Source organism: Convolutriloba macropyga, chromosome 4 (genome assembly GCF_964194025.1).
Source record: "Convolutriloba macropyga chromosome 4, txConMacr16.3, whole genome shotgun sequence".
NCBI classification, from domain to species: Eukaryota; Metazoa; Xenacoelomorpha; order Acoela; family Convolutidae; genus Convolutriloba; species Convolutriloba macropyga.
Genome location: NC_134471.1, coordinates 59030515 through 59102603, shown reverse-complemented (window position 1 = coordinate 59102603; position 72089 = coordinate 59030515). Strand labels below are relative to the sequence as shown.

Below are 72089 nucleotides of genomic sequence, written 5' to 3'. Positions count from 1 at the left end.
TTGTCAACCCACCCTCTTATGCCACTTCTCAAAAATTCAGTCAAATTTCTCCGAACGGAAATACATTAAATACTTACCAAACGTTTCAACATTATAAAAAAAAATTGCAGCAAGCACTGAAAATAGTCTTTATAATGACAAACTGGACGTTCGAGTAAAATGTGATGCATCCCGTTCTGGACTGGGTGCAGCACTTGAGCAAAACACTTCTGATGGATGGAAACCGATAGGATTTGGATCACGACAACTCAATTCTACAGAAGAACGCTACAGTGTCAACGAACTTGAAGTACTGGGAGCTGTTTTGTCAAATGATCACTTCGAATACTATTTCTATGGAAAGGACTTCTCTGTATTAACAGACAATCGAGCTTTACTATCGATCCTTATGGATCATAGATCAAATAAGTCATACATAAGTCGACTTTCTAGCTGGATTGACCGTCTAGTTACGTATAATTTTACAATCGAACATATGACTGGAGCAAAAATTGGTCTCGTAGAATACATTTCTAGAGATCCCTGGCCAAAGAAAAAATTATCTTATGACAAACAATTTTTGGTGGCAGCGATATCTGACAATCGGAATTCAATCAAATACCTAATTAAACATAAACCGCAAACATTACAAAATAGATAGCATTCTAAAGTTAAACTCGCACTTACAACAATCAAGTAGGTCAATTGCACCGCAAACACTTACTTTAATTCATGACAATTCACAAATCCAAATTAAAGCAATTGCTTCGCAATCACCACCTCTGAAAACTTTGTGAACAGTTGCATCGCCAATGACACAACCGAACAAGTCTATTAATCCCCACTCAAAAACGCCAATCGCGCCACAAATACCACTTAAAAATTTTAAACCACAATTTGCTCTAAATATTCTGTCCTTGCATAAAAAACATTCGATTAACAAATTTTCTGCATCTATGTTGCAAAAGTCAGACAGTAAAGACTTGAAACAATCTAGACAATTAAGCCCAATATGGCCCATATTTGATACCAACTCAAAAAATCACCACAAATTTTTCAAATTAAACGCGAAATTACAAATTTCCGACGATTAATATAACCAACCAAAAAATTCCTATCTTCCCAAAATCACTTTAGTAATCAAAACTCAAAAAATCGTTCAATAAAAGCTATTTCATATATGCCTCGAGGCAAATCAAACAAATTGAAACCCACTAAAGCCCGAGACACTTTCTCGGATAACTCACCTTCCAACACAAAACCAGGAACGAACACCTCCTCTAATACAGAAACAACACCATCTACTAGTGCCATAGATACCGCGGATGACCTCAGAATGACCGATACAATCAACCGAACTTTCAGTAAAAAATTAATGGCAACCAGATTGCGTCAATCGCAATGATGAGGAACGACTAAAGGATGTAAGCCCATATATCAACTCTTATTGGCGGGACATCAGCGTCAAACATGAATGCCTGTGTATCGACGATCAAATAGTGATACGGAAGGCAACCAAAGATGCTGTGTTGGAGGACCTACACTCTGCCCATCCCGGGAGTTTTGCCATGTTTTCGTAAGCTCAAAACATCTGGTCGCCGTATATCCAATGATCTACTTGTGATCTGTAGATATAATGATATATCTGGTGCCCAAGCAACCGCAAAAGTCATAGAGCACTACGTCTAGTTGAACGTCTTATTCAAATTTTAAAAAGACAGCTATTATGAAAGAAAGCAAATCTAAATAAAAAATTAAACCTTGAACATTCAATACATGCAAATATTTAATGTTTACGAAAATCTGAACCAAAAATAACAAAGATTAAACCATCTTAAGCCCACTATGGCAGACAACGTAACACACCAATTTCCAATACTACAACTAAATCAAATAATAAAAATTTAAATTACAATAAAATAATTACCTATTATTTAGACGAAGATACTCAGGCAGATCATATCTTACAGACGAACAGTGGGCAGATGCCGGAGTGTGCTCCGATGTGGACAAAGAAAAGGTTATCTGCGCCGCAAACACCCGTGCTCCCGAAGATCAACAAAAAATGAAAGACGAGGAGGCGAGGCTCATGTGGCCTGATAGTGTTTTGAGACCAATTCCGCGTAGCGAACGAAGGATTCAAGTTAAAATTGCCAAAAAAAAATACACGCAGCACATCGGCAGAAGAAAACCCTGGACGGTTTATACGAAGCTTTGGCCCCAAGAAGCACGGTGGGGAAGTTGGCCAGATAACTAGCGTTATCAAGGAGCAGACCAGACAAGAAGTACGCGTCCGAAACTCGGATAGAGCCAAATTTGGGACGAGGCACGAGAGAGATACGTAACTTGGTCAATATATTGACAGACGACCAAAAAAAGTCCAAGAAAAGACCCTGGAACAAAAAATCATCAATCACAAAAAGGACATTATGACGAAAGACCTGGGTAGTGAGAAAATTAAACGTACCCGCAAACAGTATGATGACATTGGTATCATATCCTCTGGACGGTTTTGTATTTCAACATCCAGCAACGTAGCTAGAACCTTAAAATTGAAGATTCCCAAACAAAATCCTAAACATGATGAGTTGTTTCAGAATCGGCCAGACCTGACGCAAATTCTCCATTTCAGTCAAGCAGAGCCAATTGCGGCCCCACCAACACAACCCTCTGTGGCAGGACCATCTGCGCCGCAAATCATTCCGATCTTACGAAAGGAGAAACGAACTATACAAGTCAGTTACCCTTCTGACTCTGATACGTCTTCAGTGAAAAGGAGTAAGCGGCATATAAAGAAACAGAAGGCAGCTTCTGATTCACAAACTCAGTCTATTGTTCAAAATATTCAGAACACGGAAGGGTATTCAACAGAAATTCCGATTTTTGGATACAACTTTCAGTGGCCTTGCTTCCCCTAGAAATCCCAACGAATGATAGACGGTTGATCCTAATCTTAATTTGCCACGCAAAATGACAGTATTAGAAGCAGACGAACAATTAGATAATTCAGAATAAACTTTACAAAACTCTTTTAACTCTGTTTTTTACTTCATTATTTATTATTCTATTAATATATAACCGGTGAAAAAGAACTAATTTTCTGTTTTTTTTATTAAAATTTTCAATTTCTTCAACAAGGGGAATTGTCATACGGGATGGATATTATCATCAGAATATCCATTACCGTATTTAGTTCATATTTATACTTTTCAAGGGCAGTTGATATAGTTCATTTTGTCATTTGTCATTTGATTGTCATTTTACGTTTTTCAGTTAGTAGACAGGAAACTCTCTGTTCATGCTCTTAAACAAAGTTTTTTTTCCTTTTCAATGTGTTAATGAACCCATAAATTTGTAAACTTCCTCTTGATCTAATTTAATTTCATCTTAGTTTGACTCTTCTCATTTGCGTCTCTGTAATTGAGTTGCAATTTAATTTATTCAACTGCTTTCCAAAATCAATCTAAAAGTAGATTAAGCCATTCGCGTCGCGAATGCCCAATTCTAAAATCGGAACTCAGTCAATAAATTTTAACTTTGGCAATCGCGCCGCAATCGCCTCAATCAGTTAGTAGAACTACAATTGTGGCTGAATTGACTAATAACATAGTATTGAGCACAACACATTCATATCTTGTGACGTTTTTCCATACATTATAGCCAGAATGATAATTTTGTAAGAACTTGCAATTTTTTGGAAGAGAAACTTGCCAGGTAATGCATCGGCTTGTAAGTTTCTGCCAGGAACTTGCAAGTCCTTACAATTAAACGATTCTCAAGATGAAGGGATATCTTTTAGGTGACTTGTATGTCGAATTGTTAACTTGTAAGTAATTTAAAAGGCAAATGGTTAACTTGAAAGAACTTGTGAGTCGAATGGTTAATTTTTACAAACTTGCAAGTTTTTGGAAATTCCAAAAGCTGCTGATACCTGTGTATGCGATACTGTCCTTTAGTTAAAAATCGTTACCACATTCATCTCCGAATTTTGTATTTAATCAATTACTCATTAGGTCATTTGACCTTGCTTTTTTGTGGTCTATGTTACGTTTTTATCGCTCATCATTGTTCTAATATTTCTTTCAAACTTTCAAAAAGTGTTTACATATAAGCAAGGCAAGCTTCTGTCAATCCGTCAAATTTTCAATTTTTGATTACGCATTGCCAAAAAATAGAAAAATAATTTTGTATAGGCTAATTTTGATTTTTATTTTAAAAAAACTATTTTTAATGCCGGTAGGACAAAGAAAGCTGTTTAAAAAATGAAAGGCAAACAGCAAAAGGAAATTTTTCGGGGGGGGGGGGAGGGGGGTGGGGTGGATAGGTTACTAAAATATGTTAATATGACTGCTAGAATTATTTTCATTTACTATATAACTAAAACTACATTCGGTTATAAAATTTGTCTGAAAAAATTTATGCTTTAAGATGCATAAATTAAATTTTATGATGCAACACACTTGCCAAAATCTTGTCCACCAGTTAATGACGGGTACTAAGCGACTATGAGTGACAAGGGGATTTTGGAGAATTTCTAACAGTAAGAACGGAAAAAAATATCCGAGAATAAACGAAGAAACAACACTGCAATCGCCGTCTTGATTTATGTTTGATTGACCTGGAAACGTACAGTCTATTTTTGAATTATTTCTTAATCTGTGATGAATATTTTTGAGGTAAATTTTCAACTGGATCTTTCGTCTTTCAAATTGGTAGAGATTTCATCATTTGGGCATATTTTCAGTTACACTAAAACTTGATGAGAAAAAATTACGGCATTTATTTGTGTACTGACTCTAATCTGGAAACACTTCACTTTTATTTTGCAAATTACTGTCTTTGCTTTTAAGATAACTTTTCTTTTTGACTGATTGCTCTTGCTGATCTTTCTGGGGAGCAGTGTCAAGAAATCGACAATGTTAAAGGTTTAATAGCTGTTAAAATCATTACATAATGAGGGCCGTGATCTATTTCAATTTTGGCATCAAAACAATTTCAAAATCAAGTTAAATTCATTTAACAAACTTGCAATATCAGGGCGCAGACAAAACTTGATGTCCCGCACTCTCTTGACACTTTTTAACGATGCAAAACGTAGGTTTGTACAAAAATAAATCGAGAAAATGATAAAATTATGTCACATTATGAGCATATATCCGTTTAAAGCAAAAAGCTATTTGTGTCAGAGGAGTAGATGAGTCAAGAAAATATGTGGAGCCGAGAAAAAAAACCTCTATTAAAAGAAAGAGAAGAATAGGTCACACAACGAAGTAGTTCAGATAAAATTTTAGAAACCGAACCAGACTGAGCAGTACAGTCAATCAACAAAATAAATTTTGCCACTGACTAATCAGAGGCCACAGCTGAAGTTTAACGGATTGAAAGGAGGAAAAAAAAAGATCGGTTCAGGTCACACGGACTGAACATCAAGTTTTAATCAGTACTGATTCAGTGAAATTGCTAGTCTTGGTCTAGTACTGTATCACAGCTCTGATCATGTCACTTATTAGACTTGGCACGTCTTAAATCAAGTCTTAAGTCTTGGCAAGTCTTGAGTCAAGTCTTGAGCAAGCCTTGGCCGAGACTTGACAAGTCTTGAGAAAGTCTTGGCCATGACTTGACAAGTCTTGGATCAAGTATTGAGCACAGTTATTTTTCTTTTTGACTGATTGCTCTTGCTGATCTTTCTGGGGAGCAGTGTCAAGAAATCGACAATGTTAAAGGTTTAATAGCTGTTAAAATCATTACAAAATGAGGGCCGTGATCTATTTCAATTTTGGCATCAAAACAATTTCAAAACCAAGTTAAATTCATTTAACAAACTTGCAATATCAGGGCGCAGACAAAACTTGATGTCCCGCACTCTCTTGACACTTTTTAACGATGCAAAACGTAGGTTTGTACAAAAATAAATCAAGAAAATGATAAAATTATGTCACATTATGAGCATATATCCGTTTAAAGCAAAAAGCTATTTGTGTCAGAGGAGTAGATGAGTCAAGAAAATATGTGGAGCCGAGAAAAAAAACCTCTATTAAAAGAAAGAGAAGAATAGGTCACACAACGAAGTAGTTCAGATAAAATTTTAGAAACCGAACCAGACTGAGCAGTACAGTCAATCAACAAAATAAATTTTGCCACTGACTAATCAGAGGCCACAGCTGAAGTTTAACGGATTGAAAGGAGGAAAAAAAAAGATCGGTTCAGGTCACACGGACTGAACATCAAGTTTTAATCAGTACTGATTCAGTGAAATTGCTAGTCTTGGTCTAGTACTGTATCACAGCTCTGATCATGTCACTTATTAGACTTGGCACGTCTTAAATCAAGTCTTAAGTCTTGGCAAGTCTTGAGTCAAGTCTTGAGCAAGCCTTGGCCGAGACTTGACAAGTCTTGAGAAAGTCTTGGCCATGACTTGACAAGTCTTGGATCAAGTATTGAGCACAGTTATTTTTCTTTTTGACTGATTGCTCTTGCTGATCTTTCTGGGGAGCAGTGTCAAGAAATCGACAATGTTAAAGGTTTAATAGCTGTTAAAATCATTACAAAATGAGGGCCGTGATCTATTTCAATTTTGGCATCAAAACAATTTCAAAACCAAGTTAAATTCATTTAACAAACTTGCAATATCAGGGCGCAGACAAAACTTGATGTCCCGCACTCTCTTGACACTTTTTAACGATGCAAAACGTAGGTTTGTACAAAAATAAATCGAGAAAATGATAAAATTATTTCACATTATGAGCATATATCCGTTTAAAGCAAAAAGCTATTTGTGTCAGAGGAGTAGATGAGTCAAGAAAATATGTGGAGCCGAGAAAAAAAACCTCTATTAAAAGAAAGAGAAGAATAGGTCACACAACGAAGTAGTTCAGATGAAATTTTAGAAACCGAACCAGACTGAGCAGTACAGTCGATTAACAAAATAAATTTTGCCACTGACTAATCAGAGGCCACAGCTGAAGTTTAACGGATTGAAAGGAAGAAAAATAAAAGATCGGTTCAGGTCACACGGACTGAACATCAAGTTTTAATCAGTACTGATTCAGTGAAATTGCTAGTCTTGGTCTAGTACTGTATCACAGCTCTGATCATGTCACTTATTAGACTTGGCACGTCTTAAATCAAGTCTTAAGTCTTGGCAAGTCTTGAGTCAAGTCTTGAGCAAGCCTTGGCCGAGACTTGACAAGTCTTGAGAAAGTCTTGGCCATGACTTGACAAGTCTTGGATCAAGTATTGAGCACAGTTATTTTTTTTTGGTTTGCATTTGTTTGCTTACAGTTGCTTGCCTAAAAAACTTTCTAATTTCAAAAAGATGCACAAGACATCACGAGCACTTGCACAAAGTTCACTTGATAGCAAATGAAAAAATTTTGATATCACCCAAAGATACCAGTGGTGGCCATTTTTTTCTGCCCTTTGAAAAAAAACTGATTTCGTGGTGAATATATGGGATATTTGAAGTTGTATATGCTCAATTCAGAAATAGTTTGGCCAGATTAGAAAATTTCTTGTAATTTTGTTAAACCGAGTTTTGCAAATTTTTATGCATTAATTATAAATTAGTTTCTTCTTAAAACTCTACTTTGATTAACCGCGCATTAATCAAAACTTGTCAAGTCTCGGTCAAGACTTGTCTAAAGACTTGTCCAGTCTTGGCCAAGACTTGACTCAAGACTTGCCAAGTCTTGGTCAAGACATGACTTAGAGTTTACAAGTCTTGAGCAAGTCTTGACATGTCTTCACAAGTCTTAAGACTTGAGATAAGAGGTGATTAGTACTGATATGTAAATTCAAGACTATCACTGGAGACGTACTGATGAAGACTTGAAATTCGTTCCGGACAGAATACACAACTAGAATAAAATCTGGACACAACACGAAACGACATTCGGATAACACGAGCTGGGTTCCACATAATTTTGCCTCTGCATTACTACCCAGATCGAGTGTGCGTTAATGATCAGATATTCAAAAGCAGTGGGGGTGAAGTTCAATTTCCATTGCATGTACGAGCGCCATATTAAAGTCTGCCTACTTTAACGAGCTTCCTAGTCAAAATCTGCCTAACTTCTGATCATCAACGAGTTGAATTCTGGTCACTAACGAGATAAACCCTGATCATTAATGAGCTAAATTCTGATCCATAACGAGATAAATTCTGATCTTTAACGGGCGAAACGCTGATCATTAACGAGATAAAGCGCTTCCGTCATCACAACAACGAGATAATAATTAACCACTTCCGTCTGGGATGGTCGTATGATCAGGGGGACTTTGAGCAAAAATTTATGGAATGATGACAATGATAACATAACACACTGTCGTAAAATTATCTCAAGTTGATGCAAAAACCAACCTTTGAATTTTTTCATGTATTTTTTGGTGCCGATATCCTCCTCCTTTCTCATCCCGGATGGGGACCGACTACGGCCTAGTTATAGACAAAAAAACTATAAGAGAAATGAGTCCGAGAAAACGGTAAGAGCGTCACACTAAAACTTTCTGCAAGCAAAATAGAGGGTCGAAGCAAGATTCCAGCTAGAGAAAAACTGAGCTTACCTTTAAAATAAGTTTCGGATCAGGAAACTCAGAAAATTTGATTATGGCTAATTTTTGTCTGGCTGGATCTGATCATGGCTGATTGTAGTCTAGATGGGTATGGTCATTAACGCACATCTCGACCTGGGTAGAAAGTTGCAGTTAAGAACACAGTTAAAGTGTAAATGAACTGTTGGCAGTAGTTTGGAGCACATATTTCTTTAGAAACAGCTTATAGGGCAAAAATTAAAAAGAACGTTACCTTAACTTTATCTTAACAATAGTTTACCTTAACTCCGCTATGTTTAATTTACCTTAACTTTATTTAGTGTGCCTTAATCATCGGAAGAAAATGAAAACCGGTTGATTCAAACCACTCGACTCCAGCTCACGCACAGGCTACAATGCAGTATTGAAGGCAACTTGTACGTGTAAACATCATGCTCTGCGCAATTCTGCATAAACTGTATTACCTTTTTTAAACGAATTCGTTATTTTCAGCAGCCAAAATGCCTTATTGTTCCGACCCACTTCAGTGGGGGAGGAACTATATACTCAAATGAGTTTTTTTGTTCAGTCAATTTTGGCCAATCGATATAATCATCGTAGAGAGTTGTGAGTGGTATCAATAAAAAGCTCGTCCAGCTTAGAATATGGAAAAAAAATATCTTTTCAATTTTAGTTTTTGATAGGGAGTTATTGATGTTTAAAGTTTTGTGAATATTTGACGTAATTCATCTGTTTTTATTCACATTTTATGTATTTTTGACCTAATTTTCGTTAATTTTGCTAAAGTTTCTTCAATTTTTTTGCTATAGTGTTAATGATTTTATCTCTAAATATAGAGGAAATTTGATGAATTCTTTGATCTGATTTCTTTGGCTGGAGTTTTAGAATTTTGTTCAAAAAATGATCTATTTCATAACCATTCGGAAAAATAGTATTTTATTAGACGCCTAAAAACATCTGGGATGATCATGATCTCGCCATGGATGCTCACGAGAATATTTTTTTTAGATTTTATTGGGGCGCGACTTTTTTTCAAAATTTTTCGGCTATGTAAAAGTTTTGTTTTTTTTTGTAAACTTCTTTTACTTACAGCAAATGCAAATCAGGGCTCAATGAGTGACAGATACTATTAACAAACCACGAGGCCCAACGAGATTATAATTTGGTTTGAGTATAAGCTCACGGTTTTTGTGGATCTGACCAATTGTTTTCGTAAATAAAATTTTATCTTATTCTTGAATTTTACTTTCATTTGTTTTCTTTTTTGCAGTCAAATGACTTATTGTCCTCAGTCAAAGATCCAATCATTTCTTAGGTCTTTTAAATCAATCTAGACAATTCTTCCAGTTGTTATCTAATGTCTGTTTCAACTTTGAATATAATTGTTTCACGAAAATATCGGTTAAGTTTTGAACTTTGCCACTATTTTTATTTTATTTCTCTCAACTTAGCGCACAAAACGAAACCGATTTCCTGTGGGTTATAAATTAATGTTTTTGATGGTTCTATATTCAACTAATGGTCTCTTTCTCTTTATAGTACGCGTTTTCTTTGTTAAATTATCATATTATTGACGAGACCAATTGAAAGAAAGCATAGTGGGAAAACGCACAGCGTTGGAAAAAGCACATCTGCGTATCTTAATTGTTTTAGTTATATAGTTTATGCTTTTTGGGCTGCGACACAGTTATCTCGCAAAATTTAAATGGAGTTTTTTTTGTTTTTGCCTATTTTTGTCATTTGTTGATCGTGTACGCCATATAACCTGATAACAATAGGTCTCAATTGCCTCCCCAGGACATATAACTCATCCAAGTTAAAGATTTCAGTTTATAGCTGTTTGTTATAATCATTTAAAACTGAAATAAGAGATTTTTTTAATGTATCCCTTTGCTTTCATTTACGTAAATATGCAACCAGATCTCAATAATTTGAAGTGTCAAATACTTTTGTTGATTCATACATTTTTTCCGTTTGGTTATACGTTGTGATCTATTGCTTTGACCATTATTTTCACACAAAAATTTTCGAGGTTTCTATACTGTTAAATTTTTGGGTTTCTCTTTTTGTCATCTTCTCGTAGTCGTCCTTTTATTAAGAAGGTTCGCAAATGTTAAAATGAAGAAAAAGTGACAATTTACCATTCTTGCAGTCGTCATTTTATAATTTTAGTGTCTTGAGTAGTGTGATCTCGTAAAACCGTTTGAAGTATTGGCTTCTTTATATATTTGTCGTTATTTTGTGGGTTCGTGACTTAGTCTCATTTTTACCAGACGCAATTGGCTTCCTGAGGTATTGCAACTTAATCCATTGCTGTTTGTTGAAATTTTAAGTCTGTTATGATTTTTTAAAATGTTTGTTTTTAAAAAATATAAACACGGGTCGCAACCCGTTTCCAGTGAACTAAAATTTGATCTCTATAACAATTTTAGCTTCAGAAATTTGTCTCTCGGCTTTGTTATCACTGTTACTAAGAGATATAACAAAACAAATGAGATTTTTTTTACATTTTATAGGATTTTTGTTTTCTTTTTAATTTATAACAATGATTGTAGGTTCCATTGGCTTTGGAATTTTGCGCAATTAAACTTTTGATGATGACATGTCTCAGTTGCTTCCTATGGAGATAAAAATGTACATTTTTTGGGATTTCAGTTGAAATCTAATGACATTAACAACGGTAAAATTAATTGTTTTCAAAAATGGAAACGTATTTTTGAATTTCGCAACTCTTTGTTCGTTTTTGTCGACTTGTTAACCAGTTGCAGTGAGGACAGGTCTAATATTTTATCTAATGAAGTATAGGGTAAATTGTTTTCTTTAGGTTCTATCTGATGCGATATTGGCTTTATGATTTTATTTATTATAGCCATCGAGTTTTGGTCCTAATTAGTGTTCGTTGTTTGATATTTTTATTGTCCCTTCTACTAGTCCTATTTTCAACGACGTTCATCGGCCCTCTAGAGTGGCATTATTGTATTCGCTTCTACTTTTTTCACCCCTATTCCTTTAACCCCCTATCTTTTAACCTCGATTTATTCTCCGCTCTATCATTTAACCCCTCTATCATTTCACCCCTCTATCATTTCATCCCGCTAATTAGCAGTCGAAGTTAAAGCACGTTTTGACATAACTAAGTTGATAAACTAATCCCACGTTCGGTTCTGGTAGTTTCATATCAAATACCACGGGTTGCTGAGTCATGGCCATGGCCCGCGAGGCGTGGCCAAATGATTATATTGCTAATTTAATAATCATTATTTTATAGAAAGATTAAAATCGGGGTGAAATGATAGAGGGGTTAAAGCATAGAGGGTTTAAATGATACAGGGGTGAATAAATTGGGGTTAATTGATAGGGGATTAAATGAATAGGGGTGAAAAAGCGGTACACGATTGTATTCCATTCGTTGTTTATTGAACGATATGTATGTTGTTGAAGGTTTTCTAACTCTTCATCATTTGGTAGCCAATTAACTCAGAAACGTGGATGAGCGGGGTCGGAACCTTATGTGCGTACGCACATTACCGAGCCTCCTTTTTTATTTGACTCGCGTCGCTCAATATGGACATTGTGCTCTATTATTGAGAATTATTTTTCACATATTCCAACTTTGGATTCACATATATTACCATTCCGCAACAACAATTGACTCCTCAGTTTATGATAATAAAGATTCCATCAGTGTCTACTTTTATTACGACGAACTCCATTTTGCATACGAAAATGATCTATCCTGCGCTCGAAGTCGTTGTGATCAGAGTATACTGTATCGTCAAGTATCAAAACAAGAAATATTGATCAAAAATTTTGAAATTAATAAAATGTCGAATCCGGTTAAGGCGGTAAATCCCGGTCGATCAATTTTCCGAAAAATCACCTAATACCCATCTAGTGCCACTTACAGTCGCTCTTAAGCTATAGGCAAGCCAAGAGTTATAGATGATAAAAATTAGCAGAGTCGCGCTTTTATTTCAATCTCAATCGGCTGCCCGCGACCTCCTTTTAGGGTTGTTAAGTATTCATTTATGCGAGTCTATAATTGTCAAACGCACAACAAATTAGCATGCAAAAGTTGCGCCCAAAAGGAACCAAGAGTGCGAGAAGCAAGCATCATGACTCCGCTTGAGAAGTTCCCCTCGACAGCGAACTTGGATAACGTGAATTCACTGCATCAAGCTGCATCTTCAGCCAACGAAAATGTTATGCTGATGGTCTTTTTCAGAGTGGATGTCAGCTCTCCCAGGCAAGATTCTTCTACTGATAAGGAACAGCCAATGTTCAAAAACAAAAAATGGTACGCCTTTCATAAAAATTTTTTTAAAAAAGGGGTGAGTCGGAGGCAGATTCATTTCGGATCCGACCAAATATTTGGAGCAACATCGACAATTGAGCAGTTGGCTGGTAAATCCCCGAGAGAAACGGGTTTAATTCTTCGAGAAGTAACTGAGACGTCCTCTTTCGACCCGAAAGATAGTAAACCTCAACAGCTTAGCCTCTTCCCAAAAGGAAAACAGTAAACCAAAGCGCTTGGGAGTAGACAGAGTAGTTGTAGCACGCCCGCCAACCAAGCTCAGAAGAACTGAATTACTCAATTTTCTGCAAATGATATTTGAATGCTTTGTCATGTGAGGACTTTAAATTGGAACTTGACTAAAAGGAGACAGAAATTCAGCGGTAGAATAGCACAGAGGCAAAAGGGTTGAAGTGGTTCAATGTAGCAGTGAAGCGTTAACTACAAAAGAGCTCCTAAGAGGATAGTACTATGTGGCTGAGATGTTTCGACACGTACGTTTCTAAAGTTTTCAAGAGCAAAAGGACAGCACAATACAACATGTGTTGTTAAAGATCACACTTAAGGAGCGCATCAACGAGACCTAAAAAAAGAGTATCCAGAATGAGAGAATGGTGATGGGTTGCGCTGTGACTATATCACGCAAAAATTCTTGGCGGGTTTTACGAAAACAGCAGAAATGACAGTGAACAGTGGTTGCAGATACTTCATGGTGACGTACATTGGCGCCTTAATGAACTTCCAATTTTCCCTTAATAATCCGACAACAAATTAGCAGTCGATTTTACCTGTATGTTTTAACATAGTTAATGGCCGTGCCTAAAAGCCATATCATGTCCGTGGGACTTGATATGAAACTATCACAACCGAACATGGGGTTCAATTATCCGCTTTTTAAATCATACGTGTAAGAGCTATTTTCTGCTAATTAGCACTCGGATTAGGAAACGAAAATATCAATGTGAATTATTTAAAATGGCATTGGGTATTTTGGCATTGGGTATTTTGGCATTGGGTATAATGGCATTGGTTATTTTGGCATTAGGTATAATCGCATTGGGTAAATTGTCATTTAACCAATTTTTACAATTGGTGACAGATAAACAAATTTGGAGGCCCAATTGCAGATCCAAGATTGCAAAACGATTGTTTCAACTACTCTGAAATTTTAAAGAATTCAAGACTAGCTTGACGGGATTGAAAACTTAGCAAGGAATTTGTGCATGAGAGGATTCTATAATTTGCTTCAATCTGGAGTCATCAAGAATACGCCAGAAAAAAGAGGCATTTTTGCGAAGCATGTAATAAAGTGGGTGCTTTTGCAATGATCACAACATATTGAACACTAAGACTGAAACAATTTGAGTGGAACTTGAGAGAGTGTTCAAAAATGTAACGGGCGGGACTCTCCTTGGAAGAGTCTTTTTCAAAGTTCCAATTCTGAACGGCATTTTCAGAAAAGCAGAAATAGTAATATTTTGGATTCCCTGAAAGCAAATCGTGAAGCATTGACTAGTTTTAAGCAGCTTAAATTTTACGTACGTTTCTAAAGTTTTCAAGAGCAAAAGGACAGCACAATACAATATGTGTTGTTAAAGATCACACTTAAGGAGCGCATCAACGAGACCTTAAAAAGGATCCAGAATGAGAGAATGGTGATGGGTTGCGCTATGACTATATTACGCAAAAATTTTGGCGCGTTTTACGAAGACAGCAGAAATGACAGTGAATAGTGGTTGCAGATACTTCATGGTGACGTACTTTGGCGCCTTAATGAACTTCCAATTTTCCCTTAATAATCCGACAACAAATTAGCAGTCGCTTTTACCTCTATGTTTTAACATAGTTAATGGCCGTGCCTAAAAGCCATATCATGTCCGTGGGACTTGATATGAAACTATCACAACCGAACATGGGGTTCAATTATCCGCTTTTTAAATCATACGTGTAAGAGCTATTTTCTGCTAATTAGCACTCGGATTAGGAAACGAAAATATCAATGTGAATTATTTAAAATGGCATTGGGTATTTTGGCATTGGGTATTTTGGCATTGGGTATAATGGCATTGGTTATTTTGGCATTAGGTATAATCGCATTGGGTAAATTGTCATTTAACCAATTTTTACAATTGGTGACATATAAACAAAATTGGAGGCCCAATTGCAGATCCAAGATTGCAAAACGATTGTTTCAACTACTCTGAAATTTTAAAGAATTCAAGACTAGCTTGACGGGATTGAAAATTTAGCAAGGAATTTGTGCATCAGAGGATTCTATAATTTGCTTCAATCTGGAGTCATAAAGAATACGCTCGAATAAAGAGGCATTTTTCTGAAGCATGTAAAAAAGTGGGTGTTTTTGCAATGATCATAACGTATTGAACACTAGGACTGAACCAACTTGAGTGTGAATTTGAGAGAGTGTTCAAAAATGTAACAAGAATCTCCTTAGAGGAAACATTTTCAAAGTTCCAATTCTGAATGGCATTTTCGGAATGGCAGAAAAAATAAAAATTTGGATTTCCTGAAGGCCAATTGTGACCCCAATTGTGAAGCATTGACTAGTTTTAAGCAGCTTAAATTTTACTGAGGGCACCATAAAGAAGCAGAGATACAATCATTAAAAAAAGTCAGAATAGTGAATAATTTTTTAAATGCGTTCCCTCTACAGAAGACGACTATATCATCACAAAAAAGGTAGATGCCACCACAAAATAGTTCCGCTGAGATATAGCAATAATTGCAGGGCAATGACGGGGCGTTAGATTGGTTGCGGAGAAAAAACCACGGAAAAAACTCACTTCATTTTAGAAAGGAAAAAACCCACGGAAATAAACGCCCCACGGAAATAAACCACCACCTTATTATTAAAAAACTGCGCATTTACGGCATTTGGCCATGCCTCGCGGGCCATGACCATGCCTCAATGGCTCGTGGGATTTCATAAGAAACTATAACAACAGAACAAACTATCATGACCGAACATCAGTTTTATAGAGAGCAAATTAACGTTCGAAAGATTACCTTAGAAAAATTACCAAACTTGATGAGCCCTTTGCGGCACCATACTAAGTTTTGTAATTTTTCAGAGATTTAAAAAGTTATAGCCAGTGCCATAAAGTGGTGAAAAAGTGACTTGTATGAGATAAGCGTTAAATTTAAAATCGATTTTAGGAATTTAGAATTTACAAATTGGTAATTACATCAATTGGCTACGGTGCCGTAGAAAACTTATTACGGCCTTAAACGGTGCCGTACAAAGTTTTGTAAGTTTTCTACGGCACCGTATAAGTCTGAGTAGGTTTTCAAAGATTCGTCTAAGGTGGGCGATCTGGGCGTTAGGTAAATAACTAACGACTTCACAGAATGTTATGAGGAGTAGCAACTCTAGGTTAAAGCAGGATAGCAAAATTGTTTGAGAGTGGAGGAGTAGATATATTCACTGCCGAATTTTGAATTCATTGATTGTTAGCTTGGTTTTGCAAAGTGATTGCATTTTGAGACGTAGCGTTCAACGCGTCCCCATTGGGCTCATTCAAGGGCAACACAGACAAAATTTATTAACCAGATGAGAATAAAACAAAAATTTTGTGTCTGCCAATCAGATGAATGCCATAGTCAAGGTGGCGAGTCTGAGAGAGATCTATCAGTCCTTAAAAGATGCTGCTCACATTCTTTGGGAGAAATTGTCCCCAACATAGGGAGCTAAGCAAGACTTGTTGTGACAGTTTTTGGAGAAAGTGAAACTCAATTTGCAGTAACTAAGAATTGATTTTGGGGAACCAAAACTGATGTACAAAGATAGACAGTCGAAGAAGGACTAGACGCCAAATCGTCTCAAAGATTACAAAAAATTGTGACACAGCCAAAAATATACACAGCTAGCGTCCATATCGGTCCAAAAGAAAAACTGTGACCCCATTAACAGCAAGCCTGGCTGGCCATATGATGCAGCACTTTCATTTCAAGACTACTTCTCAAATAGTGATTGCAGCTGGAACAAATCAAATTCTTTGTGATGCAAGTGCTGGAAGAGAGAGCGGTAACATTGTATTGTCTATTGTCTTTGACTTTCGCGTTTGTCTTTGACTTCAGCATTTTGGCTTTCGCGATAACGTTTGAACACTTGCAATGTTTTCAACCCTCAATATTTCCAGTTGACTAATCTATATCTTCAGGCATAGGAAACTTGCGCGCGTCAACTTGGTCAGGCAAAGTTTTGTTGTGTAACTTCATCGTCTAACAGATTAGAGTCCAGGCTGGATGTTTACAGTTAGTTTTCTGCCCAGACCTTAAATCAAATCCGGCAGAGCAGGAAACATCTTCTAATGTTGCCAATGTTATTGCAACTTTCAAGATGATTCGAAAACCGCCAAAATTGCAACAAAAACTTGACTCTTTTGTTCAACAACGTGAAACTTAGACGTGCTCTTTTAACAAATTAACAAATGATTAGACTAGAGATATGTTTTAAAACATAATTTTGGTGACCATCCGCCTTGATAATAAGGACATAAAACCTTCTGAATTAAACTTATTTTTTTTTGAAACAAAGAGGGGGCATGAGCACACCCCAAGACTAATATCCAAGACTACGACAGAGTTTCTTATTGCAGACGAGCCAACCAAAGACGAAGAGTTTTTTTTCCAGGGTTTTCAGACGTCACCCGACCAAGAAGGCCTGATTTTTTTGGTTACAGACGTCACCAAGAGATGATCGCCCGAGGTTGCAGACGTCACCTTAGAAGTCCTTTCCCCGGTTAGACGTATCCAAAAAAAACGTGATTTTTTTTTGCGACAAAAATCTCAAACACACAAAAATTGTCCCCCAACGAGCTTTTGGTAGATGGTTTATGAAAGAAATAGCCGTGAGCAACTACAAGTCAGCAATTAACGAAAAAAAACACAAATTGCCCGAAAAAACGATATAGCGTTTTTTGCATCGGAAAAACTCAAAAACAATTTTCTCAATTTGTCGCAAAAAATCTACATGAAAGTAAAATTTTTATTTGAATGGAACACTTCAGTTGGACTTGAAATCAACTTTATTTTGGTTGAACACCTTATGTAAAAATTTTGCTCAAAATTGAGAAAGTCGCAAAAGTGCTTTTTTGAGCGTCAAAAATAAAAAAAAACGTTTTTCTAACGTCTTAATGAAAACTTTTTATTAAATCCAAAAAACCCATTGATTAGCCCCCTGGGTTCGTTGGAAAAGAAGCTTCAAAATCAATTTATCGATTTTGCATTTTTGTAAAGAAGCAACTCAATTTTGACAAAATTTGCTTCCTTGACTAAAAAAAATCAAAAAAACGTTTTTCTAACGTTTCAGGGAAAACCTTTTAATAAATCCAAAAAACGCATTGATTAGCCCCCCTGGGTTCGTTGGAAAAGAAGCTTCAAAATCAATTTATCGATTTTGCATTTTTGTAAAGAAGCAACTGAATTTTGACAAAATTTGCTTCCTTGACTAAAAAAAATCAAAAAAACGTTTTTCTAACGTTTTAGGGAAAACCTTTTAATAAATCCAAAAAACGCATTGATTAGCCCCCCTGGGTTTGTTGGAAAAGAAGCTTCAAAATCAATTTATCGATTTTGCATTTTTGTAAAGAAGCAACTCAATTTTGACAAAATTTGCTTCCTTGACTAAAAAAATCAAAAAAACGTTTTTCTAACGTTTTAGGGAAAACCTTTTAATAAATCCAAAAAACGCATTGATTAGCCCCCCTGGGTTTGTTGGAAAAAAAAACTTCAAAATCAGTTTATCGATTTCGCAATTTTGTAAGGAAGCAACTCAATTTTGACAAAAATTGCTTTTTTGAATGAAAAAAAAAATTCAAAAAAACGTTTTCCTAACGTTTTGAATACAACATTTAATAGTTCCACTGAAACCCATTGATTAGCTCCCCTGGTTTTGCTGGAAAACAAGTCTCAAAATCAGTTGATTGAATATACAAACTTATAAAGAAGCAACTTGAAATTTGCAAATTTGCTTCTTTTACTTAAAAAACTCAAAAAACCATTTTTCTAATGTTTATTGGAAATTTTCAGTAGATAACAAGAAAGCGTTCAAAATAGCTCCTTCCGTTTGCTTGAAAATAATCTGAAAATTTATTTCATTTATTTCAAAACCGCAAGGAAGCAACAGAAAAGTGGCAAAATTGTTTCTCTGTTATATAAAAATCAAAAAAACGTTTTTCTAACGTTTTTTTCTTATTAAAGGAAAAATCAATCAATTTTCAAAAAAGAGCTATTTTATATACCTCCGCAGTTCATTAAAAAACAAGCTGAAAAACTATATAACCATTCTGCAAAACCGAAAACAACAGACAGAAAATTACTGAAAAGCTTCTGACAAAAAAAAGAAAAAAAAACCTGCAAAGAGGTTTGTGTTTTCTTTGATCTTAATTGCATACTACTAGCCGCGAGCCTAGTTAATGGGGTAGTATGCTTTCCTAAGAAAACCCGACCTTTACACTTATATTGTTTTCATTTTGCATACTACTAGCTGCGCATCTAGTTAATTGAGTAGTATACACTGAAAATACCTTCTCAAGAGAAATAAAAGAGAAGATAAGATCTCAAAAAGAAGTAAATCAAAAGCTCTCGAATAATTCCCCACTCAAATTCATTCACGCATATAGTCCCTTTAAGTTGGAAAACTCTAACGTCTCTTCCTTTTTGTCCGCGGTCTCAGAAGTTGCCGAAAGAAGTCCCTTTTCCCCCTTTGGTCTCAGTAGTCACCAACTGAAGAGGAGTGTGTTTCCGTTGGGTCGCAGTAGTCACCAAAGTAAAGTTGAGCAATTCATAGGTGGCAGATAATATCCAGAAACAAATACAAGCAGTTTAATGGTAGCAGTTGTCCTTAACTTCATAAGAATCGCAAAACAGAATTTCTTGGAAAAGAGCTTCAAAGTAGACCCAGCATTTAAGCAACCAGTTTTCTCTGCTTGTCTGTAGCTCACGTTGCCTGGTTGCACCGCATTTTAAATCCTAAAAAAGTTAACTTATTTTGAAGAAGTATCAATATAGATTTAGTTTGTTTGGTTTTAGGTTTTATTTGTTCCTAAAACTCCACTAAAAAAAAGAAAAACTTCATTAAAATATTTTCTGGTAATTTGATTGTGATTAAAGGAGAACTAAAATTTACAGGAGAATCGTTGCGAAGTCATATATGTAAAAAAAATTGAAAGCAATTATTTGGTCCTGTTCAACAAATCAATGGTACACACGCGCGAACGCTTAGTTTTTCCTTTTTTTAAGCAAAATTTTAGCTAGATTTAGCACAAAAAAAACACTTTTAGGATTCCTGTTTTTGTGAAAATTTGCGTTACTACTTTTGAACGAAAAGAGCTAGGCTGATTAGCCTACAAAAACTTAAGAGGTTTTTAATTTACCAAAAAGTCGTCGCTCCGTAAATTTCGAGCCGTTCTTTACCTTTACTTTAAATACAACAGAACCATTACGAGTTGACTACAGCCGGTTCATCAAGATGACAAAAGAAAACAGCCAGAAGTTACAATACGCATTGAACAAGTTCATAATGACTGAGCTCAACACGAAAAAAAAGCTTGATCTCTTACAGACATCCGTTGAGCAGAGAAAAAGCTTACGCACTCTTTCTTTGTTGATCAACAAAATCAAGGAGAGCGTTGAAGAGCTGAAGACAAACCTTGACAGCATCATGATTGAAAAAGTAAGCTCCAGTAGCATATATTCAGTCATGAAGCGTCAATCGAACTTGATCTCTCGTCTAGAAAAGTTGGAACTAGAAGTCAACAGTCTCGACGATGATGGTCAATTGAGTCAATCATCAACTCGAGTGCGCGATGACATCAGCTGCATCTCACAGTGCTCAAGAAGACAACTCGAGTTGCATCGATTGACACCGGTTTCCCAAAACTCAGAGCAAAACAACATGACAGTAAAAAACCCCGCCAGCGATGTCTCCCCTCCAGTGCCCCCAAGACCGGCGAAACCATCGTTTTTCCTTCTGCAAGGAGAAAATAAACCCAACCTTCTCTCCAAATTCCTTCAGAGCAACAGCCAATTTGCGCAGGATACTAGAGAATTGACTGAAGAATCAGTAAAAAATTTTACGACGGTTGAACACATAAATCAGTCAATGTCGTTGTTAGCAGCCCCAACACCAACATCAACCCTATTATCCAGAGCAAACATTCAGGACAGATTTGTCTTGAGTAATCCTCAATCCCCAGTACACAAAGTTGTTCTCAGAGAGCAAGAGAACACTTTCAACCAGTTTGCTTCAATTCAACAACCCTCCATTCCAATGAATCAAACTGCAATCTTATTTCCTGTTGAATTTATTGATAACCAGCCGGAATTAATTCACTCATCAATTGGAGAATTGAACCAGTTCTCCAGTTCAAAGCTGATCACATTGCCCGAAATGCCAATAAATCAACCAGCAAATGCCACAGTTAGATAAAAAAAAGTCTTCTGTTCCCTTAATTAACAAAAGAGAAGATCAAAGCATACAATGTCTTGCATTAGATTTACAAAACTCAATTCAACATAACTGCCCAGTTAACAAAACCAATACATACCAAACATCAAGTTCATGCAATTTGAATGAGCAAATGCTTCAGCGTCAATTTCATTCAGAAAAAGGAACAAATAGAGTGACAAATGAGACCACGCCAAATCCATATTGTCACGAAGACAGTCGACACAATCCCCTACATTTTGACAACAATCAAAGTGCAACTGCTCAAACTGTTTCAAACACTCAATTTTCAGCTGTTCCAATAAGTGAAAACCAGAACAGCGTTAAATTGGCGTCAGCAATGTCGTTACCAACAGTAGCAAACAAACGTTTCCCAACAATTTCAGAACCCACTTTACCCAACTGGAGTTCATTTTAGCAATGGAAATCGAACGGAAGAACCATACAATGGAATTGTCTTCCCCTCCAATACAACACTCAACAACCAAGGTACCAACCTTGTTTGCTGTACATCATCTCAGCCACCTAATTGTCCGCTTACTCCGGAAAATCCCTTTACAAACTACCAAACAGCCATTCTTCCCCCCTTTACTCAATATATTAGCCAACCAAACATTTCGGGAAATTCGAAACAAATTCCAAATTGGTCTTTTTCTGGAAAACAACTGTTTTAGCCGCGAACTGAAATACAAACAGAAACAGTCCCGTTTGAAAATAATTTTAATTTACAAACCACAAACAAAAATTCCATTAAACTTCCACCAATAACAATATCAAATTTCAATGGTAACCCACTGAAATACCATGAGTGGATAAACAATTTTTTCAACCTAGTTCACAATAATACTAGCCTTACGGATACACACGGTATAACATACTTACAGAACTCGGTCGTAGGAAAAGCCAAAGAAAAAATTCAAGCCTACTCGTGTGACCCAGCTTACTACGCGATTGCTTTGAAAGAGCTCGTGGATCACTTTGGAGATCCCAGCATTGTTGTGAATGCTTTCATTAATCAACTGGAAGCCTGGCGTCCGAACAATGACTACAACAAACAGAGTTTTGTATCTTTTGCTTCTTTTCTCAAACGATTAGTGCACGCTTTTGAATATTTAGGCTTCAAAGCCGACTTGCAAAGTTCAACATTGATGAAAAAGGCAAAAAAAATTCCACATAAGATTCTGATAAAATGGACAGAGTATACAATAACATCAATTGGAAATCAACCAACCGTCTCTGATTTTCAGAAGTGGCTTGAAGTACAGGCCCAAGTATACGACAAAATCAACAGAGAAAATGTTCTTAAGCCGTTTAATAATTGGAACACTTTCGGTCACAACAGTAATAGCATTAGCAGAATTAACAACAACAATGATAATAGGAACAGCAATGCTATGAATCAATTTTCTAATACTTCACAAAACAATTGGTGACCGAATTCATTGCACTCAAGTCGCCCTGCAAACCAGCATGGTCAACCACCCTTTCCTCCGCGTGAAGATGCTGATCAGTCATACAGGTCTTGCGAGAAATGGAAAGGAAGTCACATACTCGCAACATGCCCTGAATACCAGAAATGTGCGCCAGACCAAAGGTATGACATTGTGAGCAAGAACAATCTTTGCTCGAACTGTTTAAGCAACAAACATTTTAAGCAGTCATGTCCGTCCACAAAACGATGCCAAACATGTAAAGGATTTCACCACACAACTTTGCATGATCCTTCGAAACAAGTTAAGCGGCCCACCGCTGCCTTCTCAACAAGCAATCCCAATCAGCCGACACAAAATCCAGCAAGCCCCCAAACACAGCCATCCTTTCAACAACAAAATCAAAACAAAAGTACTGACACTGTCAGCAGTACAAAGAGCCAGCAGACAAGATAAGGTCAATCGTTTTCTGGTAAAAGACAATCACAGCAACAAAATATTCAACGCGCCCATTTGAGTGCTTCGAATCTAAAACTTCAGTGTCAACCGAAATACAATTCCTCCTCCTGAATGGTATGAACAACTACAAATAATATCAGTTTCATTTGTAAACGGAAGTAATGTGTTTGATACCTACGCCTTGATTGATCCCGGAAGCCAGTTCACCTTCCTGCTGGATAAAGTTACTAGCTTTCTTGAGCTTCCCTGCGAAGCACAAGCATCAACAACTCTGCAGTACCTAAACACTGAACATGAAATGCCACTGTCCAAAATTAGTGAAACAGTGACAGTAACGCCTTATGACAAAATCAGTCAACACTTCAGCATTGCAAGAGCCTATAGCACGCCATGTCTCAATGTATCACCCGCTAACGTTCTTGAACTCAATCAATTATGCGACACCTTTAAGGAACTTAGTCACATTTATTTCCCTGACATAGCCAACGGTGCAATAGGCGCCCTTCTTGGTGTCAATACGTTTCCCTTCACATATCCAGTCGAGGTAATCCAAGGTAGCAAAAAGCGTCCATTCGGCGTAAAAACAAAGCTTGGTTGGACTTTCGCTGGAGAGTACGAGCTATCTCCTAAAACAATGAACGCAAACAAGCGCCCTCGCCAACCATTCATTTACAATGTCTGTCGGAAAGACACTGAAGAAGAACCATTGGACGAATTAGTTCAAAGATTCTGGAAATTAGAAGCTGAAGGTACTTTACCCGAACAGAATGAAGACAGCTCACTAGACCAATTAGCAGTCCAAACAATGGAAAACTCAATCTGTCACAACGGTGAAAGATATCAGATTGGCCTTCCTTGGAAACCTGTAAAGAAACTCCAGAATAACTATTTCTCAGCAGTCAGTCAACTAAAAAGTCTACAAAAACGACTACAAAACGATCCCGGTCTCAATCAGAAGTACAACCAGACACTCCAAACAGACTTGGATAAAAATTTTGTCAAGACAGTCGAAATGCAAGCACCACCCCCAGAGTCAATATGCTACTTACCTCATCATCCAGTCACTAATCCAAACAAACCCGGAAAAGTGAGAAGAGTTGCCAACGCAGCATCAAAATTCCGCGGTGAATCACTGAACTCAAATCTTTTAACTGGTCCTGACTTGCTAAATAACTTAGTTGGAGTGCTGTTGAGATTCAGAGAACACCCGGTTGATGTTTTGTCAGACATCGAAGGAATGTTTATGCAGATTGCCGTAAAACAAGAAGACCAGTCTGCTCATCGTTTCCTTTGGATGATAGACAACTCCATTCGACAATTTCAATTCACTAGATTAATCTTTGGCGCAACATAATCACCATTTTGCGCAATTTATGTGCTCAATAAATGTGCAGAAGACAACAAAAGTGGATTTTCGGCCGCCTTGAACGCTATTGAACACCACTTTTATATGGATGACTACATTCAGTCCCTGCCAACAATTTCAGAAGCCAAAGAAGTCATATCACAGACAACAAGATGCCTGAAAAATGGTGGCTTCAGGTTGACAAAATTTGTTTCGAACCAACCAGATGTACTTGCTGAAATCTCTTCCGATGACAAAGACGAGACAAAAGAGATCATAAGAGTCCTTGGTCAAAAATGGAACATAACAACTGACGATTTTGTTATGTTTCCCCTACAACAATTTCCTAAAGATGCAACAGTGTACACACAAAGGAAAATTTTTAGTTTGGTATCTTCAATCTTCGATCCCTTCGGCCTGTTGTCTCCCCTGACAATTAGATTCAAAATGGTTTTGCAGCAGATTTGGAAACTTGGAAGAAAATGGGATGATTTGATACCACATGAACTACACCCTAACCTCCAGAAAAATCTAAACAGCTACTTTGCCATGCCCGAAATCCGAATACCAAGAACTGTTCACTATTTCAGTAAAATCACAAGCAGCCAACTTCATATATTTGTGGATGCCTCAATGGCAGCTATGGCAGCCGTTGCTTACCTCCGTACAACCAATAGTCAAACCACTCCGCCACAAGCATGCTTTCTCATGGGAAAATGCAAAGTTGCTCCCATTAAACAAATAAGTGTGCCAAAAATGGAACTAGAAGCCGCTGTTATAGGAGTGCGCCTTCTACAACTGATCCAAAGAGAAATGACACTGACATTCGACCAAATTTTTCTCTGGTCCGACAGACAAGTAGTTTTGGACTGGACAGCCTCAAATAAGAAGCAAAACGTTTTTGTTTCAAACAGATTGCGAGAAATTCATAAAAGTTCTTCACCCCAGCAATGGCATCACATCTCAACTTATCTCAATCCCGCCAATCACGGAACTCGCGGTCTTGAGACAAACGAAATTCAGCAGAAATGGTTAGATCCACCCCAATTTCTTTGCAAAAGCGAGTCGACCTGGAATGAGATAAACAAACCACGCGCAGCATGTGCGGCAGTCACGAGAAGTCCCAAGACAATTAAACCTATAGTCGATCCGAGTAAATTCTCAACATGGAACAAACTTCTTCTGAAAGTTGCAACAGTTTTCAACCTAATTAATCGTGCAAAGAAAATGCGAACGAACAATCACCAATACACAACTGAAGACATTCAATTATCAAGAAATTATCTCCTGAAATTATCTCAGGACAGTTTTTTTCCATTCGACCGTTAATTCCTTACAACGTGGAATCAAACTAGATTCTAAGTGCAAAATACGATGCTTAAGTCCGCTGTTGGATGAGGACGGATTACTCAGATCTTGTGGTCGATTGCAGTATGCACCAACACAACTGGATTTGGAAAAACGTCCAATAATTTTGCACGCCAAGGACAAAATTGTTCGTTTGTACTTGGAACATGCCCATCAAATATGTATTCACAAGTCCACAGAACCAACAAAAGCATTCATTCAACAACGTTACCATGTGATTGGCCTTCAGAAAGCGTTAGCAAGCGTACGGTTTCATTGTTTCTTATGTCGACGCTTTGACACGAAAAACATTCAACCAATTATGGCACCATTACCTAGTTTTCGTTTTCCAATAACAAAAACACAGTTCCCTTTTGCTAATTCTGGTGTAGATTTCTTTGGACCCTTCTACATCGAAGATTCCAAAGGCATTTTAGAAAAACATTATGATCTAATATTTACATGCATGGTGACGCGAGCAGTTCACTTAGAAACGTGTCCAGACCTCAATACAGATACGTTTCTCAATGCCTTCAGAAGATTTTGCAGTCGTCGATGCCAGCCCCAACTTCTCTACAGCGACAACGGGAAAACTTTCGTTGGCGCTTCTGAAGAACTGAAGAAAACTGTTAAAGCCTTGGACAATGACAGAATCTACAAAGCTTTAGCAGTAGCCAATACAACGTGGAAATTCAATCCCCCATATGGCCCTCTTTTTGGCGGTGTCTGGGAGCGTTTGATCCAGAGCGCCAAAAGAACGCTCCTCCTCATTCTAGGATCCAGAAGACTCTCTTTTGACACTTTCCTAACAATTATGTTGGAAACAGAATCAATCCTCAACTCCAGACCACTGACTAACGTTGCTGAGCAGCCTGACAACGAGGAACCTTTGACTCCAAACCACTTTCTTGTCCAGCGTCCCTTCAATAGCTTGCCACCAGGACAATTTGGAGACCAGCAACCTGCAAGCTTGAAGACATGGAAAAACACGCAGAAGCTGATGAACCATATATGGCGACGCTTGGTGAAAGAGTATCTGCCAACCCTTAGCCGACGGTCGAAATGGTCAAACAGCAACGATCGACCTCTCAAAGTGGACGACATTGTTTGGGTGTTGAAAGACCAAACACCAAGAGGCATTTGGCCAATGGGAAGAGTCATGGAGACAACGCCAGGACGAGATGGAGAAACACGAGTCGTAAAGGTAAAAACGGCTTACGGCACGTTCGTTCGCCCCGTTTCCGGTCTCGCACGCGTTTTTTCTCCGTAGTTTTTTTTTTATTTTCCTCGCTCCGGTTTGAGGCAACGTGAGTTACCCCTTTCCCACAAATTGATGTACTGACCATATTGACAACATTTCAGCCTACAGTTTCAGAGCCAATTTCAAAGAAGATGAGAAAAGACTTCAATCAATTGATGCCTCCGAAAACCCTTGATGCCCCCTTTGTGCCCTTGCAGCGTGTTGCCAATGTTATTGCAACTTTCAAGATGATTCGAAAACCGCCAAAATTGCAACAAAAACTTGACTCTTTTGTCCAACAACGTGAAACTTAGACGTGCTCTTTTAACAAATTAACAAATGATTAGACTAGAGATATGTTTTAAAACATCTAAGTTAGCTGCAAAGTTTTTATAGTTGAAAATTTCTACAACGAAAGGGGCTATTCTTGAACAGAATTCAAGCAATTGAGTTTTTAAGCAATCAGAGACGTCTAATAACTTTCCACGTATGTGCATACCATGTTGAACTGAATCGAACACTTTATGTCATGCAATGACAATTAGACGAACTGGAATGCAAAGCGAAAGGAGTTTTGAACTTAAGGGTCGGTGGGCGCTTTTTGCACTTATCGCCACCGCCGGGATACCCGACCCGCAATTTCTAGTTTACATCCCACTGCGCTTGAGAGGTAAGGCCGTGAACAGCAATTGCGCTTAAACTGACATTCGTATATAATAAACTGTCGACCAACTAATATTCTGGTAAACTATAGATTCTCTGATAGCGCGATTCTCTAATAGGTACCAAAGGAGTAGTTGTTGAAAAGGTCTGTAATTACTTATAAGTATCTCATAATTTTATGCACTTAGGAATGGTTATGCATCGAGTTCTTATTGTCAGTTGATGACGTTTCAAGAAATTAAAAAAAAACTCTACCAAATGTAATTCATTTCAGTGTCGACAATATTGTACACCCCCACATGTGTGGAGGTCAAGTAGCCTATAGTCCCCCCATTATCGTAGATAATAATGGGGCATAATGTGGAAAAAACATTTTTTTCGTTATGAGAGGAATTAATAGATTTCAAATGCGTTTGAATTATGAAAACGTTCCCTTACCTCAATTGTTGCCATTCAAACAATTACAGTCACCCTGGGGTCCGTCCAATCAGTGAAATTGTGAGGGTTCGAGAAGCAAACTGTTTCAGATAGCTTTTGGAAAAACTAATTGACTTTGCTTTCCATTTTGAACCCTCTTGTATAAGTCAAAAGATTCATATCATAGATTATTGTTTACATCACGCACAAACGACAATAAAAAGCATATTTTGCTAGCAAAGTTTATAATAAAAGTAGCTCACGAAGTACAATGACTAACGTTTCATCGAAAATCTGAGAAAAAAATGTTAAGAAAATTTGGCATTGTTTTTGGTATTTTCTTTTGATATAATAGACGCAACTGCGTTTAAAATGACTAACAAATGACAACAGATCAGTCAATTTATGATTCATTTTGAATTAGATCGAATATACCAAATTAACCGTTATCTACAATTTAAAAAAGCATCAGGCGTAATCTAACCGACACGCCGACCAACGAGTATTTGATTGCCAGGCCTTTGATGCGTATATTAAATCTGCGATCTGAATTACGAGCTTGATGGTGTTGAAAAAACTCTTTTACGTGAACCGTTCTAAGAAGTTTTTTGCATCGCATGAGTAAACACATGTTTATGTGAAATTGACCAGTTGGTTGATTTTTTTTTTCAATTGAACAAAATGTTAGAAAGTGCAAGTAGCAAAAACTATCAAAAAATTCTGATATAATCTGAATAGTCGCATAGTCGGCTAGTCACAATTGGCGATTGTTCAGTGGGGGAGGGGAAATAGTGGGGGGGGGGGTCTTTTCAAAATGGATTTGGTTTATCTTACGCTTTTATCTTTGCCACCTAGTAGTTATTACCCGGGTTGAACTGACATTGAATTTAAAAAATTTGATCATAGTAATTCCTATAATTTCCATCAATTAGTCACCGATGGTTCATACTCCCAATTAAGGGAATAGAGAATGTTGCTATTATGTTCTTTGAATGGAAAATTGGAGCGGTATGGGAATTAAGGCTACTAAGAGGTAATTAAATGCCCTTTTATGAAGTTAAATCCGAGATCGGTATATATGAGCCAATTTCTCAAGTTGCGAGTTTTGCTCGAAATAAACATAAAAGATCGGAGGTTCTTGATGCGTTTACTTTACGAAAACCGATCAAAACCCTTATGTTTTTTTGTCGGTTTCATTGGCTTAGGTCGATTTTAAAAATAAGAAACATCGTTTTTCTAAAGGCTTTAAAGCGTAAAAAGCGCATGGTTTTCGTTGGATTGAAAAAATCTGAAGGGTCGCTATTCGTTTATTTTAAACTCAAAAGTAAACTATTAAACTAACTAACATACAATAAAGATCTGCATGAGCATTCATAGTTTAGAAGGTCTGGGCGTGACCATCATCAGTATTCAAATTTGACCTCAAACCATATTGCACCATCTTGACGCAATCTTTCAGTGATCGATAAAAGAAACTTGCACACGAATTACCTTGAACTTACTTGCAAAACAATACAGCAGAAAGAGCCCGATCAAAAACAGCTTTCAAAATTTTATCCGGCAAAGAAATTTGCTTTCACCCCACATAATTACTAACTTTTCCTCTCCAGATTTTATGTGCGATAGCTTTTTTGATCACAACCACATCTGGGCGTGACAGATTGGCCAGATTGGCAACAAATGTTAGCAAAAAATAAAAGAAATTAGGAGAAACTGGAACCCTTTTCGATCAAACATTAAAATAAACTAATCTAGACTAAAATTAAGCTGAAAATTAGCATTGGAATTTTACTGAATTGGCGTGAGCAGAAGGTTATTTAATCTAGATTGGAGCTAGCTTTCTGTTAGAACAATGGGTCAAGGATGAATGGATTAATGACCCCCTCTCCATATGATATTCTTAGCGCTATCTCAGTTAATACTCGAACGCCTGGTTTATCAGAAGTTCAATAATATTCATTTTTTTCCGGAAATTGAAAGTATTTGCTTTTTCCAACTCTAACTAATATTAAATTGGAAAAAAATTTAGGAGAAAAATTTCAGGAGAAAATTGGATATTTTTGGCAAAGTGCGCAGGGAACTCAAAAATTCTGTTTCTAATAAATGGTAGTTGTTGTTATGCATCAAGAAGGCCTATGTTTTTTTCCTGGGAAAGGAACAGGAAAAAACCAATGTTTTGAACAATGAAAGATATTTTTCACTCGGAAACCGACGGAAGTAGCCAAAAGCAACAACTCTCACAACACGGCAAAATACCGATAAAAACAAAAATAATTGTTACTTTTTACGTAAACTGCCGATAAAGTTGCATTAAAATACCTGAAAAGAAAACAAATCTAACAACAGTTATTTAGATATCTGATCCAGGACAAACCTATTGTCTTCAGAGCGTTTTTAATAAATCACTATTGCATCAAAAGAAGGTTTTTAAAATTTAATACTGAATCATTTAAAAATATAAGACTCCGGTACCCTGCATTTTTGTTTTCACGGATTGTTTCCATGAGATTTAAGAAATCCAGAAAAAATTCCACACTTTCTCCAGAGTAATTAAAGCTTTTTCGAGATTTCAACGTAGGTTGGAACTGAGGTTCGAAAAAATCGAATCTAAAATTGCATGTGTCAAATATAAAGATTCATATCTAACTATGGTTTATTTTGACCTCACTCTGTGAACAAAGGTATCTACAACAATTTACAAGTAACTATCACACAAAGGGAATGAATAATTGGATCTATTCTGTTTCGGCCCCCCGAGTGTTTTTTATGACCCCCAGTTACAAATTATCTGTTGTTATATAGCACGTTACTATAAAAGAAAATAGCACGTGCGCCGGGGGGTCATACAAAATGTATGCTCACTAAGCTTGGGGGGAAACAGAATAGATCCGAATAATTAAATGTGCAACATTTTAAAATCAATTCAGCTTTATGTAACATTTGTTAACAGTTAGGGCAGACAGAACTTGACTAATTGCCAGTTAGCGGAAAAGTTTTCCCTGCGGTAAAATTATTTCTCTTTTTATCAATTTAGAATTTTTTTTACCTGTTAAGACCTTTTTTTCTATTGGGTTCTAATTAACTTAATTTACGTATCATCTCGAATATTAACATCAATTCGAATACCTTACTTAGTCCTTCTGTTTAAAAATCGTGTTCGTAAATTCTCTTCAAGCATGTGTGACCCTACATAACATCGTCTAAACATGCCCAAATGCGATGGGAAAATTGGACCTGCCTCGGAAATTACCTTTTTAGATATGAAGAACACATCTTTTCACAAACGTTTGTACCTCTTCCTGACAAAGTTTGCCGGACCAAACCCACTGTGGAAATATGATTGCACGTCAGGTCAATCCCACTTGGAATAAATAGGCATAAAACGTATCACGAGATGAGTTGGCGAAATAAAAGAATAAAACTGTTAGATTAAGTGCATTTCCTGCACTTCCTTCAAAAAAACCAGCAGACATTATTCTACCTATATGTGCATGCAACGACGAACAAAATATTCTCATCAGCTATAACCCGCATTGCATGGCCCAGGTCGAGGTGGCCAGACCGAAGTGACCCCTGATCAGACGAGTTTCGAGCGCACACATGTTCCCGGCGCGCTCGAATTACATGGTCTGGAAAAGGCTTCGAGCGCACTTTTGTCTGGACAATGGTCTGGAACTTGCCTGATCAGAGGCCACTTTGTTCTGGGACGGTCTGATCAGAGGTCACTTTGGTCTGGGACGGTCTGATCAGAGGTCACTTTGGTCTGGGACGGTCTGATCAGAGGTCACTTTGGTCTGGGACGGTCTGATCAGAGGCAGTTTCAAGCGCACACAAGTCTGATCAGAGGCCGATTCGAGCGCACACTAGTCTGACCAGAGACCAGTTCGAGCGATATTTTTTTCAAGTTTTTTTTTGTTTTCTTACTGACTTTTGTTGTTTCGGGTAAGAGACAACAATAAAACAGCATTCTGATCGGAACTTCATCTGAAAATCTGATGGGTTTGATCAGATCCAAGGGGTCCAGCTGATAACAACTGCCGGTCCCCTCAAGAAAAGATTTTGAATCAGAGTAGATCAAGACGTTTTTATGCAGAGCTGTCTCAGTTAAAAGCATAAAAAAATGGCATACTCAGGAATTTTTTTTGATCATTTTTTTTCGATTTACTTTCATTAACAATCCCTCGAGGTCAGTGTTCTGAAAAGTAGAATGATGAAACCATAGAACATTTTTTCCTAAGTCACAGGCATTAGGTTGAAAGTTGTCAGCTTCATGATAGAAGGTTGACAGTGATCACAGACTTGAAGGGTATTACCACGAGAAGCAATGGATGTTCATAACAAAAATCATGGAAATTTGTACCTGAAATCAACAGAAATAAGTCTAAAATTGACAACCAATCAAACAATCAAATGCTTTCTATACTACAATTTTGCAAATTAGATCTCAAAATGCTTCAGGTTATCAATCTTCTTAACAAGAACATGAAAATTTTAGAAACCATAGCAAGAACTGCCTGTCAAGGAAAAATTACAGAAATGTGGTCATTGCAAAACCCTGACAAAAGCAAAAATTAATTGACTTGATAAGAAAGAGGTTTTATCAAGTTTAAACAATAACTCGGAAGAGATCTACCTCTAAGAAAAGAATGAGAAAAAGATTCCTAGAAATTAGATTAAACAATTGGATTCATTTTATGTTAGTGGCACCAAATCAGAAATTGATAGTAATGTTAACTTCAAGTAATGTGGGCCACGCAAAAAAAAAACACACGTTGGCGATGGAGATTGAGCTCAGTTTTTACGTCAAACTAGTTTAATTGCAATTTGAAGTACCAAAATCTTGCAACAACTTGCCGCGACTTGCAGCGATTTGACAAGCCAACCCCACAATAATACTGTTGATCGATCAACAGCGCACTCTCAGACACAATGAAGTGCCTGTAATGCGTGTCAGAAGATGGATTGGCAAAATAATTGAAGCAAAATGATGGACCAAGAGATACTGCGAGGAAAAAAATTAATAAAAATGCAAAAAGATATTTAAAAATAGTTTCCTTACTGTACGTAAGTGTGGCAACAGCGGACGTTATGTTTTCAAAAATTACAACCAACATTTAAAGTTCGTTATATTAACAAATGAAGAGTTCTGAGACATGATAAAAATAGATTTCATAAATTTGAAGTAAATAATTTGCGATGGAAATTTTTCTTAACACTAAGCAGAGAGTATATAACTGCAGAAAGTTTCTTCGTAAATGACGGAGGAGAGCAGGTGGAAAACTTTCAGCTCGGTGATGAGGAGCAGACTGTGATCAGAAAAAACTTTAATGCAAACTTGCTCAAGGCGAAGACGCAAATAAATTTTTGAAGAGAAACAAAGGATTCGCATCACGCTAAGATAACCATAACAAGGAGTTATTTTCAGGAGGGTTCAAAGCTCTTGAACTCCACGTGGTTGGTGATAGCTCGCAAGACGTATTCACTGCTGTATGTTTTCTTCGGGCTCATGTAATTTGCAATTCTGGAGAGATAAAAACAGAGCTGGCGTTCGTCCTGGGCAAAGTCCGCGTTGCACCAATGAAGGTGATGACCGTTGCCAAGTTGGAACTGCGAAACGCTCTCCCCGCTACACGTTTAAAGAAGAAAATCTGTCCAGCTTTGACCGTTACTGTAGTCAGAGTCTCCATATTGTCAGATGGTGCCACGTGGACAGATGGGACAGATGGTCAAAAAACAAAACACCCCATCTTTAATACAAATAGTATATGTGAAATCTTGGAATACACCCTCGTTGATCAATGGAACTACGTCTCCAATCTTAATAATCCGGCAGATGCCGACACGCATGGTATGTCCGCTGATGTTTTGCAATCAAGTAAATGGGTGAGGGGTTCTGATCTCTTGAGAACCAATCAATTACTTTTCGTGCCAAATAATGACGTCGTCGACAACATCAAACTCGTAATTGTAATTAAGGAACAAAGTGGAAACTCCATCTCATTTTAGCCGCATTGGCAACCAAGCTCGTTAAGGAACACAGCATTAATCTTATATTGTCATCAGATGTTTTCAATCAGTTGATTTCAACCAGTTCATATGAAAAACTGCTTCGTGTTTCCGCATACGTGCTTCGTCTGCTACCATCTCACGAAAGTATAACAACAGCACAACGGAGACACTTGAGCTTAACGAAGCCAAGCGTCATCTCCAGTGTTTGGTTCAGGGAGAATCCTTTAGTACCGAAAGACAGGATCTTCTTGACAACAAATCCGTTAATGAGAGCAGTCGCTTTGCTCAATTTACACCATTTACTGCGCCAAATTATCTTATTTGTTCGTCTGGGCTGATCCGATGGCTAGTAGAAATTGATTTTGACTCGAAGCATCCTATCATGCTTGATGCACTTGATAAACTTGTTTCTGCGACATAATCATTTGAAAAAGATCAGGGCATTGTTTACTCACGGTCGAAAGCCCAGGAACTTTATTCCATCCTTAAACTACGTTTCTTACTGCGTTATATCAAATCAAACTTGTGCAGAAAGTTTCGTGCGGAAACCATTCAACCGATCTTGGCAGACACTCAAAAATGGCAGACTCGCTTACCATTCTTATCTTATTACCAACACCGGGGTTGATTACTTTGGCCCATTATACGTTAACGTCCGTCGCACTACCGAGAAGAGGTGGTGATTTCTCTTCACTTGTCTCACTACTTGTGCTGTACACCTTGAAGTTTTCCATCCATGGACATTAGTTCCTGTTAAATGGAAATCGAGCAGTTTGCCTCCCTCAAAGGTACGCCTACTATGATTTGGTCGGATAATGATACAAACTTTATCGGAGGGGAGAAAGATCTCCGTGAAAACATTGAAGAACGGAACACGCTCAGCATCGCCGCTGAACTTGCGCATAAAGGCATTAAGTGGAGGTTTAAACCGCCCCGTGCGTCACAACAAGGTGGTTTTTGGGAGAGGTTAGTCCAAAATTTTAAGAGTGTGCTTTACGCCGTCCTGGATGCACGTCGCCTCATAGATTAGGTTTTGAGCACTACTTTTTGTCTTGTCGAATACACACTGAAGGCTTGTCCTTAAACGCCAGTAAGCGCCTAGCCGTCCGCTCTAGGCGCAATTTCAGCCAATCTTTTTCTACTTGGTAGCCAAGCAGCCGGGTTTCCGTCCATCGTTGGCATTGACAAGTTCGATCATTGTAAGCGGTACGCTTGTTCGCAGTCTTAAGATAAAGCAACTTGCACACGTTGGCTTAAGCAGTATGTACCTGCTCTGAACCGCAGATCGATGTGGTAGACGCTTACTGAGCAGTTCATCAAGGTCGGTAATTTAGTTTGGATTGTTGAAGAAAGCAATCCTCAGAGTTTACTGTTACTATCCACCTACTCGGCTTGAAGTACTCAAGTACGATACTGACATCGTCTCCCGCTCCGCTGTCGTACACGCGTCATCAGGATCGCTTGTCTGTTCACTCGTTAAGCTGGCACCGATCCTCCCAACATCTTCTGCCGCGCCGGAGGATGCTACTAAGTAAACAAGCGCCATTCCGAATTGGAACCTTCTTGATAGCTCATCAGTTGAACCAACTCATCCTTCTGAGTTCGTTGTGCAGGTTGTTGTACACATTGTCTATGTCTAGGAACGACGTGAAAGAATGTAAGGAGAATGAAAAAAAGAGACGACATTGAAAGCGTTTTCAACCATGTCAATCAATTTCGTAATAATTTTTACCTGATTTTCTGGTCACTGTCTTTTGTTACTTGTCATTGGAAAACACCAAGAAATCATAACTCAAGATCTATCGATACTTGGTTATGTTAATTAATTATTAAAACAGATGACAAAAGCATGAATAATAACAGGAAAATACTGAATACTGTTACAGACAACATTAATTGTGACTTTCTAAAAGAACTGGTTTTTTGGGCAATTTTCTCATGTCGATTTCCGAATTTGAAAGCACTGACGCCATTTGTTGTGAAGAGCATCGAAAATTTTGCAATCTTACTTCCATTTATAGTTCCTAGTGCTCTGTTCTGAGCCAAGTACCAATAAGGATAGGTCTTGAATTGAACAATTGACACCATTTGTTTCATAACTCTTTGTTGAATTTTAATGACACACTCTATTCTGGTCCTATTTGATACTTTTATATATCCGGTTTCATGAATGTTTTTGTATCCTTTCTAAAAGGAAAGGAAATTAGTATGTCAAAAGTGTCTGTTATATAGTTAGTTGGGTGCCCGCCCGTTATGCTAATTGTACTTAGAATGAAAAACTGATCAGCATGGTGTCAGGACAATTCAACCAATGCCAAAATACCCAATGCCATTATACCCAATGCCAATATACCCAAAGCCATCATACCCAATGCCAAAATACCCAATGCCAAAATACCCAATGCCATTATACCCAATGCCATTATACCCAATGCCATTATACCCAATACCATTATACCCAATGCAAATATACCCAAAGCCATTATACCCAATGCCAAAATACCCACGTCCAAAATACCCAATGCCATTATACCCAATGCCATTATACCCAATGCCATTATACCCAATACCATTATACCCAATGCCAGTATACCCAATGCCATTATAACCAATGCCATTATACCCAACGCCATTATACCCAATACCATTATACCCAATAACATTATACCCAATGCCATTATACCCAATACCATTATACCCAATGCCATTATACCCAATGCCATTATACCCAATGCCACTATACCCAATGCCATTATACTTATAACCAATGCCATTATACCCAATGCCATTATATCCAATGCCATTATACCCAATGACATTATACCCAATGCCATTATACCCAATGCCATTATACCCAATGCCAGTATACGCAATGCCATTATACCCAATGCCATTATACCCAATGCCATTATACCCAATGCCATTATACCCAATGCCATTATACCCAATGCCATTATACCCAATGCCATTATACCCAATGCCATTATACTCAATGCCATTATACCCAATGCCATTATACCCAATGCCATTATATCCAATGCCATTATACCCAATGCCATTATACCCAATGCCATTATACCCAATGCCAGTATACCCAATGCCATTATACCCAATGCCATTATACCTAATGCCATTATACCCAATGCCATTATACCCAATGCCATTATACCCAATACCATTATACCCAATGCCATTATACCCAATGCCATTATACCCAATGCCATTATAACCAATGCCATTATACCCAATGTACTTTGATTTTTTCGTTCAATAATCCAACTAAAAATTACCAGTCGCTATTACTCGTATGTTTTAACATACTTAATGGCCGTGGCCATGCCTCAACGGCCCGTAGGACTTGATCAGCATTTAAAGATAGTTTGGTGAGCCAATTTTCGAGCAAAATTGGTCAGTTGTTTTACTGATTGAAAACTGTAGCCAAATTCCTCACCTAAACTCTGATTGCTATAAATATATTTTAAATGGCAATTAATCATTGCATACAGAGTGCGGTCAAAAGTATCATCCGCTATTTTCATTTTTTAAATTTATTTTTCGGCTCCACTTTTGATTGTAAATCAAGATAAAACAAAAGAACATTTTTAATTTTTATTTTTCTGCCTATTATGTTTGCGATTTGATACAATTAAAAAATTCCTTCAAAAGCACATAATAATGTTTATCACACTAAAAAATGTTCAGGTAAATTTACCTGAACCGGGTTCTGGTATTCGGAAGTTCAAGTGAATTTCAGGTGTAAAAGCAACTGAACCACACCTCAATTGTAGCTCAGGTAAATTTTACCTGAACTTTTTTTAGTGTGTAGGTTTGAAGCGGAGTTGTCTGTCAATCAGAAGGTTCCAAGAAATTGCAAATTTTTTTAACTAAAAGGCAGGATGAGCTGACCAGGCAGAGTCAAAACCTTCAACGATGGTATGTTCAAAGTCAACTGGCTTTTTTGTTTTCATAGCAGCAAATTTTACACAGCCGTCATTATGTTAGGGCATTTTTGGATCCTATAAAAACTAAAGAATTTTATTGATTCCTTCTTTTACAGGGAGCGTATTTGAAGAAGACATATCCATTTTCTGTTTTCTGATTCAGAACAGAAACCAGCTTGATTATCTACACTGAACGTCTGTATGTCCAACGCCGCCAGACGAAACTTGCATTTGTCCAGACGCTCGAAGACCGATATTATATCTGTTCAAACCTTCGTGCGCTTAAATAACTTCTTGCGTTCATTGTTGCTGATGTCCTTATTCTCTTCAGTTCATGTGTTGTCTGTGAAATGACTTCATGCGATAACACCTGCGTATGTTCGCAGTGCATGCGCTCAAAGTAGCCGCACAAGGTTTTCATGCTTTCAAACCTTTCTATGTCTAGATTTCACGCCCTTCAAAGTTGCATGTGTCTAAGCTTGCCTCAGCATATTGTGTTGAAACTTGGCTATAATTATACTCCACGCCGCGGAAATTTTAACGCACTGCCCCCTAGTTTTGCGTTCAGTTGGATCTGAAAATGTCAAATTTAGTTCTGGGACTTAGTCTTGACTCATTTAAGATAAATGTAGTACTAAGGGTGTTAGTGAATTAAAATCTGATGGCTACAAATATACTTCACAAGGAAACCGTATTTGTATACAGAGCGCGTTCTAAAGTATCGTCCGATGTTTCCGTTTTCTTTGTTTCGCATTCACATTTGATTTTCAATCAGGATAAAGCAAATTTTCTAATTTTCAAAATTTCGATTTTGATTTTTCTGATGTGGAGATTGATAATTTTTTACCACTAAAAATTGCTTGTGAAAGGCACAAAAAATTGTTGAAAGTAAATCAGAACGAGGAGGCTCGTTAATGTGCCTGTGCACATGATGTTCCGACCCGCGCTCATCTACATTTTTGACATAACTCTCAACCAAATGAACAGATAATCAAAAGAGATCTTTGAGCTTAAAAAAGCGTTACACAAACTACTAATTAAATTACATAATACCACGTCTGATTAAAACACTCACCAGATCTCACACACTTAATAAAACCACGGGAGAAGAAAATAAACAACAAAAAAAGGAAAAAGCGAAAACAAAATTTTTTTACGATAAAAATTCAACATCTAAATTTAAAAGCACCTAGTAACAACGTCAAAATACAATCAGAAATAACCTCAACTACACAAATTTACTTTTTGTTACTACAAAACAGATGGGATTTTATATTGCTGACAATAGGCAACCAGTTGACAAAAAGAAGCAATAATGAGGCGAAATTAAAAAATCAAACAAATTTTTTTAAAGCAAATATTTACAAATGTCTCAAAAACCATTAGCTTTTAACAAAAAAAATCTTGATAAATTTAAGGAAAAGTAATTAAAAGACCAATAGAATCTGTCTTTGATTAAACTAAGCGACAGAAACCGACTAAAGATAAAGAAAAATTGAAAAAAAATACAAATATTTTGCGAAAACTTAAATTATGGAAGCCATTAAAATCTTTTGCTGTTATCTGAATATTCTGTTCTTTAATTCAAATGTTAATTAAATTAAATCAGTTAAAATTATACTGAAAGATTAAGTATGTTCACACGGGCCTCATTTGAAAATCATTGGGACCAGTTATTACGCTGAGAAGAGAAAGGCTTAAATGTGCTTAAAGAAGAGAAAAAGGAAGACAAATATTGACCACTAACAAACCTTTTTTGAAAACGCATATTTTTCAACAAAGAGAACATCAATTGCGACATTATGTCAATAGCCCCTTTATTATTCGAACTAGAGCCAACAGGATGGTGCCTCTCAATACTGAGAATTGTATACAAGTTGACAAATATAATAAAAAAACTAAAAGGTTTAGAAAAATGTTTGAAAGCAAATAGTATCATAAACTTTAAAGCTATTTGGTATAAACTTACTGTTTTGGTTAAGTTCATTCGTTCAACAATCAGCTAGAAGCTTTTGGGACTTCTTAGCTCTTTACGACTACATAAAGAAAAGAACAGGCAAAAACAGCAAATTGAAAAAAAAAATTCAGAAAAGCGTCGAAGCCATTAAAAATTGAACTACCCATTAAAAATTTTTTTATTTCAAAGAATTTTTTAACAAAAATGGAAATGTTTTTGTAATAATTTGACCTCAAAACACCAACAATATTGAACAATTTTATAAAAACCAGGAATTTATTTTAGAAAACCCGTAGTATCAAAGACATTATATTCAATAGCTTTCAACAGAAATCATTAAAAATAATAACACGTTAAGCATCGGAGAGATATCAATAATCTTATATCATCGGTAAATCATCACAAAAATTCAAAAGACTCTGAAGACATCAAATACAGGCAAAAACAAAAAAAATCTATAGAAATGTTTGAGAAGACATTGTCGTAGCCATTTAAACCAAAAGTTTTTCACTGTAAACTTATCTCTGATCTGATGAAAGTCTCTTTTATGCCAATGGGAACTGGAATTAGTAGAATAATGTGATAAGATGTCAGAATCTTTCAAAATTAGGAGAAAAAAAACAGAAATTAAAAAAAAATTATGAACAGTCGTGTCATCGAAGTCATTAAGATAAAATTAGAACATAAGAGCGCTAACCCGATTAATTATGGCTGCAGTAGAAAATAAAAAGGGTTCTGACAATAGTAAGACTAACTTACAAATCACAGAAACGAGTTTACGATCGGTTATTGTTCAAAAGAATTTTTTTTCGAAAAACTATTCTTAAAGTTTTAACAGCTGTCTCCTAAATTACTACATAGGTTCGCTTACTGCCAATTAAGAAGCCTAATGCACTTTTAGTCAACGGTTCTTTGTCAGAGGACTACAAAACTTTATCAAAATCTCAAAAAGAAAATCAAAATTTCTATGAAAATAGGAAAACTCAGTGTCGGAGCCATAAGAATGAGCAATTCCTTAAAAAAGAATAATTTGTTCAATGGGAATAATTTGACAGTAAATAAGCTTTGCCATGAACAGATCCTGGATTTGAAAGGCGCGTTGTTTCCAATTGAGTTGAAAAAAATCAAACACTTGAAATTCGAAATGGTTTTTAAAATATCAGCTCTCAAATAGAAATCGAGTTTTTTTTATAGTAAACTTCCTTATGAGACAAAACTACCTTTTTTATGGCCTTTCGTCTGTTAGAAACACAAGATTGTTTCATTTGTAGCATAAAATATAATTTTGAAATAATATTTTTATAGAAAAATTATAATTTGAACAAAAAATTGAACAAAATCATGCCAAACATCATGTATTCACACAAAACATTAAACCTCGATAACTCCTCGATAAACACGAATTTAAAAAAATCTTTTTAATTCCGAACTCTACGCTCGACGAGTTTTTAATGATACCACTCACGTTTCTCTACGATGAATATATCGATCAGCCAAAACTGTCTGAACAAAAAAAAACCATTTGAGTATATAGATCCTCCCCCCACAAGTGGGGTCGGAATAATAAATCTATGGTAATTGATGTTTTTTCGAAGTCTTTTCTAACTAACAAAAAGGGGAATGAGTTGGCGAAGCTCGGTCGAAACCATCAAGGACAGTAAGTTGAAATTTTAACTGCTATATGCTACTTTCATGGGATCTAATTTTACACAACCGCCTTTGTAAAGGCATATTTGCTTCTTCTGAAAACTGAAGTATTTCATTCCTTCTTTTTAAATTTTTGTAGGATAACGGTAGCTGTTTTGGTAGCCACGACCTATAACTCAAATTTTTTTGTGCTTTTTAATATTTCCTGCATTATCTTGGGTAAAATACATTGTAAAACTTTCTGAAGGAAGTCAAGAATGACTTCCGATACTTTCCGATTTTTGAATTAAAAGTTACACTTCGAGTTGAGAATGTCACATCCATTAAGCTATGATTGCGGGAACATAATGCTATATAAACCGACTGATTTGTAACAAATCTTACCGGCAATTGAAACATTGATTAATACTTCTCTCTCTCACATCAATACACAGCTTATCAGGTTACTCTGCCCAGCCAAACGCACAGCTGCACACAAAAAATTTTCTGCAAGGCGGCCAAACCAAAGACAGAGACAAAACAGCAAAGGGACAAGACACTGCCAAAGAGACCAGAAAGGGCCAAAGAGACGAAAGCCAAAACGAGAGAGCAAAGGAGAGTCCAAAAAGAGAGCAAAAAGAGAGCAAAAAGAAAGAGCAAAGCCAAAAAGAGAGAGCAAAAGAGAGAGAGAGCAAAGAGTCCAAAAAGAGTAGCTAGCAAGGATCAACAGGGTAAAGTTCCAGGCCCTAGTTTTGAAGGAGTCTGTTTGAGTGCCGGCAAAGTGCCAAACCAAGATTGAAAACATTAATTGTTCTTAATTTGTAAAAAGTTACTTTCCTAAAAGGTAGCTAATTGGTTGTGACGCGCGTGCATTTCCGGATACCGTTCGGACATTTTTTTTGAAAAAGCGCAACCTAATCGAGCACCGTTCATTTTTTGAAAAAGCGTTGATTTGCTGAAAATCGTTCAGATTTTGATTTTAAAACATTGTAATAAACCTGTAGAGCAGCGCAAAACTTAAACACTCTACAAATATGGTTGAAATTGATTGAAAAATGATAATAACTTTGGAGAAATAATCATGCTAATAAGGGGCGATACATGTAGAGACTGCCTTGAGTCTGTGAAGTTATTGCAACCTGGGTTCCGCTAAGGATAACACCCGACCTAGAGGATCCTTTTACAGTCGAACCTTGTAAGGACGTGGCCTGGCCGTTTCTCAGTGACCAGTAATGACATATACAAGAGGGTAGTGTGTGCGTGTAGGACCTTTTTTTGCCGACCTTTTAATCCTAGTTCTCCAAAGAGTTGGTTTTTGTATGAAAGTAACGAGTGAAAAAGTGTTGAATTGATAAATTGATTAGAGAGACTAATTTTTGCTTTGAATTGATAGACTGGTTAGACAAGAGATGAGTGATAAGAACAAACGTGTCCGATTTAGCGGGAAAGAAGAAGACTTTTTGTACTTTTCGGAGCAATTTGAAGCTCCCATTTTTGTCCTTATGTTGCACAAGGTACTTGATGGTAGTAGTACATTTGAAGATTATGTCCCATCTACACGCCCTAACGCTTCACGAGCCAAAACAGACGCAGCTATAGATAAAGGGAGAGAAATTTTTAAAGAAAAACGAATGCAAATATGGTATGAGCTTGTTTCGGCGCTAGACAAGCAGTCAGTTCTTTATCTTAGGCCATATAAAGGAGATGGGGTTCAAGCATGAGATGTGTTAACTAAGAGATTCCGTAGCTTTGAGAGACCTAGATTACAAAAGTTAGTAAGCGAACTCACTAGCCTTGTTAAAAGAGACGACGAAAGTTTAATCGAGTATATAACAAGAGCAGAGGAACTACAATTTAACCTTAACCAAGTCAACAGGGTTTGAGTGAAAAAATGTTTACATCAATTCTACTGAAAGGTCTGCCGAACGAATTTGATAATTTTGTCACACTTGTTAAGTACGGTAGTGAGGATAAATCACTTGATGAGTTGAAGCGAGATCTGATCAACTTCGACACTGAGCGAAGAATAGAGTGATAGGAAAAACGCAAGTGAAAGTGTCTTCCTAACAAAGCAGAAGAGGTGCCATAATTGTAACAAGTTTGGACATATTGCAAAATTCTGTCGCTCAAATAGTAAGCCTCATAACCCACAACCTAATACCAGCAAAGTAATTCAATGCTACAATTGCAATAAGTTTGGGCACAAAGCTACAGAGTGTAGGAATAAAAAGTTTGAGAGTCATGCCAGGCGAAGCGTTAGAAATGGGAAACAGAATTTAGAAAAAGATGAAGAATACTTCAGTTTCTTTTTATGCCCAGTTGATGATGAGGGAGTAGGACTAGTGCTAGATTCGGGGGCAACAAGTCACATGATAAACAACAGGGAAATGTTTATCGATATCGATGATAGTTTCTCGGGCAAAGTACAGAACGCAAACAAAACAGAATCTGAGATTTGTGGCCGAGGTACAGTTGCATTTTTAGTTACGCATAGTAATCAGGTTAATAGAAACATTATCTTAGAGAACGCTTTGTTCATACCTGAAAACTCACACAGTCTAGTCTCGATTAGTAAACTTAGAGAAGCAGGAGCTGATATTTTGATAGGACCAGAACTAAGCTTAATTGACAAAAGCGGAGTTGAGTACCCATTTAGGCAGGAGAAAAATTTGTTCAATTGGGACTTTAGTGAGATTGATAAAACTTGCAAGGAAACCTGCCTAATGTCCAGTAGCTTAAAAAATGTGGCACAAAAGATTGGGTCATAACAATTTTACGGACCTTAGCAAACTAGTTGAACACGTTGAAGGAATGCGTATCAGCGACAGTGCGGTAGATGTATGTGAAATTTGCGAGTTGAATAAAGCTAAGAAACAACCAAGAGCAACAGATTGCACAACAAGAGCACAAGCAGTGTTGGACATTGTGCACACAGACATCTTAGGGCCCATTACCCCCGAGGCTGTAGATGGCCACAAGTACGCGATAGGTTTTGTTGATAGCTTCAGTAGATATTGTAGGGTTTACTTTATGAAGTCAAGGGACGAGACTCTAGAGAAATTTCAACAATTTTGTGCAGATGTAGGCCAACCTTTAACTTTAGTATCAGACGGTGCAAAAGAGTACATATCTAGCGACTTTAAAAAGTTTGCCCGGCTAAAAGGAATCAGGCTTGAGAATTCTTCGGCGTACACGCCACAAGAAAATGGTAAAATTGAAAAACTTTGGGACGTCACTGTAGGAACTGCTAGATGTTTAGGAGATCAAGCTTCTTTAGAGAAAAAGTATTGGACTTATTCGCTCAACATGGCGTTCTATTCGAAAAATTTTTGCTATCTTTCGGCAATAAAGAAAACCCCTCATGAAGCCATGTATGGCGAGAAACCAAATCTTAGTTTCATGAAAGTGTTCGGTTGTGTTGCTTACTCTTTCATAGAGAAACAGTTCAGAAACAAAATAGACAGAAAAGCGAAGAAGGGAATTTTTTTAGGTCATGCACTCGATAGTAGATCTGTGATAACGATCGCGGTGAGCTTAAGGTTCAAAAAACAAGAAATGCAAGATTCGACGAGAACAACTATTACTTCGGAGTGAATGAACAGGTAAATCTAGAACATGAGTTAAACAAAGAGATGAGTGGAATAGTTTTTTTAAGTGAAATTGTTGATCAAATTTTTTTACCTAAAAACGCAAAAGAGGCGCTCAAGAATGACAACTGGAGAAAAGCAATGCAGGACGAATATAACTCACTGAGCGAAAATAAAGTTTGGGATCTAGTTGAGGATAATGGAGCAAAAGTAGTGGGTAGTAGATGGCATTTTTGAGTTAAATATGGTCCGACGGGGGAGATAAGTAGATTCAAAGCAAGGTTCGTGGCCAAAGGTTACAGTCAAGTCTTAGGGAAGGATTTTCATGAGACATACTCACCAACAACTAGGTTGTCAACAATTCGTTTAATTGTGAGCTTGTCTGTTCAAAAAGTGTCGAAAATAAGACAAATGGATATAAAAACGGCATATCTTAGTGCACCTATAGCTGAAGAAATTTACATGAAACAACCAGAAGGTTTTGAGCAATTAGACAACAAAGGAAAACCTCTTATTTGTTTAATGAGGAAAAGTCTTTATGGTCTTAAGCATTCAGGAAGGAATTGGTATCAGACATTTAGGAACTTTTTGGTAGCTAAAGGTTTTGAATCTTCGGTTCATGATAATTGTTTGTTCATAAAGAAAAGTGAAAGACAACTTCAAGGCGCAGTTTATTTGTGGGTAGATGATATAATAAGCTGCGAATTTCAGGAAAACTTCTCGGCTTGGTTTGAGAGTGATCTGTCTAAGGATTTCAAAATAAGTGATTGTAGGGATCTTTGTTGGTTTCTTGGAATGAAAATTGTGAAAAAGGAAAATTCAGTTGAAATCAACCAAGAACAGTATATTGAAAAGCTGATAGAGAGATTTGGACTAGGAAATTGCAAATCAGTAGAGACACCACTTGCAGAAATAAAACTAACAAAAGGAGACTGCCCTCAGGAGGGGAGTGAAGAGCAAGAGCGCATGAAAAGTTTTGATTATAGAAATTTAGTGGGTTGCTTGAAATATTTAGCTTGCTCAAGTAGACCAGACATTGCTTTTGCAGCAAATTTCTTAAGTTCTTTTGTTGAGAACCCAGGAGAAAAGCACTGGAAAGCCGGAAAAAGAGTTTTGTGATACCTCAAAGGTTCTAGGCCAAAGAGTTTAGTTTTTAGGAGGGGAGACAAGTTAACCTTAGAGTGTTTCTCCGATGCCGATTGGGCGGGAAATTTAGACCATAGGAAAAGCACTTCAGGATATTGTTTCAAACTTAGTAGTACCTCAGCCGTTGTCAGCTGGTCAACAAAGGTTCAAAGATGTGTTGCTACATCAACGGCAGAAGCCGAAAAGAATTCCTTAGTAGAGGCAACAAAGGAGGCCATTCACTTGAGAGATCTGCTTCAGGACTTAAACGTTGAGGTGCAAAAACCAATTGAGATTTTCGTTGACAACCAGGCATGCATAGCGCTCGGCAAGCAGTCCACTCACTATGGAAAAACATAACACTTTGCACTTAAACTTCATTTCATAAGGGAGCTTGTAGAAAGGGGAGAGCTAGAATTGAAATACTTGCAAACTGACCTCTTGATCGCAGATGTCCTCACCAAGGGGTTAGGGAAAACAAAACACGCTAGGTTTTGCGCGGCTCTCTTAGGTGACACCCAACCCGAATGGAGGGGTGAAGGAAGTCAAGAATGACTTCCGATACTTTCCGATTTTTGATTTAAAAGTTACACTTCGAGTTGAGAATGTCACATCCATTAAGCTATGATTGCTGGACCATAATGCTATATAAACCGACTGATTTGTAACCAATCTTGCCGCCAATTGAAACATTGATTAATACTTCTCTCTCTCACTTCAATACACAACTTATCACTTTCAAAAGCGAGAGTGGGAATATGGAGCTTTGCACAGATTCATGGGAGCCTTTTTGTTAATTATAATTGTCTTTGTACAATAAAAAATGCCCAGTAACGGTTTTTTCCAACAACTTTTTCCAACAATAAAACTTGTACAAAACTGGTATTTCTGCTAAAATTTCTGCAAAACAACCCAAACTCATAGAGGCAAAAAACAACCTGAATAATTTAATTTTTATCTTGTTTACAGAAACGATTTTTATATTTCACGATAACGTTAAAACGTTATTCCAGACTGTATTTTTTTAGTTATCCTCAAAAGTTAAGTTACCAGCAGCATATCTAGCTCCAACCACATAATCAGGCTGCATTATTTTGCTCAACTCGTCCACTTCATCTTTACTCAGAGGAAAATTTGTCGCATCCACATTTTTCTCCAAATTGGCAACTTTAGAAGTGCCAGGAATTGGAACTATATCCGAACCCTGAGCCATAACCCATGCAAGGGCTAACTTGGAAGTTGTACAGCCGTTTCCTTTATCAGCCGCCATCTTTTCTATCTTTTCGACTAATTTAGCATTCTGCTCCATGGCGTGTTGCTGAAATCTCGGGTTGTTCAGTCGCCAATCACCCTCTTTAAAGTCATCCCTGCTTTTGAACTTCCCGGTTAAGAACCCGCACCCGAGAGGAGAATAAGCTACGATCCCGATTCCTAATTCTCGACACGTTGGAATGATTTTTTCTTCGACATCTCGCGACCAAAGTGAGTATTCAATCTGAACAGCTGTGATTGGTTGAACTGCGTGGGCTCGTCTTATAGTAGCTGCCGATGCCTCGCTAAGCCCGACTCCTTTGATCACACCTTGACTAATCAATTCTTTCATAGCTTCCATACTTTGTTCAATAGGAACCGATGGGTCAATTCTGTAAAAGGAACTGTTTCTTTTGCCTTGGCAAAACTTAAGACTCAGGGGACTTATGTGAACAGTATTAACAACTGATTTTGCATTGGTACTGATCTGTGCAACCAAACAAAACATGTGTTATAGACGTGCTATGGTATTTACACACATTTAAAATGTTTAACATACCCAACTAAAGTCGGACGAGTTGCTCTCAAACGACCGAAGAGCCGTTGCTTCGGGCGGCTAATGCTAAAAGCTAAAGTTTAACTGAGATAGGAGGAAACAGTTGAAAAGGCTATAAGAACTCTAAAACTAGAAAAGCATTGAGAGAACTCCCCATCAATTTAATGCCCTTAGCGACTGCTCAGAGCCTTTAATTGACGAAAGGTCAAATGAGCCAAATCATACGAAAAAAACTATCAGACGAAAAGTCAGGAGTCAAACAATCGCACGAGAAGAAAGAATAACAGGACTAATATGATAGTAACAAACTTTGTTTGCGAGCAATTAACAATTGTATAACGGCCACAAGTTCCGTTCCTTGATATTATTATAAACCGCTGTTTGTTATAAAAGTTGTTTAAAAACAGCACGTTGTAAATTTTTGGACTTTAAGGGGCCATTTTGATTCGTTATAAAGTGCCCTAGTTGAGGAACTTTCGGTATTTAAACAAAAGAAATTATCAGTATCGTCGTTTTATTCCAGCCAAAAACAACGAATTTTTGTTGGGTATTTAACACAAGAAAGATTTGGCATTGTCGTTTTTAGTCGTAAGACAGATTCGGTATCGTCGTTTTAAAACACAAGAGAGACGCGAGATTCGGTTTTCTTTAGATAAACACCAGTATATTTTAAATCGGCTATGAAAAGCAGATAAGTCCAAGAGGCCGAACAAAAAAAAACGATCGGCATTGGACGTTTTGAAACGCAACAAACAGTCAAAAACTTTGCTTGCAAACTACATAAAAGTATGTAAAAACTCAGTGAATGCGAAATTATCAACAGAATTCTCATCAATGTTCAACAAGTATGCTACATTTTTCAAATCAAATTTAATCAAGAAGTGTGTACTCGTTTATTTATTTTTGTGAATGAGCCAAAAAAAGTGTTTTCATTGAATTTGCACATTCTTTCAGAATTTTTTTCTAAGGAGAACGTTTGAACGTTTGCAATTGCTACAAGAAACGTATAATAACGTTTGGCAACATTATATGCAGAAAAATCAAATTTTCCTATTGAAAAAATCAACAATTTCTTACGTTTAAATAACGAAAATACCGAATATTCTAAAACCGAATATACCGAATCCCTCTTGCGTCTAACAACGACCAGACTAAATCTTTCTTACGTTTGAAATCAAAGATACCGAAGATTTTAAACGAATTTGTTGTCATTTTTGTTCGGTCTTCTCAACCAGGGTGGCCAAGTTCGATCTATCCATCCAATTGTAGTTAGTAATTATCTAAGGAGGAATGAAAGAAACAGTTCCTTCCCTGTGAAGGTAGAGAATATCAATGTAAGATCCAAAACGCTCAGCCGACTTTTTACCCTCGGAAATAATGAAATCTTTATCACCACACACTTTAGGCTCAGCCGAACTCAATTTGATTCCAGTTTTGGTAGCAATACAAAGTTTTCACGTTCAAGCGGCCCAATTTCTTTGATCCATTTTCCGAGAAGAGTTTCGTTATGCCCTAAGCCGTACGCAAAAGCCGAGTCGTAATGGGTCACGCCCAGTTCTTTCGCTCGTCGGAGAACTTTCAAAGCGTCCTCGTCTGAATAGTTGACATCGTCCAGTTTGTAGATGACGGGTGATAGAGACATGCAACCGTAGCCCAGCTGTGAGCACGTGACCCCATTACCCAAAGTAGCTTGCTTCATTGTCGTAAAATTATTGTGTAGTGCTCAGAACCTTCCCCCTTGAAACGAAACTTGAGACTCTTTATACAATTTTGATGGGCTGTTCCTGAGAAGATAAACAAAGGTACGAAAGAGCTTGTGATCTTAAAAACAATTTCTTGGAAATTTTCGGAGAATTGCAAAAATTTGCAAAATATTTCTTTCATAGATTTTAAAAGAAAAGAAAATTTGGCGGTGATCTTACCAGAAATTCGAAATTTTTGTAAAAATTTTTTTTTGGCTTATCTGCTTCGAAATAAATTGCTTCAATATATTGCAACATTATCAAGATCCTGCGGGTCATAAGGAGTCACTGGTCAAGTATCGTTTCACTGGTTAAGAAATTCTTTCTTTCTATTGAAAATTGCGATTAAGATTTAAGCAGATTCGATATTCGAATAGGGCAATTTCTGTTACTTGAGGGGTGCTCTGAAGGTTGGCTCTATTGCTGTCGGTTTGATTATGAATTCAATTTGAAAGCTTAAACAATTAGTTTAATTTGCTTTAGGGACCACTGGTATTTACATTTCATACTGTTATTAGTTATATATAAGTGGAGTTTTTATATGATCATAAGAAAACAAGAACAAGACTCGTTTTCTCTCGATTAATGTGTTTTGAAACCCAACATACGTTTCCTACGTTAAATTCCGAACATACCAACAATTAACTTTGTTTCAAACCTAACATACCGATGACCTCCTACGTTTCAAACCGATCACATCCACGATTTCATACGTTTAAAACCGAACATAGAGACAAATTCGAGCATTTGAAGTCGATCATGCCGACAATTTCCGCGGTTAGAAGTATACAATTTCTGGAATAAGGTATTATACTCCCACTTGATGACTAAATCTAAGTAAAAGGCAGATTGTTGGTGTGCTTTCTTGATATTACCTCGCAAAAATCCATCATAGTAGACAGTTGCTGAATTTAAAACGTTTTAAAACATTTTTTTGTCAACGATTAAGAAGTATTGCCAAAAGTTGATTAACATGTATTATATTGCGAAACCTTGCGAAACCAAATAACTTTTTATAATGGTCTGAAAACCTGAAATAAACCCGATTCAAAAGATATTTCTCATTTTTTTGTCTGAAAGACATTAGTCCCATTTGAACATCAAGTTCCACTGAAGCAGATAAAATAATTCCAAATAAACGTCTTGGAGAAACCGATGTTTTACATAGCATTGTTATATACGCAATATACGCTACAATAGTTTGTTTTTTTATTAAAGAAAATAGGTAGGGCATTTTAACGTGTGAAACGTTTAATTAAAAAAAGGAAAAGGAATGCAAATATATATTTTTAAAAAAGACAGCGACTAATTACAATCCGAATCGTTTTTGGATGTTTAGATCACCGAAACTCCAAACTAGCCTTGCTATTATTATTCGTGCAAAAGGAAAGCGTAATTGTTCCGAATATGAAAACGGATATGGATAATTCGACAAAAAATCAAAATATCAAAAATAAATTATGCGTTTTGGATAATTATCGAGTTAAAAGAGCAAAAATTCGGCAAATTTTTATTTCAAAAGCACCCTCAAATGAAGTGGACGGAAAACCAGCCCCCTTTGGAGTTATTGAAGGTTGTATCAGCAGTTCTTAGCTGTGTTAATCGGGCAAGTTTTAAAAAAGTGGACTGAAGAAGCCTACTTTCTGCCAATTTTGATTAAAAAGGCTGAATTTGAAAAAATTGGAGAATATACTAACTATAAATTGGATCGAAGAGTTCAACAACATTTCTCCGCCTTTACAGGCAAAACCAAAAACACTCTCGTTAACACATTTTTTTGAAGCAAATTTTTTCCCCAGAAAAATTGGCAAAGAATTGCGTAAAAATACTGAGAATGTGAATAAAAACAACGAAAATCAAGCAAATGCTCCTCGAATTTGAAACCGCCATAACTGGGTACGAGAAACGAATTTCAGAAAAAAAATTAACTGCACATTCTACGCTGGAGGAGCTTTGTAATGACGCCATTCACAATCTTTTCCAATGATTATATCGATCGGCACAAATTGAATGATTAAAAAAAGCCCATCTAAGTCTATAGTTCCTCCCCCGCTAAAATGGTCGGAACAATTTTAAACTCTAATAATTCAGCGACATAGGTTTTCTAAATATCAAGTACTGATACCCTTCTCAATTAGGCGAGGTTTCTCATCATGAAGCAAAACAATTAAAATATTGAGCGCCCCAATGACCTCAAATAGTTAATAGGATTTATTCGTCTGCTGCTGGGTTCGAACTGAACACGACTGGAGCGTATCATGGATGAGATAGAGACTGATATTTAAACCTATACGACTCTCAAAAAATTACTATCAATTAATCCATCGAGTGCGGCAATGCTAACTACTTTGCCATAATGATATGAATTGCAAACAGAACATAATTACATTAGCAATGAGTTATTCTATATCTTTTTTTCTAATTTATTGTCAAATATGTAGCACTGGCCTATTTTCAGATCTCTGTGTTGGATATAACACCATCACGGATAAATCACCATCAAGAAAACTGTAAAAGCAACAAACTTAGAGATTTCTTACATATATAGATAAAAATTTGTCCATCAAATGTTTTTTGATGAAAGTAGGGAAAAAAAAACCAAAAAGAGATTAAATCATAGCTAAAAATTTTGAAGCCAATCTCAATCTCAGTGACTCTGTAATGTGATTTTTTTTTTCACTATGGGTATCTGGATATAAACATATAGATGCAAAGCTATGAGTTACGTCTGAAGTGCAACACAACAACAGTTTTAGTGATCTAAGTGAACTGAAGTGTGCTAGACTCATTAACAAGAACTTGACAATCTAGTTCTATTTTGAGAAATATGTCATGGTGCTTGAAGCACAAACCTGGCTTGGACAAAGTCCATTGTTTCATGTGAACAAATTACTAAGTAGTATTGCTTAATTAACTTAATTACTAATTTAAAAACACAAACTGATACGGAAATACCATCATGAAGTAAAATCACGCCATCTTCAGAATAGCAAAGTTGAATTGATACTACTGTCGACGTCGTTATCTCTATCCAACAGAAACTTAGATGACAAAGTGACTGCAAGTATACAAGAAGCTTGCCTGCTCAACCATCAGCACTTTTTGGTCCCCGATGAATTCAGATTCGGAAAAAACTCCCGTATCAAGCCTTTTGGCTCCGTATTCTGACCCTTTGAGATTTTCTGACACTATTTGCAATATTTTTGAAATATTTAACCAAAACTTAACAGGCCTTAAAATGTTCAACACTCTGCAGGAATATTGGATTCGACGTAAGTCCAAATCACTGTCTAAAGTTACAAAGTATCGTAGAATAATTCAACTTGTGCTAACTTAACGTTGTTTAATTCGCTCATTAGAATAACTCTACTCCTTTATTCTCCGTTGACGCCATATTTGATGCCATTCATCATAAATTTATTAATTCATATTTGCCTTTAATTCCTCTTTAACAGATAACTATATAGGAAGGGTAGAACTAGGGATTAAACTCTCAAGACGTTCATAAGATCCCGCAATTAACCCTGAATTTTTATTATCAATAGTATGGAATTTAAGTAAATAACAAAAAGATAACAGCTTGTATTCTTAATTTTCTAAAAGGGCAAATTTATCTTGTGGTCAGTTTTAATTTTTTTTTGTGTTTCAGCTATTAAACCGTGCAGTTTTCCAAACTATTGAGCGAAAACAAATTTGGATGAAAAAATGTTTCAAATCCAGTTTCTTATTGCAAGTAATTATCAAATTTGGTTCATTCTAACCTACAGTTAGTAGAAGGCGGTTAAGTTAAAAATCGACAAACTGCTACTTCCTGTACACAACTGAGAACTCTGTTTCGTTTAGCGTTTTACATTTTTTCTGAGACAGATTGTGTTTCTTATTTTCTTCACAAATACTTCAATAAAGTTGTTAAAAAAGTTCAGGAATTCATTAAAAATCAGGATATTCCTTTTTTTTCTAGCTATGAAGTTCTGAGCTTTTTTAGATGTACTAGTAAAACGTTTTTCAATATGTTGTTTCAAATTCTTTAGCTGATTTTCAGATAAAAAGTAAAATTCTTTTTTACCATTGGCAACAGTCATATTTTAAAAAAATTCTAAACAGTTTAGGTGTCTGTACGAAACTCAGTACAATTTTTTCTCACCTTAGACTAATTTTCAGCCAAATTAATGGAACAGAACTGTATAACGTAACTTGAAACTTATTTTTTTTTTGGAAAAAAAACTACATTTTGAGAAAAACGTTGTTGTTGAAAAAACTTTGTTTCCAATAGGTTCAAAAGTTTATGAACAAAAAGGCAAATAGTTATAAAACTCCGTAGAGAATTTCAAAATTGGCAATTGCACATACGACAAAAAAAATTGACAATTGACAAACAAAAGACAATTGAACAAAAAACAAGTATCATAAATTGCATTAAACTCTTATAAAATTGCCAACTTTATATAAAACGATTAAAACAGCTAACTGGAGAGGAACAACCCGCATTGAGAACAAATGGAAAACAAAGTATTTAAATAGATTTTGTTTCAAAAAATTCTCATGCAGAAAATTGAGTTAATATAACCAAGATTTGTCCCTATAACCTTTTTAATACCTTTAAATCGATTTAACTGGCATCAAAATTATCGTTTTAAAACATCGTGAAATGGTATTAAATGGTTTTTCTCTACCCCATAAACGCTCGTAAATACTTTGCTTGACTAAACCTGTTTGTATTGTGGGAACAGTGTTGGACATCGAAACTAAGAATTAATTGGTAAAATTTTTATAAAATTATAAATTTATGAAGATTTACAAGAAATATCAGCTAAATTTCAGGCTCCGAAGAGTTTCAGTTCGATTTTTCCATTTTCTCTGCCTTGCTCCTCAAGTCGTAATGTCTTCATTCGCCTAATGCCTCCATGGAGAAAACTGTTAATGAAAAAAGAACGAATTAAACAAAAAAAAGATAGCTTTTGAAAAAGATTCATTGAAACTTTTTGTTTGATTCATTAATTATGAAGAAAAATGAAGCAACTATTAAAGTTGTGGTAATTATACATTTCCTGGAGGGAAGAGTAGTTGGGAATGCAAAAAATTCTTTTGATAAAACCAAACTGAAAATTTTTTAAGCCATTATTTGGTAACAAAAATTTCTTTTTTTAAAATTTAGCAATCTAACCGTTTATGAAGAACATCAGCAGACATCCCCAATCTATCGGAAAATAGCAAGCTCAGAACAAGATCATTTATCAGTCATCAACTCAAAATAAAGTTTTTTAGCGACACTTTGATTTTCGAGAGAAAAACAAAGCATGAAGAAATTTTTATGCATCCTTGAAGTGTTCATAGATAACAAGGTCGTGAGAATTGGAATACGCATACATGAACATGATTTGTTTTGCGGCGCTAATTTTTTTCACTCTATTATTAAGTGTGAGTTAGAAAACGGTGTTCGGACAGAAACTCGAATTCTCTATTCTGGTGTTTGATTACATTTGGCAATTTGACTTTGTTTCTTTACACAATTTTTGAAGTTTTTTTGTTTTTTTTTTCAAAATTTTTTTCGCAATCCAGTAATTGTTCACAATATAGGTCCAGTTTTTGTTTAGCCAAAAACCAGTTTCTTAATTAGATAGATTAGATAATTAGATTTATTAGAGATATCGACTAAAGAGATATATTAGACATAAAGATCAGATATAATGATAAAATAGTTTATATAGATAGATTAGATAGATTATAAAAGTTGGATAGGTTCTGTAGATTAGAAAAAAGAAACTTAAAAAAGTTTGTTGATGAAATAGCATTGGAACATATTTGTTTAAGTCCGAGTAGCTTTCAATGAGAACTATATATTTTTTGCATTTATGCATTATAAGCATATTGGCAAGAATATAATTGTTATAAATAAGCATTTGGCTTCGTTAAATTTACAACAGTTTTTTCTTGAAATCGCGGGGCAATATTTCTTGAGACATTTTTTCTTGAAACAGTATTTTTTTGAAACTAAGTTAAATTTATTTTTCTCCATCGAGGGCAATAACTTGAACGTACTTTTAGACTGAAGGCTTGACGAAGGAGTAAGGAACAAGTTTTGATATCCAGCGATAAGAATTTCTGACAATTTGAGCTAAATAAAGAAAAACTCTCACTCAAATATCCTTCAAATTAATTAATAAGAAAATTTTTGGTTGAATTATGTGTAAATGTACAGACCTTATTGTGCAGCAAACAAGTTATAAGTGATTTATTAAGCGTTGAGATAATATAACTTTCTCCAATATAGCTTAACTCAATTTTGAAAGAATTTATAATCCGGAAAGGCTCTCTAAATAAAAACAATTTAAGAGGATTTTGTTGGGTTTCAAGAAGAAAAGTAGAGTAACTAACAATTGTCTTTAGAAAAATGGTATAGTGTTAAATTTAATCCAATTAAATCGATTGATTTCTCAATGTTGTCATTGCGGGAACCATAGTTGCGTAACTAAAAACCAAATTGTAAGATTGAGCAATTTCTGATATGAATCTTGTAAGAATAACACCAGAGCCTACAATCTTAAATCTTTTTCTGCGTCGGGTAGCGCTTTTGTTTGACGATATGTTGTGCGTATTTTTTCTAAAGAACGTTTGGATTAGCGCACCGTTTTAAAAACTACTGAATTCTTTTGTTTACAAATTTATTAGTTTGTCCGTTTTTCTGCATAAAATTACACCAGAACATTTGAAGCATAAAAGTGCAACATCCATGGTAACTATTCTCATACCTTTAGTAAATGTCAGATGTTTTTGGAAGTTATTCTTAATAGTAACCTTAGCCTTCAAATTTTTTTGACCACACACCGTTGTCAAACAAGTTTCTACTTCTTTTTATCCCGCTTCAAATCCCTTTTTAATCCCGTATTGCAAACTTTAACACCATAAGCATTCCACCCCCCCCCCCCCCCCCCCCCCCCCTACGTCACTTAATCCTGCACCGGTATTAGTTCAACTCAAAACTTTTTTCCAAAACCCTACAAATCCCGCATTTTATGGGTGTGAGTACGGCAAACATCTTTACCCAAATTGTTGGTATTCTTACTTATTTTGCATTACCGTTTGTTCTACCATTTACATAACGAATCCGAATCGGGGTTAAATGCTAGATGTTGAAACAGTTAGGAGTGAATGACGAACGCGACACGTCAAGCAAATACTTAGCAATTGTTTGGTATTTCTGCTTCGTACACTTTTTTTGGCGATAGAGGTCAAACACATTTTATATTCATTCATTAGTATAACTTTTCCGGTATCAATTACTCCCGTGTTGAGAATTTCGTCGGATTCAAACATAAGAAATCGTCGGTTTTCGTCGCTTTTACTTCGCCAAAACCGATCAAAGCCCTTACGTTTTTTTCGTCGGTTTGATCGGTTTTCGCCGGTATTTAAACGTAAGAATCGTCGTTTTTCGTCGTTTTCCAAACATAAGAAACATCGGTTTTCGTCGGTTTCAAAATGTAAGAAACGTCGGTTTTCACCGGTTTAAAACGTACGAAGCGTCGGTTTTCATCGGTTTAAAACGTACGAAGCGTCGGTTTTCATAGGTTTAAAACGTACGAAGCATTACATTTAAACATTTTCTTTTAAACAATATAGCAATAACATTGTCGGAAAAATATCTCAAGTCCGTTTAAAAAAACTGACTTTGACTGAGATTTTTCCAGTATGTTCTGGGTGTGTTCCCCTCCTCCTTCTCTCAACCGGGCTGGGGACCAGCTACGGCGGAGTTACAAACAAACAAGTATAGGAGATTTTGAGCAGAGCAATCGGTTAAAAAAATCGGGCTCAAATTCCATCTGCAAACAAAATAAAACAAATTAAATAAAAAAACAGGAGAAAGACGTTTTAAAATAAAATTTTCAAATAAGCGAAAAACCTCAACTAAGAGACGAACTTTTTTCTATACAAGGTAAACCCGATAAAAAAGACCAGACCCGAAGATGAACCAGACCGAAGAGAACCCGAAAAGTCGACCGCACGCCAACTACGTCCCCTACATGAGGTGCACAAAATCCCAGCGGGGGGAAACCGACTAAATGGCGTCTCAATGGGGCAGGGAGGGGGGTGCACCTCATGCGGGCCCGAGGCCCTCACCTTAGAATAATAGTAAGAATGAAATACAGACGTCTCAGAGTCTGCCGACGCTGGGAATACTCCATACCAAGTTTGGTTTGATTTGAACAACCTCTTGACCCGATAAAAAGGACCTATTTTTAAAAATCGCTAATCCCATAAGTCGTTAATTTCCGTATGAAAAATTAACTTTTTTCCTAGGCAAGCTATACCAAAAATTCCTATTTTCCTATGCTCTACTTACAATGGGGATACTCCATACCGAGTTTGGTTTGATTTGGACAACTCTATGACCAAATCAAAAAGACCTGTTTTTCAAAATTATTCAAAATTACCTATTCGAATGAATCGCAAATTTCCGTACGAAAAACTAACTTCCTCCAGAGGCACGCTTTACCAAAAACACTTTCTGTTTTAAACTCTTATTATACAGGGGATACTACATACCAAGTTTGGTTTGATTTGAACAACTTCTTGACCCGAAAAAAAAACTTATTTTTGAAATTACTTATTTGAAATAATCGCAAATTTCCGTACGAAAAACTAACCTTTTTCCTAGGCAAGCTGTACCAAAAATTATTTTTGTCTCAGAGTCCACCTACCCTGGAAATACTACATACCAAGTTTGGTTTGATTTGAACAACTTCTTGACACGATAAAACAGACCTATTTTTAAAAATCGCTAATCTCATAATTCGTTAGTTTCCGTATGAAAAATAACTTTTTTCCTAGGCAAGCTATACCAAAAATTCCTATTTTCCTATGCTCTACTTACAATGGGGATACTCCATACCGAGTATGGTTCGATTTGGACAACTCTATGACCAAACCAAAAAGACCTGTTTTTCAAAATTATTCAAAATTAACTATTCAAATGAATCGCAAATTTCCGTACGAAATACTAACTTTCTCCAGAAGCACGCTATACCAAAAACACTTTCTATTTTAAACTCTTATTATACAGGGGATACTACATACCAAGTTTGGTTTGATTTGAACAACTTCTTGACCCGAAAAAAAGACTTATTTTTAAAATTACTTATTTGAAATAATCGCAAATTTCCGTACGCAAAACTAATTTTTTCCTAGGCAATCTTTTCCAAAAATTCTTTTTGTCTCAGAGTCTACCTACCCTGGGAATACTCCATACCAAGTTTGGTTTGATTTGAACAACTTCTTGACCCGATAAAAAAGACCTTTTTTTAAAATTCGCTAATCCAATAATTCGTTAATTTCCGTATGAAAAATTAACGTTTTTCCTAGGCAAGCTATACCAAAAATTCCTTCTTTCCTATGCTCTACTTACAATGGAGATACTCCATACCGATTGTGGTCCGATTTGGACAACTCTATGACCAAATCAAAAAGACCTGTTTTTCAAAATTATAAAAAATTAACTATTCGAATGAATCGCAAATTTCCGGACGAAAACCTAACTTTCTCCAGAGGCACGCTATACCAAAGACACTTTTTGTTTAAAACTCTCATTATACAGGGGATACTACATACCAAGTTTGGTTTGCTTTGAACAACTTCTTGACCCGATAAAAAAGACTTAATTTTAAAATTACGTATTTGAAATAATCGCAAATTTCCGTAAGAAAAACTCACTTTTTTCCTAGGCAAGCTGTACCAAAAATTCTTTTTGTCTCAGAGTCTCCCTACCCTGGGAATACTGTATACCAAGTTTGGTTCGATTAGAACAACTTCTTGACCCGATAAAAAAGACCTATTTTTAAAATTCGCTAATCCCAGAATTCGTTAATTTCCGTATGAAAAATTAACTTTTTTCCTAGGCAAGCTACACCAAAAATTCTTTTTTTCCTATGCTATATCTACACTTTTTAGTAAGATCGCAGCAGGCAAAACACCCGCTGAATACGAAGCGATTTTTAGTACGATCGCAGCAGGCAAAACACCCGCTGAAAACGGAGCACTTTTTAAATAGGCTTTTAGACAATACGCAAACATTTAAACTACGAACCTTATTGTTTAGACAGCAGGAAACAAACCCGCTGAAAACCGTAACTAATTGCTCTTAGGTTGCAGCAGGAAACCAACCTGCTGAAAAAAGCAGTTACCAGTTTCCTAAACGCAGGAGGAAAACAACCCGCTGAAAAAGTTAATCTCCAGTCTCTTAAGCGCAGCAGGAAACAAACCCGCTGAAAACCGTAAGGTACGAATTTGAGGCGCAGCAGGAAACACACCCGCTGAATCACGCGTTTAAAACAAGTTTTTAAACAATACGCAAACATTGAATATGGGAACCTTCTTGTTTAGACAGCAGGCAACAAACCCGCTGAAAACCGTAACATTATGCTCTTAGGTGGCAGCAGGAAACTACCCGCTGAAAAAGGGAATCTCCAATCTCCTAAGCGAAGCAGGAAACAAATCCGCTGAAAACCCTAAGGTTTGAATTTAAGGCGCAGCAGGAAACTCACCCGCTGAAACACGCATTTAAAATGAGCTATAAGAGAAGTAGTAGTTAAGCAACGAATTTACGAACCTTCTTGCTCAGACAAAGTAGGAACCAAACCTACTGAAACAAGCAACTCTGCCGTTTTAAGCCGCAGCAGGAAACGCACACGATGCAAAACGCATTTCCTAGGTTCCTATGAGCAGCAGGAAAGAAACCCGTTGAGAACGCAAACTATCTGTTATAAGCCGCAGCAGGAAAGAAATCCGCTGAAAACCGTAACTTAACGCTCCTAGGGCGCAGCAGGAAAACAACCCGCTGAAAACTGTAAGGTACGAATTTAAGGCGCTGCAGGAAACTCACCCGCTGAATCACTCATTTAAAACAGGCTTTTAGACAATACGCAAACATTGAATAGAGGAACCTTCTTAATTAGACAGCAGAAAACAAACCCGCTGAAAACCGTAACTTAGTGCTCTTAGTTGGCAGCACGAAACCAACCCGCTGGAAAAGGTAATCTCCAGTCTCCTAAGCGGAGCAGGAAACAAAGCCGCTGAAAACTGTAAGGTACGAATTTAAGGCGCTGCAGGAAACTCACCCGCTGAATCACGCATTTAAAACAGGCTTTTAGACAATACGCAAACATTGAATATAGGAACCTTCTTGTTTAGACAGCAGGAAAGAAACCCGCTGAAAACCGTAAGTTAATGCTCTTAGGTGGCATCACGAAACCAACCCACTGGAAAAGGCAATCTCCAGTCTCCTAAGCGGAGCAGGAAACAAACCCGCTGAAAACTGTAAGGTACGAATTTAAGGCGCTGCAGGAAACTCACCCGCTGAATCACGCATTTAAAACAGGCTTTTAGACAATACGCAAACATTGAATATAGGAACCTTCTTGTTTAGACAGCAGGAAATAAACCCGCTGAAAACCGTAACTTAATGCTCTTAGGTGGCATCACGAAACCAACCCGCTGGAAAAGGCAATCTCCAGTCTCCTAAGCGAAGCAGGAAACAAACCCGCTGAAAACCGTAAGGTACGAATTTAAGGCGCAGCAGGAAACTCACCCGCTGAACCACGCATTTAAAATGAGCTATAAGAGAAGTAGTAGGTAAGCAACGAATTTACGAACCTTCTTGCTTAGACAAAGTAGGAACCAAACCTACTGAAACAAGCAACTCTGCCGTTTTAAGCCGCAGCAGGAAACGCACACGATGCAAAACGCATTTCCTAGGTTCCTATGAGCAGCAGGAAAGAAACCCGTTGAGAACGCAAACTATCTGTTATAAGCCGCAGCAGGAAAGAAATCCGCTGAAAACCGTAACTTAACGCTCCTAGGGCGCAGCAGGAAAACAACCCGCTGAAAACTGTAAGGTACGAATTTAAGGCGCAGCAGGAAACTCACCCGCTGAACCACGCATTTAAAATGAGCTATAAGAGAAGTAGTAGGTAAGCAACGAATTTACGAACCTTCTTGCTTAGACAAAGTAGGAACCAAACCTACTGAAACAAGCAACTCTGCCGTTTTAAGCCGCAGCAGGAAACGCACACGCTGCATAACGCATTTCCTAGGTTCCTATGATCAGCAGGAAAGAAACCCGGTGAGAACGCCAAATATCTGTTATAAGCCGCAGCAGGAAACAAACCCGCTGAAAACCGTAACTAATTGCTCTTAGGTTGCAGCAGGAAACCAAACCGCTGAAACAAGCAATTACCACTTTCCTAAGCGCAGCAGGTAACAAAGCCGCTGAAAACAGCAAAGTACGAATTTAAGGAGCAGAAGCACGCATCTTAAACGGGCTTTTAGAAAATAGGCAAACATTGAATATACGAACCTTCTTGTTTAGACATAGCAGGAAACAAACCTACTAAAAACCGTAACTTAATGTTCATAGGTCGCAGCAGGAAACGAGCCCGCTGAAAAAAGCAATCTCCAGTCAAAAGCGCAGCAGGAAACACCCGCTGAAAACCGTAAAGTACGAATTTAAGGCGCAGCAGGAAACTCACCCGCTGAATCACGCATTTAAAATGAGCTATAAGAGATTTTATAGGTAGGCAATGAATTTACGAACCTTCTTGCTTAGAAAAAGCAGGAAACAAACCAACTGAAACAAGCAACTCCTTCGTTTTAAGTCGCAGCAGGAAACGCAGACTCTGCAAAACGCATTTCCTAGGTTCCTATGAGCAGTAGGAAAGAAACCCGCTGAAAACCGTAACTTAACAGTCCTAGGGCGCAGCAGGAAACCAACTAGCTGAAAAAGACAATCTCCAGTCTCCAAAGCGCGACAGGAAACAAACCCGCTGAAAACCGTAAAGTACGAATTTTGGGCGCAGCAGTAAACTCACCCGCTGAATCACGCATCCTAATCAGGTTTTTAGACAATACGCAAACATTGAATATAGGAAGCTTCTTGTTTAGACAGCAGGAAACAAACCCGCTGAAAACCGTAACTTAATGCTCTTAGGTGGCAGCAGGAAACCAACCCGCTGGAAAGGCAATCTCTAGTCTCTTAAGCGCAGCAGGAAACAAAGCCGCTGAAAAACGCAACTTCGAGTCTTACAGGCTTAGAAGGGAAAACAACTTATAAACAAACAACCAGCGGCACAAAGTTAATTAGGAATTTGCCCAAAATTCTTCTATTAATCAACAGAATCCAAAAACAAACAATCACATAATTGAAACCACAAATGTGTAAATACTTGAAAAAAGGCATTAGAGTAACTTGCATCAGTTAGTAACTGTCATCAAAATTAAACAAGCAATCAAATCATTTGAAACTTCACAATTACAAAAACAGCAAATTTAAATTTTACACCTTCAAGACTCTTCTCAATCAGTGAAGTCCCTTTTCAATCAGCAAATTGTTCATGGCACTTGCCATGTCGCGTCTTCCTTTTTCATTCAGATGAACACCATCCGGCATGAAGCCTTTCGGCTTAAACACTTCTTGATGTAGTTTGAAATATGACAAATTTGAATTTGTGAGCATTGCATTGAAGCTCTGTATGTTGAAATGCTCACAATTCAGTCGTTTCAAAACCGTGCAGACTATAACACGCGGAGAGTGCTGTAAGGTTTTTATACCTTCGTAAAGTTCTCGGATATTTCTTACCACATCGGGATGCTGCTCGCCTGGTCCACCGTTACGGTTTGAGAGATTGTTCCCGCCCACTGCTAGAATTATGTTAGGGTACGATTTGAGGGTGTCAAATAAGAAAAAGAAGTCGTCAATTTTTCCTCCGAAGAGAGAAAACTTCACACAATTGTCAATGCATATGTTGTCGAATATGGAATCTCCAACAAAAGCCGTGTGGATGTTTTCGTTGTTACTAAATTTATTGTATATGAACTCAAATGTCTTCCCAGAGTCTGACTTTTTAATTATACGCCCATGTTCTTGACTTGTAGAGTAAAGAGGTTTAAACTTTTTCTTGGGAGGAACAATGCTATCAGAAGCATACGGGATTCCAAGTCTTTTATCCATAATCAAAAACTGAAGACAAGACAATATCAAAGAACTTTCGAACAAAGACAACCTTTCCAAACAATAGTCTAAAACTAAATAGTTTGGGTGAACTGCGCAAATAGTCAAAAAATCAGCCGTCTTATGACACGTAGCCCTCTCGTACCCACTTTTTATATATAAATACAGAAATAAAAAACACATACATACATACATTAAGCCCGATAAAACGTATCTACTTTTTTCGTAGGACCTGTGAAAATAGTCAATAATTTAGCCGTCTTTTAATACGTAGCCCACTCGTACCCACTTTTTGTATATAATTACAGAAATAAAAAACACATACATACATACATTAAGCCCGATAAAACGTATCTACTTTTTTCGTAGGACCTGTGAAAATAGTCAATAATTTAGTCGTCTTTTAATACGTAGCCCACTCGTACCCACTTTTTATGTATACATACACACATAGAAAACTCCATACATAATTTGGTTTTATTTTAAGGAGAAAGACGTTTTAAAATAAAATTTTCAAATAAGCGAAAAACCTCAACTAAGAGACGAACTTTTTTTTCTATACAAGCTAAACCCGATAAAAAAGACCTAATATTAATATTAGTTATTCGCGAAATTCGCAACTTAAGAGAACCCGACTGAAGATGAACCAGACCGAAGAGAACCCGAAAAGTCGACCGCACGCCAACTACATCCCCAACATGAGGTCACAAAATCCCAGCGGGGGGGGGGAAACCGACTAACCGGCGTCTCAACGGGACAAGGAGGGGGGTGCACCTCTTGCGGGCCCAAGGCCCTCACCTTAGAATAATAGTAAGACTGAAATACAGACTCCTTGACCCGATAAAGACCTATGTTTATAATTACTTATTTGAAAAAATCGCAAAATTCCGTACGAAATACTAACTTTTTTCCTAGGCAAGCAGTACCAAAAATTATTTTTGTCTCAGAGTCTACCTACCCTGGGAATACTCCATACCAAGGTTGGTTTGATTTGAACAACTTCATGACCCGATAAAAAAGACTTATTTTTAAAATTCGCTAATCGCGAAATTCGCAAGTTTCCGTATGTCAACCTAACCTTTTTCCTAGGAAAGCTATATCAAAGACTCTTTTTGTTTTACATTCTAACGGCACTGGTGATAACTGGCGTATAGCACCTAGGTCAAAAAATTCTTTTCCTCTCCGCCTGAACTCGGGCATTGACACTCCTCCTTAAAACCTCAATTTATTTGAATAAGTCCTTGATCAGGTTGAAAAGCAATTTATGTTGAAACACTATATAGCGAGTTTTCGAGCGCGAAATTTGACAACATGTCAAATACTTTTTTCATATACAACCTAAGTAAAAAATTCTGTCCCTCTCAGTCTGTACTCAGGCAGTAACAGTCCTCCTTAGAACCTTAATTCCTTGGAATAAGTCCTTGACTAGGTTGAAAACCAATATATGTTGAAACACTATATAGCGAGTTTTTGAGCGCGAAATTTGACAACCTTTCAAGTACTTTTTTCGTATACCAACTGAGTCAAAAATTTTTCCCTACCAGCCTGTACTCGCGCAGTGACACTCCTCCTTAGAACCTCAATTCATTTGAATAAGTCCTTGTCTAGGTTGAAAACCAATTTATGTCGAAACACTAAATATCGATTTTTTGAGCGCGAAATTTGACAACGTATCGAGTAATTTTTTTCGTATACCAGCTAGGTCAAAAACTCTTTCACTCTCAGACTGTACTCGGACCATGACACTCCTCCATAGACCCTCAAATCATTTGAAAAAGTCCTTGACTAAGTTCAAAACCAATTTATGTTGAATCACTATATAGCGATTCTTTGAGCGAGAAATTTGACAACGTATCGAGTACTTTTTGGTATACCACCTAGGTCAAAAATTCTTTCACTCTCAGACTGTAATCGGACCTTGACACTCCTCCCTAGACCCTCAATTCATTTGAATAAGTTCTTGAGTAGGTTGAAAAGCAATTTATGTTGAAACACTATAAAGCGATTTTTTGAGCGCGAAATTTGACAACGTATCGATTACTTTTTTTGTATACCACATAAGTAATAAATTCTTTCTTTCTCAGACAGTACTCAGATTGTGACACTCCTCCCTAGACCCTCAATTCATTTGAATAAGTCCTTAACTAGGTTGAAAACCAATTTATGTTGAAACACTACATATCGATTTTTTGAGCGCAAAAGTTGACAACGTATCGAGTACTTTTTTCGTATACCACCTAGGTCAAAAAGTCTTTCACTCTCAGACTGTACTCGCACCGTGACACTCCTCCCTAGACCCTCAAATCATTTGAAAATGTCCTTGACTAGGTTGAAAACCAATTTATGTTGAAACACTATATAGCAATTTTTTGAGCGCGAAATTTGACAACGTATCGAGTAGTTTTTTCGTATACCACCTAGGTCAAAAACTCTTTCACTCTCAGACTGTACTCAGAGTGTGACACTCCTCCCTAGACCCTCAAATCATTTGAAAATGTCCTTGACTAGCTTGAAAACCAATTTATGTGGAAACACTATGTAGCAATTTTTTGAGCGCGAAATTTGACAACGTATCGAGTAGTTTTTTCGTATACCACCTAAGTCAAAAACTCTTTCACTCCCAGAGTGTACTTGGACCGTGACACTCCTCCCTAAACCCTCAATTCATTTGAATAAGTCCTTAACTAGGTTGAAAACCAATTTATGTTGAGAGACTACATAGCGATTTTTTGAGCGCGAAAGTTGACAACATATCGAGTACTTTTTTCGTATACCACCTAGGTCAAAAACTCTTTCACTCTCAAACTGTACTCGGACCGTGACACTCCTCCCTAGACCCTCAATTCATTTGAAAAAGTCCTTGACTAGGTTGAAAACCAATTTATGTTGAAACACTATATAGCGATTTTTTGAGCGCGAAGTTTGACAACGTATCGAGTACTTTTCGTATACCACCTAGGTAAAAAATTCTATCTTTCTCAGACAGTACTCAGATCGTGACACTCCTCCCTACACCCTCAATTCATTTGAATAAGTACTTGACTAGGTTGAAAAGCAATTTATGTTGAAACACTATACAGCGAGTTTTTTTTAGCGCGAAATTTGACAACGTATCGATTACTTTTTTCGTATACCACCTAGGTCAAAAATTCTTTCTTTCTCAGACTGTACTCAGACCGTGACACTCCTCCCTAGACCCTCAATTCATTTGAACAAGTCCTTGACAAGGTTGAAAAGCAATTTATGTTGAAACACTATATAGCGAGTATTCAGCGCGAAATTTGTCAACGTACCGAGTACTTTTTTCGTATACCACCTAAGTCAAAAACTCTTTCACTCCCAGACTGTACTCAGATTGTGACACTCCTCCCTACACCCTCAATTCATTTGAATAAGTACTTGACTAGGTTGAAAAGCAATTTATGTTGAAACACTATACAGCGAGTTTTTTTTAGCGCGAAATTTGACAACGTACCGATTACTTTTTTCGTATACCACCTAGGTCAAAAATTCTTTCTTTCTCAGACTGTACTCAAACCGTGACACTCCTCCCTAGACCCTCAATTCATTTGAACAAGTCCTTGACTAGATTGAAAAGCAATTTATGTTGAAACACTATATAGCGAGTATTCAGCGCGAAATTTGTCAACGTACCGAGTACTTTTTCGTATGCCACCTAAGTCAAAAACTCTTTCACTCCCAGAGTGTACTTGGACCGTGACACTCCTCCCTAAACCCTCAATTCATTTGAATAAGTCCTTAACTAGGTTGAAAACCAATTTATGTTGAGAGACTACATAGCGATTTTTTGAGCGCGAAAGTTGACAACGTATCGAGTACTTTTTTCGTATACCACCTAGGTCAAAAACTCCTTCACTCTCAAACTGTACTCGGACCGTGACACTCCTCCCTAGACCCTCAATTCATTTGAAAAAGTCCTTGACTAGGTTGAAAAGCAATTTATGTTGAAACACTATTTAGCGAGTTTTCAGCGCGAAATTTGTCAACGTACAGAGTACTTTTTTCGTATACCACCTAAGTCAAAAACTCTTTCACTCCCAGAGTGTACGTGGACCGTGACACTCCTCCCTAAACCCTCAATTCATTTGAATAAGTCCTTAACTAGGTTGAAAACCAATTTATGTTGAGAGACTACATAGCGATTATTTGAGCGCGAAAGTTGACAACATATCGAGTACTTTTTTCGTATACCACCTAGGTCAAAAACTCTTTCACTCTCAAACTGTACTCGGACCGTGACACTCCTCCCTAGACCCTCAATTCATTTGAAAAAGTCCTTAACTAGGTTGAAAACCAATTTATGTTGAGAGACTACATAGCGATTTTTTGAGCGCGAAAGTTGACAACGTATCGAGTACTTTTTTCGTATACCACCTAGGTCAAAAACTCCTTCACTCTCAAACTGTACTCGGACCGTGACACTCCTCCCTAGACCCTCAATTCATTTGAAAAAGTCCTTGACTAGGTTGAAAAGCAATTTATGTTGAAACACTATTTAGCGAGTTTTCAGCGCGAAATTTGTCAACGTACAGAGTACTTTTTTCGTATACCACCTAAGTCAAAAACTCTTTCACTCCCAGAGTGTACGTGGACCGTGACACTCCTCCCTAAACCCTCAATTCATTTGAATAAGTCCTTAACTAGGTTGAAAACCAATTTATGTTGAGAGACTACATAGCGATTATTTGAGCGCGAAAGTTGACAACATATCGAGTACTTTTTTCGTATACCACCTAGGTCAAAAACTCTTTCACTCTCAAACTGTACTCGGACCGTGACACTCCTCCCTAGACCCTCAATTCATTTGAAAAAGTCCTTGACTAGGTTGAAAACCAATTTATGTTGAAACACTGTATAGCGATTTTTTGAGCGCGAAATTTGACAACGTTTCGAGTACTTTTTTCGTATACCACCTAAGTCAAAAATTTTTTCACTCTCAGACTGTACTTGAACCGTGACACTCCTCCCTAGACCCATAAATCATTTGAAAAAGTCCTTGACTAGGTTGAAAACCAATTTATGTTGAAACACTATATAGCGATTTTTTGAGCGCGAAGTTTGACAACGTATCGAGTACTTTTCGTATACCACATAGGTAAAAAATTCTATCTTTCTCAGACAGTACTCAGATCGTGAGACTCCTCCCTAGACCATCAATTCATTTGAATAAGTCCTTGACTAGGTTGAAAACCAATTTATGTTGAAACACTACATATCGATTTTTTGAGCGCAAAAGTTGACAACGTATCGAGTACTCTTTTCGTATACCACCTAGGTCAAAAACTCTTTCACTCTCAGACTGTACTCGCACCTTGACACTCCTCCCTAGACCCTCAAATCATTTGAATAAGTACTTGACTAGGTTGAAAAGCAATTTATGTTGAAACACTATACAGCGAGTTTTTTTTAGCGCGAAATTTGACAACGTATCGATTACTTTTTTCGTATACCACCTAGGTCAAAAATTCTTTCTTTCTCAGACTGTACTCAGACCGTGACACTCCTCCCTAGACCCTCAATTCATTTGAATAAGTACTTGACTAGGTTGAAAAGCAATTTATGTTGAAACACTATATAGCGAGTATTCAGCGCGAAATTTGTCAACGTACCGAGTACTTTTTTCGTATACCACCTAAGTCAAAAACTCTTTCACTCCCAGACTGTACTCAGATTGTGACACTCCTCCCTACACCCTCAATTCATTTGAATAAGTACTTGACTAGGTTGAAAAGCAATTTATGTTGAAACACTATACAGCGAGTTTTTTTTAGCGCGAAATTTGACAACGTATCGATTACTTTTTTCGTATACCACCTAGGTCAAAAATTCTTTCTTTCTCAGACTGTACTCAAACCGTGACACTCCTCCCTAGACCCTCAATTCATTTGAACAAGTCCTTGACTAGATTGAAAAGCAATTTATGTTGAAACACTATATAGCGAGTATTCAGCGCGAAATTTGTCAACGTACCGAGTACTTTTTCGTATGCCACCTAAGTCAAAAACTCTTTCACTCCCAGAGTGTACTTGGACCGTGACACTCCTCCCTAAACCCTCAATTCATTTGAATAAGTCCTTAACTAGGTTGAAAACCAATTTATGTTGAGAGACTACATAGCGATTTTTTGAGCGCGAAAGTTGACAACGTATCGAGTACTTTTTTCGTATACCACCTAGGTCAAAAACTCCTTCACTCTCAAACTGTACTCGGACCGTGACACTCCTCCCTAGACCCTCAATTCATTTGAAAAAGTCCTTGACTAGGTTGAAAAGCAATTTATGTTGAAACACTATTTAGCGAGTTTTCAGCGCGAAATTTGTCAACGTACAGAGTACTTTTTTCGTATACCACCTAAGTCAAAAACTCTTTCACTCCCAGAGTGTACGTGGACCGTGACACTCCTCCCTAAACCCTCAATTCATTTGAATAAGACCTTAACTAGGTTGAAAACCAATTTATGTTGAGAGACTACATAGCGATTATTTGAGCGCGAAAGTTGACAACATATCGAGTACTTTTTTCGTATACCACCTAGGTCAAAAACTCTTTCACTCTCAAACTGTACTCGGACCGTGACACTCCTCCCTAGACCCTCAATTCATTTGAAAAAGTCCTTGACTAGGTTGAAAACCAATTTATGTTGAAACACTGTATAGCGATTTTTTGAGCGCGAAATTTGACAACGTTTCGAGTACTTTTTTCGTATACCACCTAAGTCAAAAATTTTTTCACTCTCAGACTGTACTTGAACCGTGACACTCCTCCCTAGACCCATAAATCATTTGAAAAAGTCCTTGACTAGGTTGAAAACCAATTTATGTTGAAACACTATATAGCGATTTTTTGAGCGCGAAGTTTGACAACGTATCGAGTACTTTTCGTATACCACATAGGTAAAAAATTCTATCTTTCTCAGACAGTACTCAGATCGTGAGACTCCTCCCTAGACCATCAATTCATTTGAATAAGTCCTTGACTAGGTTGAAAACCAATTTATGTTGAAACACTACATATCGATTTTTTGAGCGCAAAAGTTGACAACGTATCGAGTACTCTTTTCGTATACCACCTAGGTCAAAAACTCTTTCACTCTCAGACTGTACTCGCACCTTGACACTCCTCCCTAGACCCTCAAATCATTTGAAAATGTCCTTGACTAGGTTGAAAAGCAATTTATGTTGAAACACTATATAGCGAGTTTTCAGCGCGAAATTTGTCAACGTACAGAGTACTTTTTTCGTATACCACCTAAGTCAAAAACTCTTTCACTCCCAGAGTGTACGTGGACCGTGACACTCCTCCCTAAACCCTCAATTCATTTGAATAAGTCCTTAACTAGGTTGAAAACCAATTTATGTTGAGAGACTACATAGCGATTTTTTGAGCGCGAAAGTTGACAATATATCGAGTACTTTTTTCGTATACCACCTAGGTCAAAAACTCTTTCACTCTCAAACTGTACTCGGACCGTGACACTCCTACCTAGACCCTCAATTCATTTGAAAAAGTTCTTGACTAGGTTGAAAACCAATTTATGTTGAAACACTGTATAGCGATTTTTTGAGCGCGAAATTTGACAACGTATCGAGTACTTTTTTCTTATACCACCTAAGTCAAAAATTTTTTCACTCTCAGACTGTACTTGAACCGTGACACTCCTCCCTAGACCCTTAAATCATTTGAAAAAGTCCTTGACTAGGTTGAAAACCAATTTATGTTGAAACACTATATAGCGATTTTTTGAGCGCGAAGTTTGACAACGTATCGAGTACTTTTCGTATACCACATAGGTAAAAAATTCTATCTTTCTCAGACAGTACTCAGATCGTGAGACTCCTCCCTAGACCATCAATTCATTTGAATAAGTCCTTGACTAGGTTGAAAACCAATTTATGTTGAAACACTACATATCGATTTTTTGAGCGCAAAAGTTGACAACGTTTCGAGTACTCTTTTCGTATACCACCTAGGTCAAAAACTCTTTCACTCTCAGACTGTACTCGCACCGTGACACTCCTCCCTAGACCCTCAAATCATTTGAAAATGTCCTTGACTAGGTTGAAAACCAATTTATGTTGAAACACTAT

General features: G+C 37.0%; 1 protein-coding gene and 1 pseudogene across 1 annotated transcript; one reads left to right on the top strand and one right to left on the bottom strand.

Annotated features, from left to right (window-relative positions):
• The first annotated feature begins 26337 nt into the window (after positions 1-26337).
• LOC142338114 (uncharacterized) lies at positions 26338-35735 on the top strand. Its single transcript, XM_075387747.1, has 2 exons — positions 26338-27075; positions 35550-35735. The coding sequence occupies exons 1-2, from the start codon at positions 26338-26340 to the stop codon at positions 35733-35735; spliced, it is 924 nt and encodes a 307-aa protein (XP_075243862.1).
• An 11725-nt stretch (positions 35736-47460) lies between these two features.
• On the bottom strand, positions 47461-49972 carry LOC142338563 (uncharacterized; annotated as a pseudogene).
• Positions 49973-72089: the final 22117 nt, after the last annotated feature.

Coding starts and splice junctions, on each gene's coding strand:
- LOC142338114 (XM_075387747.1), top strand. CDS start 26,338: ATGGTGACGCGAGCAGTTCACTTAGAAACGTGTCCAGACCTCAATACA. Junction 27,076..35,549: donor GAGAAACACGAGTCGTAAAG/GTAAAAACGGCT, acceptor GGATTGTTGAAG/AAAGCAATCCTCAGAGTTTA.